Below are 71,169 nucleotides of genomic sequence, written 5' to 3'. Positions count from 1 at the left end.
CAAGTCTAAAATTTGTTCTGATCTACAGACCTCTAACAAGTACCTTGAAGATATTAATTAACCCTAAAGAAGACAATTGAAATCACTGACCTATTAAGAACACACGAACAACAGGCTTTTCTTATCAGTTCCACTCTCAACTTGGATTTCAGAAGAGAAACCATGAAATCTTTTTTTTAATTATTCAAAAAGAAACCTTCCTTTACCTTTTGTCAGAGCCAAAATTCAAGACACACTCCAAATCCCACAAAGCCCCAATATCATTCCAGAGACATCAACAGGGTTCTACTGTGCAGGTGGGTTTCCAAACCAGACCCTGGCTTCTGTCGCACTAACTGATCTCGGAAACACCTGACCCTCCCCTTCCTCCTCCACCTCCACACTCACACTGCCCACACAGCACCCGACAGGCTCACACACGTCAGGAGGAGGACTGTTTCAGCAGACAATGCAGGTCTTCCGCAAGAACACGAGCAGGCCGCCTCTGGTCAGTGCAGTAAGCATCCTCTCCACTGACGTCACTCCAGTCTGGGACGCAGGGGGGACTTACCTGCTGCATGAGTTCAGCTGCTTCATCATCTCCGTTGCCAACACCAGGATTCTTTCGCACCACACCTGGGCCAGCCTTAGGGGTTGCAGTAGTTCTGTGTGTTGCAATGGGCCTCTGAGGAGCTGAGAGAGGAGCAGAGGTCTTTTCAAGAGCAGAAATTTCAAACCACAAGGCAACAAGAGGAGGCTGTGACCCACTGCCCTCCACAGTAACGTAGTGAAGGAACCCAATGTTGAGAGCTTGGCATACGTGACAACACCCCAAGTTTGCCCAAAGTGGTTCTTTAATCCTGGTAGCAAAGTTAAGTGCCAATTTCAGCCATAATTCCTTGTGCCGAGAGTCAGTCCTGTGAGGTCTTTTTGCTGCTGTCTTTGCCTCTGTGGTGAGTATAACCATTATCTGAAAGAGGCATACACAGTTGCTCTACCATAACTCACTTCCTGCCAAATCCACAGCATGGCGTAAAGGCAAATTTCTCTCCAGGAGGGAGCTCAGGGCCCCAGCTATTACTGTGCACTCACAGTTCCCCATCTGCAAAGTAAGATACCTCCTAACTCAGAAACAGATTCCTCAGACTGGGAAGCGCAGGGTGGGAGAGACTGCTGTTACAGCTAATTACTTCAAACCCCTAGCTTGCTCACCTTTTAGAAGCTATCTATGGGGTTAGGAGAGAAAAGCAGCAGACTGACCAGGATTTGCAAACTTTTCTCAGTAGGCAAAAAAAAAAAAAAAAATCCTTTAGTTTCTTTAATAGCCAAAAGTAGACAAAAGTAGTAAAGGGGCCTACCTATCTGCAAGTTAAAATAATCAAATGTATCATTTATTATTTTATTCATTCACTCAGCAATCATTTTATAAAGTTTATACATTATGCCAGGCTTAGAAATACCTGGTTTTCCTGACACCCCATATTATTCAATAACCATAAAGCCTGTCACCTGCCGACAGTAACAGGCATTTCCTCGGGGGGCTCTCTAGTGTCACCTCCAGCACGTTTATCTCTAATTAGTTTATCCCGAAGCCTAAATGCTTAATGCAAGTCTCTGCTTGCCTGTTAGCCACGTCTGAAATATGAAATGCACAGTTATCTATGCACTGCCCCATTCTGAGTGGCTAAGAAATAAAAGTACTCAATATCTGGAGAAACTGGAGCCCTCATATGCTCCACTAATGGTAATGCAAAGTGGTTCGTTCAGCCACTTGGGAAGACAATCAGTTCTGCAAAAGGTTAAATACAGAGTTACCATACAACCCCAGGATTCTGCTCCAGGAGTATATACTCTAAGATATATACCCAAGAAAAATGAAAACATGTCCACAAAGAAACTTATATAGGAATGTTCATAGCAGCATTATTCATAATAGCTAAAAAATGGAAACACAAACGATCAAATGACAAATAAAATGTGCCACAATGGAATACTATTCACCCATAAAAAGGAATAAAGTACTGATACATGCTACGACATGGATAAATGTTGAAAACATGCTAAATGAAAAAAGCCAGACACAAAAAGACACATTTTATGACCCCATTTATATGAGGTCATATGAAAAGTAAAAAGTACCCATCGTCCCTCTCTTCCTACCCAATGGATAAGCCTCTTTCTCAAGGTACAATGGGACCTTAACTAATATTCTTGCCACCTTCTGGAAAAGGCAGAGCTAGCACCTGTAGATGCTATGTACAGGTATGGTCTATAGACATACTACTGCAAACACATTTTGGGAAACCTCCAGGCCAGGACTTTTTAAGAGAGTATCTCTAAAAACAGCTCCTCCACCCCCACCAGATTGTGCTGGCATCAAAGCAAGCCAAAGCCACTTAACAGCTAAAGGTCTTGGGAGGGCAGGGGAGCTGTAAGTACCGGAAGCTGGTCTGCAAGTACACTGATGACTCAGAGAGCCAAGAACAGTCCCTGGGAGACCTAGAGAGCTCCTTAAGTTCCTGGGAGCTCAGGTCTCGTTGTAATGGGGCTCCTCTGTGTAACGTCCTTGTTCAAACTGAAGCTCTTTCATGTGAGCTAGCCTCAGGAGTTTCTATCCCATACAACTAAAGAGCCTTCGCGAAACTGCACACAGTAACTCGTTCAGGCCTCAAAAGCAACCCCTCTGGGACACATACTCAAGGTCCCATTTTATATAGGAGGAAACTGCAGGGCAGAGGCAAAGTGGCTCACGCAGGCCTACAGAGCCCTAAAAACCATAAACACAGGTCTGCCTGATACCACACTACCTGCTCCTGCCACACAGGCTCCTTAAGCCCATGGCTACTCACAAAGTCTGGTTACATGTTGAATGAATAAATGAACACCCGGAAAACTATTACTTAGAAATGGTATTTGTTTGGTTTTTTACCTGCACTGCTAGAGCTGAGAGGTTTCTTCGGTTTGTTCAGAGCTGGAGCAACAAGGGAGGGGGCCACTGCGGTTTCTTGACCTTGTCTGGCAGCTACAGGGTCATAGTCTTTTCCATCATAGTTTGCATCAAAAAACTTCTTGAACCACTGAACAAATTCAAAATTGTCCTGAAACTTTCCTTTTACTAATTTGTCCACAGGAATTATCTGCAGAGAAACATCAAAATTGTTTAGCCCAAAGCAAGAGGCTTTTGGCAAGTACCACACGTGTCTGTGCATCCAGTGGGTACAAAGCCCTAAAATAGTTTAGAAGCAAGAACTTAGCAAGTTTATAAAGCAAGTTTCATCCAGTTTGCCTTTCACAAAATACTTCTACCTACCAAGCCCCCTCCAAGGCCACCAAAAGGAATCAGAAATTCAAAAGGAACAAGTACCACATGTAAGTCACATATTACAATCCCAAACACAACCTACTGTGTGACACTCCACTGTACGGAGTGAGTTTCCTGTGTAATTTGCATGGCCACAGTGCCTGTCATGAAGTAAAGAATCCAGAGCACAAACACAGGTATCTACAATAAACCATGTTAAACAAATTGTTTTAAAAATAAGTCAAGGATAGATTTCTGCAAAATGGCATGTTTTTACAGTAATTCCAATCCTTTTAAAATATACTTTAAGGACTCTAAGTTTTATTACTACACAAGAATACTATGTTATCAGGTATTACTTCAAGTCACTGGACTACTGGCCAGAGTTTATCTTCAAGAATTCCAGGTGCAATGGCACTTTTATAAAAAATACATGTAATAATCTGAACTATACTCATGCTCTAAACAAATAAACATAAAATTACTTTGTATGATACTGAAACATCCGTAAGTAAAACACTGTGTCTGGAATTCTAAAACCACCAAGGAGACACATGGCAGGACTGACACGAAGCCAGACGAGAGCTGGTGACTATGGAGGCGCGTGGGGTTCACTGTGCGATACTCTCAGCCTCTGTTCACTTCAGGTGTTTACTTACTTTTAAAAATTAAATTCTATAAAAAGAAAAATTACTGTATGTAATAAGCTGCACCTGGTGTAACCTTTGCCTGGTAACTAAATGGTATTCTTATAATACACGTGCATAGTTTATATACTGCAGAGACAAAACTAAAATAAAGACTGATTTTAAAGTAAATAAAAACCAGACAAACCAGCAAGCTAATTGGGGGGTTATTATAAGCTTTACTAAAAAATTATTTTCCCCCCAAAATGGCTTAAAGGGATAAACCTTTCTGATGGGTGGGGACAGAAACCCTCCCTTATTTTGCAACGGATACACACTGCTCACCAATGGGGATGCGTTTTTTGAGAAATGCACTGCTAGGCAATTTCGCCATAGCACACACTGACACAAACCTAGATGGCGTAGTCTACTACACACCTAGGCCACAGGTAATAGCCTGCAACTCCCAGACGATAAGCCCGCACAGAATGTAACTATACAGCACTTCCCGAGATTAAATCAAGCACAAGATGGAGTGAGGCAACAGACGGGACGGGCGAGGCCGCTGCTGACACGACGCAGCGTGCTGTTGTACAGCGAACTTTGTAAGTGGGAAGAGAATGCTCTGAAGTAACGGTTAAAAACTAAAGTATGATAAATGCATAACCAGTAACACAGCCGTTCACTATCATTACCCAGTACTGTGCACTTGTGCATAGTAATTACCTGGACTATAATGCTATACCTTTACATGACTGGCAGAGCAGTAGGCTTACTTACACCAGCACCACCACGAACACCTAATGCACTGTGCTATGATGCTATGATGTTACAAGGTGATAGGAATTTTTCAGCTCCGTTATAATCTTGGATAGGTGTCCTTGTTGACTGAAACATTATGTGGCTCATGACTATAATCTATTAATATTACCTACTACAAGAGGCAATCTTTGTCCTAATGAGGCCCAGTGGCCAGTGTTTCTGGTACCTTTAAATAACGTTGGGGGCAAGAGGGAAATTCCCAATCCAAAGGGCTCTTCCTTGTACCTTGCTTCTACGAAACAAGTATTTCTAGAATCTTCTCTATTAGAAACTACTTACTGTACCATATGGTATGCTTTACAAAGGTAAATCCAGGGATTCAAGAGTTAGATCTCAAAGTAATAGAGTTTAAACAGGCTGATACCTACAGATGGTTAACTAACTTCACTAAGAAGACAGCAAGGGAACTGGGGGGTGTGGCGGGAGGAGGGGCTATGTAGGAGGTTAGAGGGAAACTTTGCTCCCAGTAAATTCTATGCTAACAGGAGAAGAAAACAATATAAATTGGGAGAAGAAAAAAGAAAATGTTCAAAGTCATGGGCCAGCATCTGTCTCCTTAGTAATAATCACTAGTCAAGAAACAAGCTAAATGAAAGAATAAAATGTACCTACTTTGTCAACACCCATTCTCTTAAAACCTGCTTGCAGTATTTTGAAGTTCTGGATGTATTCGTGTTCTAGCTTAGCTTGGAATTTCACTTTCTTCAAGGCAATGGAGCCAGGGAACAGCATGTCCATAAACTGACAATAGGCAGCCCCTGAATGAACAACAACAGAAGAATAAAAGACACATCAGATCATTAAATGTTATCATTAAAGAAGCAGGATGAACTTTACCCCAAACCCACGTAACCCAGGTACAATTTTAAAAGCTGTACAGCGGACCTACAAAGCCCAAAAGCTGTAATACCACTTGACATCTAAGTCGTTTTTATAATTTCACAAGACTACGGTTTTACCTGATAGGTTCTACAACACACTTGTAACTTGGAAGACTATGATAAGGAGAAAAGCAGTATTTCTATGAAATTTTAAAACTACTCTTTATTAGAAACTAACATAATGATAAAATGATCACTGCAAAAAAAAAAGAATGCATAGAACAGAGAAAAGGGAAACAGAGGTGACATTTTCTGATTTTTCGCAAGGACATACCCACCCCTCCTCCTGAGCAGGAGGGATTTCCCAAGTATTTCAAAAATCCATTCTCCGGCCTAGGTTAAAAATTTTTTTTTCCTAGATGTCTGTCATTCCTGATCTTTTCACATGTCTACATAAACTTAACTATGTTCATTGCAGCATTATTTACAAGAGCCAAAATATGGAAGCAACCCAAGAGCCCATCAGTAGACAACTGGCTACAGCCGTGGTACATACTGGGTTGGCCAAAGAGTTTGTGTGGTTTTTTCTGTAAGATGGCTCTAACGGTGTGTAACTTCATTCAAAACAATTTTGTTAGATTATACTGTGACAGCTGTGATAGCTACATGTAATTTTAAAAAGACCAGTGAACTTTTGTATAGCCATTTTCATATTGAAAATGGAAAAAATACACAATGTTTTTGGTATATTAAGCTTTATTATTTCAAAATATGTAAAAACACAACTGAAATCCAAAAAAAAGATTTGTACACTGTATGGAGATGGTACTGTGACTGATTGAAGATGTCAAAAGTGGTTTGTTTAAAAAGTTTCGTGCTGGAGATTTCTCACTGGACGATGCTCCACAGCTGGGTAGACCAGATGAAGTTGATAAGGATCCAATGCAGACATTAATTGAGAAAATCAATGTTATACCACACGGGAGATAACCAACCTACTCAAAATATCCAAATCAATAAAGTTACTGGTGAAAAAGTAAAATGGGTCTTTTATTTTACAGAAAAACCATACGAACTTTTGGGCCAACCCAATATATACAACAGAATATTACTCAACGAGGGCCTGGCCAGGTAAACTCAGTTGGTTCAAGTGCCTTCCCATATACCAAGTTTTCAGGTTCAATTCGATTGATCCCCAGGCAGAGCACACACAAGAATCCATCAATGGCCCTGACGGGTATGGCTCAGCAGGTTGGGCATCATCCTGCAAGCTAAAGATTGCTGGTTTGATTCCTAGTCAGGGCACAGGCCTGGGTTGCAGGCCAGGTCCCTGGTTGAAGGTGTTGGCAGCGTGCAAGAGGCAACCAATCGATGTTTCTCTCCCACACTGATGCTTCTCTCCCTTTCTTCCTCCCTTCCCCATTCTCTAAAAATAAATAAATAAAATCTTTTAAAAATAGTTTATTTTAAAGGCCACTATAAGAAATTATTGCACATATTTCATTGCATTTGCTCCCCAATTTCATTCCTTCCCCCACTTGCCCATTTTTCTCTAATGCCCACCAACTGCACTCTTCCAACACAGGGCAGGCTTCACTGTGCGCTTCCTCCCTGGCCAGGGACAATTCGCCACAAAGACAAGACAGGGAAGGAGGCGAGAAATCTAGTGACCAGGCAGGCAGTAGATGTTCCACAGCACTCGAGACTGCCACCGTATGTATAATCAGCTTATTCACAATGGCTCCCTGCCAGTGCCAGCACAAAGAGTGTCACTGTCACTATTTTTGGAAAGAAGATGCAATGAGAGCAAAGCACTTCAGTGACCAGAGTGACATTCTTAGTAGAAAGGAACATCCGAAAATGAAAGCCTGATTTTTTCTGAAGTGGCTGATTTATTATTCATGCAAGAGAAAATATACGGAAGGCATTCTATGCAGCTGGTAGTGCATTAGCAATATTTATATTTTAAAAAATAGAGACACAAACAGTGTCCTAAATTCTAGAGGACAAGGACCCCAATGTCTTCAACAAACTAAAGGCATGAAGAAGAGTAACTGTTACATATATATTTGAGAAAGAACTCTTTATTTCTAGATACATTTAAAAGCTCCAGTAATTGTTATATTTTAAAAGCTACTTAATATCAATATTAACCAATGTAGCACCAATAAATTCAACTTAAAAAATAGTTTTAAATAAAAGATTTAAAAGTCACAATTTACCAACTGTAATGTACAGAGTTTATTTGGATCCTGATATATACAAATCAACTTTAATAAAAACACATACATAATCTATGAAGCATCTACACCTGTAGCACTGCTTTACATATAAAAAGTATTTTTCTGAAACAAAATGGCATGCTTTTACAAAATGCACAGTACTCACAATCCATCCATGGGACTTCCAGAACAAGTCAACCAAAACCACTAAAAAGCAGCAGCTACCTGCTTCTCAGAAAAGCCTGCTTGAAGAACTATCAGTTTTTATTTTAGAGCTAGAAAAATCCTTAGAGCCTTAACTCTAAAATGTGAGACCCAAAAATGATGGCCCCAAACCACAGAGGCCAAAGGCCAAGCTCAGGACCACACCCGGGCGTCCTGAACTCCCTGTCCAGTGCTCTTTTCCACAACATCATTACACACCCTCTCGGAACATACTACAGTTGAATAAAAAAGCATTTCCTGGATTAGGAGGCAAAAAAAAAGACACACCATGCCGCTACAGTCTAACTGGCTGAAATAGAGTTAATATATATTTTTAAAAATTAAGACCTCAGTAAAAATGGACAAAGTAACTGGACAATTCACAAAAGAAATGTAAGTGGCCAAGGACTACGTGGGGACCCAGCCCCGTGTTCCAGGTACTGGTTCCGAGCATTTTGAAGAGTTCAAGTGCACATCTGACGTTGCCCTCGGACACTGTTAGAGTTTTATATGCTTCTACTCTTGTGGGTGTTTTAAAAATACATGTGTCTGAACCAACAAGAAAAAAACTGGAAGCGACATCTATCTCCCACAGTAGCTGTAATCAGTTACATACATTTTAGCATGCCGTCTGCCTGACAGAACATTATGTAGGAATTCAACACATTTTTTTTACTTCCTTAGGAAAAGCTCAAGATATAATATTAAAAGAATATACATCTTCATCTACATCTTCATATATATAAATATCCATCTTGATATATATATGCATAGAAAAAACAGAAGAAAACAAAATGTATTAGGTTAAGGAAAGAGGTGGGGTGCGCGAAGAATGTGTGGAAGCGCCTGTTTACCCAGGGGCGGGTCAGGCTCCCCAGACCTGCCCCTGGTCTCGCCCCCACCCAAAGTGGATCAGGCGCTCCGGCCCGCACCCTGCAAGGCTGCTGGAGGTCACCTGGCAGGCGAGGTGTGCACTTTGAGCCCAGCGGAGTTGCCCATCGCCGAAGCCGAAGCCGGGCCAGCGCGAGTTTGGCGCCCGCGACCCCCGCTCTGGGAAATGAGTGTTTCAGACCTTCTCTACAAGCCTCAAACAAGCGAAAGTCACTCCCACACAGAAGAATGAAGACAACCCTGGAAACTACTCAGATGCCCGTAAGTTGATCATGGAATGCCCTACAGCGAAAAGAGTGAACGTACAACCACATGCAACAATATGGATGAATCCTATGGACGTGATGTGATGTGGAGTGAAAGAAGTAAAACTACAACAGAGGATATATATGATTCCTTTGATGCGAAGTTCAAAAATGGGCAAAACTCTCTACGGTGATAGAAATCAGACTAGTAGTTACCCTTGGGAATAGTGACTGGAAGGGGGCACAGGGGCTTCCAGGGTGGCAGCCATGTTCCATTTCTTAATCTGCGTTTTAGTTCCTAATCCTATACGGCTGTGTTCCCTTGTGAAGATGTATCAAGCTGTACCACTGAGGACATGTGCCCTTTCTGTATGCATATTATATTTCAGTATAAAGTAAATAAATAGCTACAGAAAGAAAAAAATGTATTAGGTTAAACCATGTGAAATTATCATTTTGTAAATCAAAAATTATTGAATACTGGCCATATCTGAGGGGTGGTACTAAATGCATTCTATTTTTTAAATATTTAATTATATAAATAAACACACACACTACAGTGAATATGTTATCATCAGAACACCAAAATAGGCAGCAAATGTTTAAAAGAAAAAAGTACAATATATCAGCTGCTTCACACAACAGGGCTGAAAACTCCTGGCTTATAAAAAGTCTCCACTAGGCCCGGAAGAGGTTTCCTTCCAGGCTCAGCCTTAATAAACCATGACTGGCAACCCAAGCAGGGGACATTGTTAAACGGCTGCTCTCCCAACAATCTGCAACAGAACAGTCCCTTAAGGATGCAGACAGACTTAGCGCAGGACCAGCTATGCCATGGCATCAACTCCCACGTCTGGCAGCCACACAGCCCCACCCTGCCAGGAGCTGCGCTGGAACCGAGAACACAAAACAAGGGCACTGCGCGGCCCCTGCTCCACAGGCTTCCAGTTCTCAGGTGCAACGGCCCCCCTTTTGGGTCAAAGGTCCCTTGCAGAATTAGATGAAAACTGCAGCCAACATTCCACATGAATAAATGCTCCCGTATCAGAAAACTCCAGTGTTTTAACTCAAATACAGAGGAAACATACTCCAACTACTACATGTAAGAGTGTTCGGGCTTTAGGGGGTAGGTGAGGCTTGAGTTGCCTTACAGGATGAATAAAATTTGGAAAGAGAGGGCTGTGAGAAGTCATTAATACAGAGACTAAAATCATCCTCAAGAAATCTAACATGAGAAAAATTATCGTGTTTTAACGTTATAAGGAGGAAACAAAACTGTATAACACGTAGTATTACATTACTGTAACAATCTCCAATATCAACAGACTGGGACTGATCCAAGGAAATTACAGTACACAGAGCGATGAAACAAAATAACACGGCATCTGACGATATGTGGACATGGAACACCCTCTGGAATGTACTGTGATTAAACATGCCGTCATCTGTGTAAAAGGGGGGTGGAGGGAAGAGCACGTGCACACAAACACACACAATATGGAGAGATGGATGTGACGTTTCTGCTTCTGTGTACACACTCTCTCCACTACCCAGCCGGTAACACAGCATTTCCTCTGGGGAGGGGAACTGGGCATCCGGGGGACACCAGTTAGGAGGGAGATTTATCACTGTTTTATATTTCTCTTCTTCTCAAATTTTAAACCATTTTAAGACTTTCAGTATTTCAAAAAATAAAAACCATATATGCAGCCTTGGCAGGGTAGTTCAGTTGGTTAGAACATCATCCTGACATGCCCAAGTCAGAGGTTCGATCCTCAGTCAGGGCACATACAGCAACCAACCAGTGACTGCATAAATATGTGGAACAACAAATCCACGTTTCTCTCTCTCCCTTCTTCTCTAAAAATTAAAAAAAATATCATTAAAAACCCCACATGCACGGTATGTCGGTTAAGCGCAGGTCAGGAGAGTAAGCCTGGGCAAGCCGTTAACCTCTCTGCACCTCACTGCCTGACCCGGAAGATGACGGTGACAGTCCTGACCCCACAGGATTAAACATCCTGTGTATAGCGCTTTGCAAAGCACCAGGCCTGGAAGCACTCAATAAATAAAGCCGTAATTCAGGGAAAAACAGAGCTAAAAGCTAACAATGGCTATCACTGACTTGTGACATTCCAGTGGACTATGGTTTTCTTAATGTTTCGATAACAAAGACTTAATCATTTATAATCAAAAGTAAGTTTCTTGTCTTTCGTTTTGCTTTAATTAAGGCAAAGAAAAATCAAGAAGGCAAGAAGGTGCTTAAAGACTTAGGCAAAGAAGTTTGAAGCAATACTTCTTTGAGCACAGGAGTGACTCAATAAAAATGCTCTCCTAGAAAAGCTGCAAACTAATGTGGTAGAACAAAGTGGGGTGTGGGAACCTAGAAGGAATCTAGTGCCCAGCCAGGGGCCACTGGGCAGCAGTGAGCAAAGTGAGAGGGGCTGGCCCTGGCTGGGGTGGCTCCGTTGGCTGGAGCATTGTTCTGGGCACCACAAGGTCCCAGGTTCCAATCCCCATCAGGGCACATGCCCAGGTTGTTGGTTTGGTCCTAGTTGAGGCGCATATGGGAGGCAACTGATGGATGTTTCTCCCCCCTACCCTACCCATTTTTCCTCTCTTTAAAAATTAATCAATGTATCCCCAGGCAAGAACTTTTAAAACAATGTTGAGAAGGGGCTGGATCTAAAACACCCTTCAAAAGACATATGGAACTCTGTCAATTAGATGCAGATGTTCTCAGACAGGAAGAATGGCAAAATCATGGCCCCCACGTGGAGCATCTGTAAAAGGGAGTCAACCTGAGAAGTGAGGTAAGCCTGGTTAGGGACATGGTCACACACCCTCAGAGAGAAATGAACAGGACTGACAAGCTGGGGTTTTTTGTTTGTTTGTTGTTTAAGATTATATTTATTTATCTTTAGAGGAGAAGAGAAAAAGAGAGGGAGAGAAACATCAATGTATGGTTGCCTCTCGTGTGTCCCCTGCTGGGAACTGGCCTGAAATCCAGGCATGTACCCTGACTGGGAATTGAACAGCAATCCTTTGGTTCACAGGCCCGTGCTCAATCCACTGAGCTACACCAGCCAGGGCCTGACAAGCCGTTTTACAGAAAGCCAAGGGCTGGCAGGGCCCCACAATAAGCTGAGGAAGAAGAAACCTAGCATTCGCCTGGGAGCACGTGAACACTTCCCCTATCCTGTGCAGCACAGAAGCAACGGCGGAGGCCAGGCTGGAGGAGGGAAGACAAGGGGAGAAAAACCTATTCCTACCTTTTAAAGTGTATGTTTGGTACACAATTTTAATCTGCTTGATCCTCTCGTCATCAGAGCTCAGAATAGGAGGCACCAGGCACCAGCATTAAAGACTAAGCAGCCCTGGCTGGTATAGCTCAGTGGATTGAGCTCGGGCTGGGAACCAAAGGTTTGCCGGTTTGATTCCCAGTCAGGGCACATGCTTGGGTTGTGGGCCAGGTCCCCAGTAAGGGGGTGTGTGAGACGCAACCACACATTGATGTTTCTCTTCCTCTCTCCCTTCTCCTCTCTCTGAAAATAAATATTAAAAAAAAAAAAAAGACTAAGCGATTCTGCTTTGGCCTCCGTAAATGCAAGGATCCAAGGAGCCGCGAGCCGCACCTTCTCTGTGACTCTGACCCCCTGGCAGGCCTTCTTCAAGGGACAGTGTCTGCAGCTCATCCTGCTTGGTCTCAACTGGAAGCTGAGACTAGGTTTCCTAAACATTAATGTGAAGGAAACGCGACCATCTACACAGTGTAACAGAAGTCCTGCAGGGCTCTCAAGAGAACCAGTTATGAATGAATAAAAGTCTGTTTACAAATCACAGTTAAGTCCTGCACTTACCATTTCCTACTGGAGAAAAGCATTTTATCTAGGGCAAGAGAAGTAACAGCCAGTAGGCAAAGTTGAAATTCTTTACAGATTCTTAATGAGGCAGTACTGTCATAATTAATTATATGTAATCAACTTTAACTCTTGCAAATGGTTTTTATTTTTATACACCTTTTAAAACATTTTTATTATTTACTGATTTTAGAGAGAGAGGAAGGGAGAGAGGGAGAGAAACACCACTTTGTTGTTCCACTTATTCAACCATCCACTGGCTATTTGTTGTATGTGCCCTGAGCAGGGATTGAAGCCACAACGTTGACATACCAGGATGACGCTCTAGCCAATGGAGCTACCTGGCCAGGACCAAATGCTTCTTTTAAAAAGATACATCATGTATACAAGAGAAAGGATGCGGGCTGTGTGGTCAGAAAAATCTGGGTTCAAAACCAGGCTCCGTAATGCATGAGCCATGACCCACAGGTAGTCTCCCCCCACCTGTAAAACCAGGCTGTGCCCTCCCTCCAGAGATCTGTAGTTACCTCCGGGGCCTGATACAGAACCTACAGCTGACAGCTGTTTTTACAGGTGAGCCAGGTCCGACTGCCCCAGTTCACAAATGAGGAACTAGGATAGTAAAGGCTCCAAAGTCATGTGGCTCAGAGCTGACTGAATCCTTGTCCTAGCACGACAACTTCCTGTCTGACTGAGGTAAACCTGCAGCCAGATCTGTGCACTTACAACTCGTCTACGCAGGAAAAGAGATCTCATTTTCCCATTAACTAAGTGAACTATACTTTGAAGTATACTTACTGAAAGAGGTCAATTTTAGGGAGAAACTGCTATGGAAAAGCCCACTCCAATGAAAACTAGGATGACCTCATCCCCACATTAGTCATAAATCACGGGTCAAACACGTGCTTTGAAAGCTGCAGACAAATGGGGATGTGGTAATGAAACTGAGGAAAATAATAGAAAATGGGAGAAAGGCTGCCCAGATTTAGGGCTGACAACCTGCACGTCTGACTAACAAAGTAACTCACGTTTCATCAGCATGACTCTGGGGCACCAGTTTTTCACCGAACAACTTCATATGAAGCCTCTCTCTGACCCTCTGTAAAACTGACAGTAAGCTTCACAGGGGAAATAACAAGACGAGCAAATGAAACTAAGACCAAGACTAGGACACAGCTATAAAATAAGTGCAAAGCTGCATTTGTTTTAAAAAACCATACAGCCCAGGTCTTGTAGCTGTTGGCTGGCATGACATCCCAACGTGGGTTCCATCCCTGGTCAGGGCACACGTTGGAATCAACCAGTAAGTGCATAAAACAAGTGGAACAGCAACGATTCAGTGTTTCTCTTGCTCTCCCCCCTGATCCGTCTCCCTAAAAATCAGTAAACTTTTAAAAAATCGTATGAGAGCAATAGTTTCATTTTTTTATTTACTTTTTTTGTTGTTCAGCTACAGTTGTCCCCATTTTCCCCCCATTACTCTTTGCTGCCCTACCTACCCCCCACCTCCTGCATTCAATCCCCCTGCCCCGTTGTCTTTGTCCATGGGTCCTCTATACATGTTCCTTGACTTGACCCTTCCCCTTCCTCCCCCCCTTATCCCCCTCCCTCTCTCCCCTCTGGTCACCGTCAGTTTGTTCTTTATTTCCATGTTTCTGATTCTATTTTGCTCACTTATTTGTTCTATTGATTAGGTTCCACTTATAGGTGAAATCATATGGTATTTATCTTTCACTCCCTGGCTTATTTCATTTAGCATAATATACTCCAGAGAACAATAATTTTAAATTGATCCAAGTGGCACCAGTTGGTAAAGTCTACAGAACAAGTAAGGTACAGGGGTTGAAGAACATGGGCTATTGACTTAAATGAAGCCTCCAGTCTCAATTCTATTCTTGGCTGTATAATCCTGGACTTGTTACTCAATTTGTCTAAGTCCCATTTCCCCATCTGTAAAATGGGGTTAATAAACATCCCTACCTTCTGGAGGTATGATGAGAATTAAACAAAGAGGTATGTGAAAAGCATTTACATAACACGATTACTGTCATTACCGGAAGAACTTGAGGATTCTAATGATCTATCCCACAAACAATATAAAAACTTAAATAGCAGAATATATGTCTCATCTTTCTGTGGCGTATTCTTGGCTTCTGTGGTAAACCCAGTTTTGATAACCCGGCACATTCCTTATTTCAGGACAGTCGGGGTAGACAGCCAAACTCCCAAAAGGTGAGACAGGAAGTCTTCAAAGAAAGTAGAAACTGCTAACGCCTTTATGAAAAACAATTACCAAGAACCTAAAGTTCACACCCTATGAACTAGTAATTCCATTTCTAGGGTTCACTGAGGAAATAAACAGAGGTTAAGGTTAATGTGAAAAATACTCAGCCTAGCCACAGTCACAATGTAAAAATTAGAACCCTAAATGTCCAAAATTTGGGAAGACAGTAAACAACTCCAGCATATCCATAGAAAGCAACAGTATACAACCATTACAGTAAGCACGGAATAGTTGCAAGAGAGTGAATGACACTACAAAATAGCCACAATATGAGAGTAAGCTGAAAAACTGCACAGGAAAGGAAAACAACCAGTGGTCTTCTCTGAATGGAACTATTACCTTTTTTTTCTTTTTTCTAGTTTTCTAAATGTTATACTATTAGCATACATAAAAACAGAACATGCTTGTGGGCCAGGTCCCCAGTGGGGGACGCATGAGAGGCGGCCACACATTCATGTTTCTCTCCCACTCTTTCTCCTTCCCTTCCCCTCTCTCTAAAAGAAAATAAATAAAATATTTTTAAAAAAGAACATGCTTGTGTTATCGTAAAGATTTTATTTATTTATTTTTAGAGAGAGGGGAAAGGAGGGAGAGAAAGGCAAGAACCATCAGTGTTGTGCACTTTTTAAAAAATCATCACCTCTCTGCCAAATTTTATAAAACAGAAGTTCAATAAAATTGTGGCTGAAATAGCACTTGCCTGACTTTGGTCTTGGAATAAGAAATGCCATTGATAAACTAACACAGAACTAGGGTGATTATAATGACTGCCCTCAAATAACACACTTCGAATCTAAATGCAGACGAGCATGAGTGGAGACGGCAGCGCTACACTGCAGGCCTCAGTGCGCAGTCTCGACAGCAGGAGCCGATGGACTCGCAGGCCAGGAGCGTGCTCTTCTGAAGCACTTCCTGTCACAAGCAAAACCAGGGCAGGGCTGAGAAGAAGAAATGGGGCAGCCCTAACTTAACACTTGAACCTGCGTCTTTTGCAGTCAGATACGGACCTGCACATTCCTGAAGGACCTGCAAGCTTTCCTGGGAAAAAATTCTCATGAATTTCTCTTACCTGAGCACAACTGTTCGATCTTTGTCAGATTCAACTGCAGTGACTCATTGATCCAGGCCAGCATGTCATGTCGACTGAGGTTATCGCTGGTGACTGACGTTGAATATACATTCACTGCCATCTTCTGTAGCACGAGAGGAGAGGACAAGGGTGTGCATTATTAAGCATGCAAGGAAGAACTATCCCTTTCTAGAGAGTCACCCACGGCAGGCCTGTGGGAACGCTCCATTTTTAAGCCTCACCTTCTTCCCAAAGAGGCCAAATCAGAGACACCAACATTCCAGCCACGAGACTGGAACAAACATGACCTGACGTGAATTGCCCAACAGCGGTCTGCCTAAAATTTAGGCCCCATTTTAATGTAACTGGTATAAAATGTTAAGGTACAAGGAACACTAAGTAAAGGGAAGGTTAAATGCTTTGCAAAGGGAGGCCTATGCACAAACAAGAATGTTGTCTGTTTAGAAAACAGTTCAAGCTTACCCATTAACAATTAAAATGTTTACAGCAGTATTCTTCAGATAGTGGGCTTTTTATTAATTTCTCTTTATACTTTCACTACTTTCCAAACTTTCTTTAAGGACCATACCCACTTTTATCATCAAAACTAACCTTTTCAATAACCTAAGTACTACAAGGTGGTGGCAAATAACCTTACAGTGAAGAATCCTTGTTACTAATTCTGTGTTGAGCCACCTGGAGACAGGAGGGCATCTGAGAGCCTACTAAGCGCCAGGAGCATCACAAACACTTGTCATTTAACCCTGACAATTCTGCAAGATTCACTTGATTCTCTTCATTTTATAGATGAGGGGTTTCAACACAGAGACCCTACAAACTGGCAGCCAAGCCTACCCAGCCCCATCACCCACATTCTTTCCCCAGATGAGAAAATGCTACCCCTCACCCTTCTGTCAGGCTTTGAAATTCAACTCACACACAGAAGAAACACATTAACTTAAAATGCTATTAAATGTGGATGCCATCATCACCCTCATTCAATCTGCAAATGTTTACCAATCACTGCTGTTGGGAAAAGGAAACAAGACAGGCAGGAAAGACAAATGGCTTGTCTGCAGAGTTCGTGTTCTAGTAGTAGAAGTGTAACACTGACCAAATTACACAAAACAAGTGTCATTTCATACTGACCTGAGGCAATGGGCGTGAAGAGAATGTCATCACAGAAAGCCTCTCTGAGTGACATTTGAGCTTAAGAATCAGAATATCTGGAAGAAGGTGGCTATAGCCCAGTGAGCAAGAGGGAGCAAGAATAGAAGTAGGAAAAGCAGCAAAGAAGCCAGATCATGTTAGGACTCTCCAGGACTTTGGATTTTAGCCTCCGTGAGGTAAAATCAAACTCTCATTTAAGTTTGAAAAAGATCACCCTGACTGCTGGTAGAAAACAGACTGGGAAGGGAAGACTTGAGCAATATGAGATAAGGACAGGCTAAGCGAGATCCAAATGAAACCTGGGGGCAACTACCATGAGGACGCACAACTATGAAACACTAGATTTCATAGCGACCACTTACAATTTTCCACATTTCATAAGACACCAATATTACCAATGGGGGAGGGGGGACTTGGCAAACATGGAACCATCATAAAACCCCATGCTGTCTTGTGGCACTTTATTCTGTGTCCTCACCCCCCACATGGCACTTGGCAGAGTAACCAGCATATGGCGGAAGCTTAGTAAATGCTACTTGTTTTCAGGATGGCAGGGCAGTGTTAGAGAGAGAAAAAATGTATCTGTATAAACTTTTTTCAGAAAGTAAATCTTTAACACTTTTAAAACCTTAAAACGAGCCCTGGCTGGTGTAGTTTAGTGGATTGAGTGCGGGCCTGGGAACCAAAGGATCGAGGTTTGAGTCCCAGTGAGGGCACATGCCTGGGTTGCAAGCCAGTTCCCAGCAAGGGATACACGAGAGGCAACCATACATTGATATTTCTCTCCTTCTCTCTTTCCCTTCCCCTCTAAAGATAAGTAAATAAAATCTTTAAAAAAAAAACCTTAAATGAAATTATCATACTGTGTTATACATGAAGCCTGCACATTTTAGCTCCTGACTCCACTGGGAAACTCATGCCCACGTTACCGCTGCACTTCTTTCCAACCTCTACCATGGGCATTATTACAGGGGACTGTCATTATCTCTTCATTACTGAATGACTCCAGGGCCAGATTTGCCCAGAAGGCAACTTGCTCTATGAAAAGAGCTTAAGATTTCAAGCAAGGAGGAACTGGATTTGATTTGATCTTGAGGATGTCATTCATTAGTTGTATGACTCTGGGCAAGTTACTTATCTTCACTGCACTTCAATTATGAGTTAATGCCACTTACCTGAACAGAAGAAAGCAAGGTTCAGATGAGATAAGGTACATAAAATACCTGGCATGCTATCTGACACAGAACAGATACTAGGTCCAGGGCAGGGAGGGACCTGGTCTCTCTCATCCTCCTACCTCCAGTGCCAAAAACAGAGACCTGCCACCACCATCTCTTGTCTGGATCCACTGCCACCGAGTTCAAATTTGTCTCACTGTCTCGATCTGTTTTCATAAGGCAGCCCAAGATAATTTTCTGAATCACAAATCAGATTAAGCATCTCCCAGTTGAAAACCCCAGAATGAACGAATCAATGACATGCACACTATATGCAAAATGCTATTATCAGGTGCCAACAAAAAACACAGTCCCAGGCTGAGCATTTGTAATCTACATTCACAACATTCGTACATAAATCAGGTATTGTGTATGTCATGCTACCAAAAACTGTAAGCAGCTGGTTAGGCCATGTGTGGCTCCAGACCACACCCCAGTTCTGAAAACGATATGGCCTTTCGTCAACATATAATTCAAACCTCCTTCATTACCAGCACGTTAATACCTGGTCCCATGTGCTCCGCAAGCTCTGTACCCACTAAATACATGGGGTTAGGCACCATGTAGATGTGCAATAAATATCCACTGACTTAACCAATTAACTGGCCCTTCCAGGCAATCAAAACAGAGTCCAGTCTGTTTTGGAGGAAGCTCACCCTTCCTCCACAATGACTCCACTGCTTGGCCTCAATGGAAGACCCCATGATCACCCCACAAACCTCACCCTTAAATGACTCCTTAAACCAGGTTTCTGACTGCCTTGAAAAAGCATCCTCTTGCCTCCCCAGCTAGCTCTCCCCCTCTAGTAGTTCTCCTAGAAGACTCCCAAACTCCTTGTGATTCAATGCTAGCTGCAAAGCACCCTATTATGTTCCAGACACCATATTGAGCACTACAGAAAGAGGGGGAAGGAAATGCCACCAGAAAAAAAGCAATGTGAGCCTGGATGAACACCTCACCTCTCTGGATCACAAATGGCTCACCTGTAAAAAGGTGCACAGTATCTTCTGCACAATATGGTAATGAGAATTAAATGAGAGAGCCTGGAATTAGGAGTCACAGATGTGGGTTCTGCCACTTGCTGGACATCAGGAAATAAATCACTCCTCCTGTAAGAATCTAAGCCCTCCTGTTTATAAAACGAAGACACTATCTATCAAAGACAGAGTGATATATTAAATGACATAATGCCCCACCAAGAACTTAATACAATGCCTGATACATACCAAGTACCCAATTAACAAATAATAATTATTATTACTCTTAAGAGACATCCCATTAAAGGTGGATGCCAGGCCTGCTGTACCTTCCTTCAATGGCCTCAGGACCCTCATCCCCCAAATGGAGCAGAAGCCAAGCTCTGCCCTGTACCACCCCAGGGCAGCTGTGAAGCAGCGATTGGAAAAGCACTGTTCATATAGTCTTCCTAGTAATTATATGAAATTTATCTTATATGCATTTCCTCATTTCTTACCTGTCTCCCCACCCCAACGTAATAGATTCCTGGGGAGCAGGCCTTTGCCTCTTGCTGTTGAGTGTGTAGCCCAGTATTTAGCACAATACCTAGCACCTAGTAAGCACTCAATACCCAAGGAAGAAAGGAGTCTGCTAAGGTGGCTTGGTTTCTGTCACTCACTGTGTTGGAGCTTTCTGTATGTAGTATTACCATTGTTCCTATTTCACAGATGAGGAAACAGAAGCACAGAGAGTTTAAAGCACCTGCCCAAGATCGCCTAGCAGGCGAACCGAACCCAGGTTTGAATAAAACCCCTAACGCTTAACCATCAAGCACATCGCCTTCTGCACTGGTGGTCCTCAGAGCTTCCAGCAGGGCCCACTTCAACCACACATACCCACTAACCGAGCTGGCCACGCCGCAACCTCCCGCTACCTCTGTCTAGGTTTAACAACTCGGCCACGACCCAGAAGCCCCCACGCGTTGTGGGGCAGCCCCCGCTTCCGGCCAAAAGCCCCGCCCCCGCCCCCCGTGCAGAAAGGAGAGCGCTACCCCCAAGCCCGGCCCGCGCGCGCCGGGTCAAGGCCCCGCCCTTCCCCCCACAAGCCCGAACAGTACTGCGGTAAGGAGCGATCCGCGCACCGCACGCAAGGCCCGCTGGCATCTCCCCGGCCAAGGCTTACCTCGGCCGACCCCTGGCGGCCTCCCCGTGCCCGCTACCCGGCTCACCGGCTCTCGGCGGAACCCCGTCCACTGCCCGTGCCCGGCTCCGGTTCCGTCTTCGTCTCGTTCAAACCGTTCGACCCCGCCCGCCCGCGCGATGACCTCACACGCACCCCCCGTTACGCGACGACGTAAATGCTCGTCATTCCCCCCCACCCCCTCCACCCCCGCCAGCTCCTTTTATAGAGACTCGGCGCGCTCCGAGGGCGGAGTCCTGCCCTTGATCGACTGCTGAGACGCTGAAGGGGCGGGGCACCTAGTGCTGGGGCCGGAGCAGGGGGCGGGGGAAAGGTTCCTGCGCCACATGGTCTGCTACAGCCAATAAGATTCTGCCCCGGGCCGGGTGTGACTGCCCAGGAGTTGGGAACCAGTTTTCAAATTCTCCCCCGGTAGCCAAAAAACCAAAAAAATTGGTTTTACAATGAATTTCTTCAAATGTAGGTTATTAAATAAAGACACTTGATAGGGACTTAGAGGAAAGACGTGAAAATGTCACTTCAAAGACGCATTCTGTAACCCTGTAATCTCATCATCCTTTTATTTCTTGTTAGTATGAAATCATCTTGTTTATGCCTTGTCTGCTTTTTCGTTAAGTACCACAGAAGAAAAAAATCTCAGTCATGTTCCACCTGTGTCCTAGTGCCCGATATATGGATTCTTAGAGATTTGCTGAATGAATTGAATTACCCCTACTTTACAGAAGAGGAAACTGAGGCTCAGTGAGGTTAATTGACTGGCTCAACATCAGAGGCTGGTCCAGGTTTCGAGCTAGTTTCCTGATCTAGGTATCATCTATTCACATGTTCAACGAATATTTCTATTTCCTGGTCAATCAGGTCCTAGGATTTTGTGGTGAGCAAAAAAACCAGAGAGCTGAGCTCTTAAAGTTTCCAGTCCCACAGGGTAGGCACAAATCATGATGATACAAATCACTGTTTGATTCCAAACTAGACTTACTGCTAGGTAGGAGCAGTACTCAGCAAGGGTGATGGCACCTCAATGCATGGAGCAAGGTCATGGAAACCCCTTCTGCGCCAGGACTCCCCCAGTTAGTTGCTGAAGCCTGGGAGATGTTCAGGGAAGATTGTGGGGTGAGGAGCTGGGGCAGGAGCTATTTTATTTACCCATCAAGTCCGGAGGCATTTCAGTATTTTAACCACAAGTACTGCTGGTTGTCTCTCTGGTATGCAATGCTGCAAGAGTACATCATAATGAGACCTGACCTCACCTCAATGGTGTAGGAAGACCTGATACTTACCCTAAAAGATGAGATGTTAACCTGGCAAAAGGATTAGGGTAGGAAAGGGCAAACAGCAGGATATAGAAACAGCCCTGTGCCCAATGGAAGTAATATCAGCATTATAGTGAATTGATATGAAGCATGGATAATCAAGAAAAGATTTTCAAAATCACTTAGAAGTATTTTTACTCCATTATTCATGCTTCATATTGTGTTACCCTTATTTTATACCTGGACATTAAGCTTCCAACAGGCTAAGTGAATGTCATAAGTAGCAAAGCCAGCAGGTCTGGGTTCAAATTCTGATGCTGCTAGGGGTTAGAATTAAATGAGATGTGTAAAGTTCTTTTCTTAATTTTTAAGTATTGATTTTAGCGACAGGAAGGGAGAGAGAGAAAAAGAGAAACATGGGTTTGTCGTTCCGCTTGTTTATGCATTCGTACATGCCCTGACCAGGGATGGGAAACCACAACCACGGTATACAGGGAAGACACTCTAACCAACTGTACCACCTGGCCAGGCTATGATGTGTCAAGTTCTTGACCACTCCTAGCACACTAGTGTATGCTTAATAAGTGTTAGTGATTTCTGAGTCCCTTTATATTTATGTCAATATTTAATTAATGTCAATTATTGTCAGCATTACCTAAAGGCCATTTTTGGCTGGGGGGGCAGGACGTTAGTGTGGCAGGTGAGATCAGTGGAGAAACCCAAGTCAAGAAAAGCATCAAGTGTCAGACTAGGGGTTTGGGCCTGGTTCTGGAGACACAGTGCATCACAGCAGGTTTTCTGACCAAGGACCTTCAAAATAAAAGTCACCTCCCTCCTGAGAGACGGCTCCCAGACAGGTGAGAGAGAGGCAACGGCTTGCTCAGAGTACATTCTGGTCCCTGAGAAAGGGGCTAGTCAAAGTTATCTGGATCAGAATAAGCTTTGTCTGCAAAAGGTGAGAGAGTAAAATGAAAAAATATGCATCTTTAAGCAATTGTTTTAATATGTAGTCATCTTATTATCACAGAAATTGTGAGTCTCCTCTCCAAAAGCAAAATACCATGACTTCAAGGCCTGAGTTTTCCAAATGTATGACAAGTTCCCCCTTTTTTTAAATCCTCACCTGAAGATATGTTTACTGATTTTAGAGAGAAAGGGAGAGAGAAACATTGATAGCACCCAGTCCAAGGATTGAACTATACCCCAGGCATGTACTCTGACTGAGAATTGAACCGACAACCTTTTTTTTTGGTATTCAGGACAGTGCTCTAACCAACTGAGCCACCTGGCCAGGGCTGTGACAAGTCTCTTGAACTCAAAAGTGGTGTTGGAACGTCTCAGCTGCCTTGAGGACCTCGAGCTCATGAAGGAGACAACTACAAAAATAAGAAATTACAAAGCAGAGAGCTTTGTGCTGAGATCGAGTCTCCCATCTACCCACAGGGAAGGAAGTATCAGACTAGGGAATGGCTCCTAATTCTGCTTCGGAATGGGAGCCAAGAAGACTCCTGAAAAAGGTGAGAACAGAGGACTAGGCAGGGAAGAGGGAGAAGGCTGTTCCAGTCAGAGAACAGCAGGTTCAAAGACTCAGAGTAAGCAGTTGCCAACTCTAGCAATGCCAACTACTGTTTTGTTTGTACACTGCAGAGAGCCAAAGGCTGGCGAGCACAGGTAAGTTTTAAGGCCTGAAGCACCAGGATTTATAAATACACTGTTGTTTATATACTTCACAATTAATCAAAAGGTTTTTTAAAAGATTTTATTTATTTATTTATAGAAAAAGGGGAAGGGAGGAAAAAAGAGAGGGAGAAAAACATCAGTGTGTGGTAGTTTCTTGCATGCCCCCTACCTGGGACCGGCCCACAGCCCAGGCATGTGCCCCAGCTGGGAATCAAACCGGTGAGCCTTTGGTCTGCAGGCCAGCACTCAATCCACTGAGCCACACCGGCCAGGGCACAATTAATCAAAAGTTTTAAAAATAAAAAATAACCAGGTACAGTGCATGATTCTGGAATAGATACTGGTCAAAATGTTTATTTATTTATTACATTTATTATTTATTTCTCTTCCTCCATCAAGGCATTACTGGAGCAAATGGAAAAACATAAATAAGGCATGTAGACTAGATAAAAAAGTAAATGAATGCATTACCTGATTGCGATAAATGTACTATAGTTATGTAAAACAGTGGTCTGTTCATTGGGAAATACACAATGAAGGTCTTGTAATCTCAAATGGTTCAGAAAAAAATACCCATCACCTAAATTCCTCCGATGTTAACATTTGGCCACATTTGTTTTGTCATCCTCTCAAATGGGACTACATCAAACTAAAAAAGTTTTGCACAGCAGGAGAAACCATCAACAAAATGAAAAGACAACCTACTGAATGTATATTTGCCAATGATACATCTGATAAGAAAGTAATATCCAAAAATTTTTAAGAACTCACACAACACGGAAAAAATAAACAATCTAATTTAAAAATAGGCAAAGAACCTAAATAGATGCTTCTCCTAAGAGGACATACAGATGGCCAGTAGGCATGAAAAGATGCTCTATGTCACTAATCATCAGAGAAACGCAAACTAAAACCACAATGAGATAACACCTCACACTTGCCAGAACGGCCATCATCAATAAATCAACAAATAGCCCTGGCTGGTGTAGCTCAGTGGATTGAGCACATGCCCTGTGAACCAAAGGATTGTGGTTCGATTCCCAGTCAGGGCACATGCTTGGGTTGCAGGCCAGTTCCCAGCAGGGGATGCACGAAAAGCAACCATACATTGATATTTCTCTCCCTCTCTCTTTCCCTTCCCTTCTAAAAGATAAATTAATAAAAATTATTTTTAAAAAATTAAAATAAAAATAAGTAAATCCACAAACAACAAGCACAGGCGAGGATGTGGAGAAAAGGGGACCCTAGGGCACTGTTAGCAGGAGTGCAAATTGGTGCAGCCACTGTGGAAACCAGTATGGAGTTTCCTCAAAAAAATTAAAAATGCAACTGCCTTAGGACCCAGTGATTCCACTTCTGGGAATATTTCCAAAGAAGCCTGAAACACTAATTCAAAAGAATCTATGGACCCCTATGTTCACTGTAGTGTCATTTACAATAGCCAAGATTTGAAAGCAGTCCGTAGAGAAGTGGATTAAAAGGTGTGGTACATTTACACAATGGAACACTACTCAGCTGTGAAAAAGAAGGAAATGTTACTTTTTGCAACAGCATGAATGGACCAGGAAAGTAACACGCTAAGTGAAATGAGCTGGTCAGAGAAAGACCAATACCATATGAGTTCACCTACATGTGGAATCTAATGAACAAATTAAACAAAATGGAAACAGACTCAGAGATACAGAAAACAGGCTGACAGCTATTAGAGGGAGGGGGGCTCGGGGGCTGGGCGAAAAAGGCGAAGGGATTGCCCTGGTCAGCGTGGCTCAGTTGGTCGGAGCACTGTCCTGCACAATGAAAGGATGTGGGTTTGATTCCTGGTCAAGGCACATATATAGGTTGAGGGTTTGATCCCCAGTTGGGACAAATACAGGAGGCAACCTGTCAACGTTTCTCTCTCTCTCTCTCTCTCCCTCCCTCCCTCCCCCATTCCTCTCTAAAAGCAATGAAAAGATGTATTTGGGTAAGGATTAAGAAGAAAAGGTGAAGGGATTAAGCAAAAAAATGAAAGAAGCCTCATAGACACAGACAACAGTATGGTGATGCCTGAGGGGAAGTGGGGGAGGTAGAAGGAGGGGATAAATGGTGACAAAGAGACTTTGGGTGGTGAACACACAGTACAATTTACAGATGATACAGAATTGTACACCTGAAACCTATGTAATTTTATTAACCAATGTCATCCCAATAAATTCAATAAAAATAAAAAATAAGAATAAAATGAAATAAATTTAAGGAATCCATAAAATTAAACAGAAAAGAGGAGGGAAGAAAAAATGTAGAATGGGTGGAGAGGAGGAGGGAAAGTAGGCTGGAAGAAAGAAGGGAAGGAAGCCAGGAAAATAGGCAAATTGCACCCCAGGCTGCAAAGGGTAGCCAGCAATTTTGAACTCCAGCAAAACAAAAATCCATGTACAAAAAAAGATTAAAAATGAAATAAAGAAACAGATGCAGATAAGACCAAGGAGAAACAGTGATAGACTTTGGCTTCAACACAACAGATTCCACCTCAAACTGCTTTTCCACTAGCTGCACACGCACAGCCTTGGGTTCTTTATGGGACCCCTCAGTCTCAATGTTCCTACCCATAATCATGCTGGCCACAGCATCAGTCCAGGGTTGCTAGAAGGGCTCTCCAAAAGTCCCAATAAAGCAGTGTATTTGCTCAGCACTTACTACCCAAAAACATTCTTCCATGCTCTTCACTTACGCTGAATCATTTAATTCATTCATCAGCCTTAAGATGTTGACATAATTATCCCTGTTTTACAGTTGGGTAAACTGAGGAACAGAGGCTATGAAGAACAGATAAGGTCACAAGTCAGCGGGGGGTGAGGCCAGAATGCGCACCCAGCCTGGCTGCAGAGAGGAGAGGCCTGGGATGGAGGATCGGTCAGGAAGTAGCAGTTGGCAGGAAAATGGTAGGAACTTAGGTCCATTGGGAGATCCTGTCTGTTTGGTGCTGACCCCACCCCCCAGCCAAAGACCTATGGAACTGTGCAGAGGCCAGTCCCTGCACCCCAGGCAAGATCTTGTCCAACCCCATACAGGAGCAAGGAACCCCTGGGGGAGGGGGGCAGGGTGTGGTGATGGACCCTACGCCAGACACTGCTGCTAGAGCCCAGCTCCTATACAACACAGGGGAATACTACCCTCTCCTTCCTTTTTAAGACTTTACTATTAATACATTAAAATAAATATTGGATATTACCATCACCACTGGCACCCAGTCATTCACTTTGGTAATGACTTGCCTTATCACAACACCATCCACTGCATGTGAGGACTTGTCGCATGCCAGGCACCAGGCAAAACACGTTACCCAGATCATGCCCTTGAACCCTCACAGCAACCCTAGGAAGCAGATAGGATGTATGATCCCCACCTTACAGAGATTTGAAAAAAGAAAAAGAGATACTCCAAGAGTCACGTGCCCAAAGTGACCCCAGCAGCAAGCCAGACCCTGGACACAGCCCCAGGCAACTGGAAGATGGCTTCAGAAAAGGCCTACGTGTGATGCAAAATACAACCCATCCTCTAGCGCAGAACGTTCCTCATTCTCCCCTTGGCCACTGAGCCTGGGATCACTCGGACCCCAACCTGGTCATCCTGAGAAACCACATAAAGAACTGCCCTTGCCCTGGCTGGTGTGGCTCAGTGGATTGAGTGCCGGCCTGCAAACCAGAGGGTGGCCGGTCCGATTCCCAGTCAGGGCACATGCCTAGCTTGCAGGCCAGATCCCCAGTAGGGGACATGCAAGAGACAACCACACATTGATGTTTCTCTCCCTCTCTTTCTCTCTCCCTTCTCCTCTCTAAAAATAAATAAAATCTTAAAAAAAAAAAAACTGCCCTAAGAATGGTGCTCACAGAACAGGTCTCTCCCAGTCTGCCCCACAAGCAGACCAGGACACCAAGGGCCCCTCACCTGGAAGGCTTCTCCATCTCTTCTCTTGGGTTTTTGAGGCCGGGACCGTTTATTTTGCTTCATCCTGTCCTGGCATCTGGTGCAGCACTGTACACAAGGTGGCTTAACAGGGAAGCCGAGGCCCCTGGGGGTCTAAACACCTCAGAGAGGAGCGCCAGCCCAGCTTTCTAATTGCCAATTGTCTCACCATAGCAACTCACTCCTGGGCTGTTCTAGCCCAGCAGCACCTAAAAACGTAATTGGCTTCCCATTCTCCACTCCAACTAGACTTTGTGGCACACAGCTAACTAGGATAGACTATAAAGTCTATCTTGCATATGAATAAACAGAGGCTCAGAGGTGCCAAATCCAACTAATGCTCAATCGATACACTACATGTGCATCCCCCTTTTACACATCTTTCTCCATCTGCACGCACCAGCTAACATCAGCCTCCAGTGGGGTACTTAAACTTCATGGGCTCCTTTTCCCTGACCAAGATAGAGGCAGCAAGACACAAGGATTATGGCATACGGGGCTTGGGACACCTGGCTAAGTGATCTCAGGTAAATCTTAAGACTATGTAACAGGAGATGCGACAGGTACATGCTCCTCCCAAAGCGCTGAGACCGCGGGCAGCTATGTTACCATCACGGGGCCACTACTGATTAGTCCTTTCCCTGGGGCCAAGTCCTTTTCCTGAATGTGGCTTAACTGCAACATGCCAACTTGAGAACCATGAAACAAGGTGCTAGAGAATCACAAAGGCATAAAGAACTGGAGAATCAGCCCCGTGATTCTTGAGTCATGAATCATCTTGATCAGCTTCCCAAGAGCTACAAGAAATTGGAGATGGCTGTTCCAGACATTGAGCTTTTAAATCAACTCAGACACTTCACTCATTTTGGAAACCAAGGTTTAGAAGAAACCCATTCACTAGCCCATTGTGGCCCCTGGACCAGAGGCATGGAATTCTGAGTCTCCACTCCACACTCAACCAGAAAACTTGAGGTGGGGCCCAGAAGCCTTTGAACAAGCCATCCAGGGAATGCGATACACTGGAGCTTGGACACCAGGGCCCTAGATCTTGCCTGCCCGGTGTCACCAGGGCATTCTGCACCATGCTTGCTGAGTGACTTAAATGACCTACTCCAACCACCCACCTTTTCAGGGGAGCCAGGCCCGCCCATGCCCCGCCCATCTGACCTGCAAAGGAACAAAAGGGACACAGACTGTTATAGAGAAATACTGATTTTAATTCAACATAAAGTAAACTCCAGGCATCTTTCAGCCTAAAAAAATAGCAAAACTGTTGAAACAAGGCACAATTTTTCCCCATTCTTGTTACGTGGCTACGATTACAAAAAAAAAAAAAATTTATGAAAATGGTAAAACAAAAATAGAAGTCAGGTTTTTTTTTAAAAAGTGTATTAAAAAATTCTCACAAGACTTGTCAAAGTTACTCCTTATTCTACAAAATAGCACCAGTAAGATGACTAAAAGGTGTTAAAAACCATTACAATGGCATTTCTGAAATGCAGCTTTTGTCCTACCTCCTGTTATTCCTAAAAAACGATTTATTGTGGAATAAGACTTTAAAATCTCTGGAGGGAGGGTTGAGCTTTTATTGCAATTTTCCCCCTGCTATCTCTAAGATGAGGGGGCTGTGCTTCTGCCCTGGCAGTCACTGCTTCTGAGTTTAGAGAAAGGCTGAGGAATCAGGGTCATACTTCTAATATGGAGGTGCTGTGTCTACAGAAGTCTGGAGGGTGCACCTGGGAGGGTCCTAAACTAAGCCCCCCATGTTCATCCCCACACATGGAAGAGACAGCAAGATGCCTGCCTGCATAATATGTCAGCTTATGACCCAAGCCACCCCTTTCCTGAGCTCCCAGGAGGGTTCTATTGCAGTCACTGGGAGGGATTTCACGAAGGCTGGCCTTGCCTTTGGGTCTGTGGGAAGAAATTGCCCTGAATGTGGTAAGGTCATCCCTGCTGAAATCAGTGTTAGTGTGGAAAACTCTCAGTGGGCCCCAACAGCGAATCCCAGCCCTTTATACTGAGGCTTGGGGAATGTGCTGGGTAAAATTCAAGCATAACAGAGACATCATTTCCTCTTCTGCCCTAGAAAAAGTGTCCTGGCCCCTTAAAATGTCCCTTTGCTACATGTCTAACACTGCACACTCCTGGAAACAAGTTGCCACAGACGTTTGAAGGCAAAGTCTTGCAGTAACTGTCTCGGGTGACTTTTCAGCCTTAACCTGAGTATTGAAGAGCTGTTGGCACTGTGGTTTTGGTATATTAGCCATTGTTTCTGAGCAGTAAACCCAGGAGGGGGGGGAAAAGCCATCTTTACTAATTACTTCAAGTTTCAAAGTTTTAGGAGAAGACAAAATGAGCACCGTGTTTGGCCACTCCAAGCAGCCAGGTTGAATTGTGCGCAAGAAGGTGGCACCTTGGGCTCCCCCTGCCAGGAGGGTGTCAGGTGGCTCTGGCGAGGTACGCGGTGTGACCCCACACAGCTGAGCTGAGGGAGGGCAGAGCCTGGGATGCACCTCCTGGGTTCTGGCTCTGCCCCCCCCACCCCAGAGCCCCAGGGGGACTATTCACAGGCAAAGTAGTCCTTCAGGGGGGCGAAGAGGTGTCGGATGACAGGCACACTCCAGGACCTCCCGAGCAGCTTCTGGCGGGCCCCACGGCCCATGTTGGACACGTCTGTGTAGTGCACGGGAAAGCCGAAGATCCTGGGGGCACCAGAGTAAAAAGACAGGGAGTCAGAAGTGCCGCCTCTGCTTAGTGCCTCTGGGGGATGAGCCCTCACCACGGCCAGCGCAGCACTGCCGTCTGCCCTTCCTCAGGGTCCACCAGGCCTCCGTAGAGGGACTCCAGGTTTTTGTGGGGTTTTTTTGGAAGGCACTATTTTCCCCCTTTTTAAATAAAACTTCTTATAATTTTTATTGAAATTAACTTAAAACGTATAGAAAAGTGACAAACATAAAGTAGTACAAAGAATACTTATGTGCCCTTTACTCAGATTCACAGGTTGGTGTTTTACCCCATTTCCTTGCTGTCATTGGCACACGGGCCCTCTCTTGACCCCAGAGGTCAGGTGCACAGTTCTTCCGAACACAGTGTTACCAATGAGGGCCTGGTTCCTCCATGAGGGCACCTGCTGTTAGGTGCCGCCAAGCACCGCCACCATGCTCCTGGCACACAGCTGGTGCTCGGGGGAACCTTTCTCAAATGAATGAATGAATGAACAAACGAGTGAGTGCCAAGACAGCCAGCAAGAAGACAACAGTGTAGCGGTCTTCAAATCACAAGATGTGAGAAGTTAGGTAATGTCCTTGCAAGGAACACAGATACTTGCAAAAAAACGAAGCTTATTTTCAGTCACTGGATGCTCAGGCAATTTACATAAGGACACTGAAGCATCCTGCGTTCTCTTTCTCCTTTCACTCCCAGTTGCTGAATCAAAAGCCGAGCTGGACTTAACAGCAGAAATGACGCCAATGGGCCAGTGTTAAGTGGGTATTAAGAAATAGGCAAAGTCGCAACACTTTAGTGTTCTCTGTCTTAATTTGTCTACGTAATGACAGCCATCTGCACCACCCACGTATCACAGGTCTGGCCCAGTGTGTTAGGCTTGAGTCTCAAAATACATTTAACCCATGAACAACACGAGGGTTAGGGGTGCTGACTCCCCACCTCTATGCAGCTGAAAATCCAAGGATAACTGAGTTCCCCAAAATATAAGTGCTGGTAGGTCACTGTTGACCAGAAGATTGACTGATGCCATGAACAGTCATTCTGTGTTTATGCTGTGGTCGTAAGTGATAAAACATAAGCATCTACATAAATTTTACTCACTTATGGCAGACCTAACTTTTTCTTAATTTGTTCAATATTTCTTTCCAGACTACATGATTCATGTGAGTTTTTTCCAATTGTTGCAAACCTCCAGGAAAATTTCCAATATATATATTGAAAAAATCCATGTATGAGTGGGTCCACACAGTTCAAACCCGTGTTGTTCAAGGGGCAACTGTACAGAATAATCCACAGCACGAGTAGGCAAGGTTACCCAGTTTGTTTCTCCTCATTAGAACTTTTATACTAAGAAAATTACTGTTTAGTAAAGACTTAAACTAGCTGTAGAGCTGAAATACCAGGAAGGAAGAAAATACTCTGTATAAAAACCTTCAAGACATAAGCCAAAAAATGTAGAGAGGAATACTCATATGCCTTCTTACGTTTGTAACAAAAATATTCTAACAAAAATAAAAACAAAATTAAGAAGAAAAACAAAAGGAATGAAAAAAAATTGAAACCAGAACAGGAGAACTGAAATTTAAGAGCTGGTTCTCTAAATCAAAATCAATAAGCTACCAACTTAGCCAAAGAAATCGAGAAGGCACACCGCGGCTAAGCAGGAAGCAGCCGTAGAAGGGTGACTTGGCAGGAATCTTCTAAGAAAGAGCAAGGGCATGTCAGCGGGGTTTTCTTGAGCTGCTTCCGCTTACATCCCCGAGTCCCAGCACGTTGGGGCAGGCAGACACCAGGCCAGCGCAGCCAATGGAAGACGGTGCTGCCCCATGACCTCATGTTCCAGATTCCTCATCACCACCACCCTTCTGCCATTTCTGGTAGGAAATAAGGACTAACTCTGAAAAGGTATTACTCCCAGCCCGACTAACACAGAAGGTCAGTGGGCCCACGCAGAATGGAGGCGAGCAAGCCCGCTCGCGCTGTGGGCCTCAACCGCATTTCTTCCCCTTCCTGTCTGCCCTGTTCCCCTCTCCACATGCAGCCTCGCTCACCTTTCTAGCTCAGTGCACCACAAAACATCTTCTTTGCCATTCATGACAACAGGGAAAAGTTGGTTTTTCCCCTGTCTGATCGAGTTCGACTTGGTGGTTATTGTCTGCACTTTCTTTAACTGGAGAACAAAATGACATCATGGAGTGAGCACAGAAGGAGGGTTCTGGGTGGAGACAAGGCTCAGAAGCACCTAGGGAAGATGGGGGCAGGGGTGCATGTGGGGGAGAGAAGGCGGCAGGTCTGGGCTCCCAGAGGGAATAAGAAAAAGGAGAGTAGGGAGGAGAAGAACAGTTTGTGCTTCCCACAAACACCAAGAAGTTAATGCACAGGAAGGACCAACCTCAGAGAGAACAAGAGATAAAAATGTGACCGTGAATGAGGTCACGTGAGTGCCAAAGAGAACACACCAGAGTCACTGATCGAGTAAGGTTAGGCAAAGCATAAAAATCCACTGAAGGTTAGAGAGGATAGTCAACCAAACCAGGGTTTTGATGAACCTTAGCTTATTGTTAACATTAAGGGTCAAGTTTATACACATCTTAATATAATTATCTATGCCTTGTCAGCAGATAATGTTTTTCCTTTGGCAAAAGCATTTACTCATTTCTTGGGAGGACCGGCTGACATTATCTGCATCTCTACAGCGTGTGCATTCACAGTTGGAAATAGAGTTGCCTTTTCTCATATAGTGATTACTTGTTTATCAAGGATCTCTTCTACTCCGTACTAGACAGACAGGACAGAACAATCACGTAGGGAAAGAGGCCCAGCACCAGGAAGTCACACGGCGGGGAGAGGCAGGGACAAATGACACCAAGGTCAAGTCCCTGCTGTGACCACATCTTACCTTTGCTGTCCTATTGAACTCCAAGCAGTCCTGCAGCTCGAGTTTATCATTCTTTGAAGCTATCACAGGCCTGGGAACAGCCAAAACCCATTACTTGCTACCGTTTGTTAATGGGCCTCAGCCAGGCACCTCTCAAGGTGGAGTGAGGGCCTAAGGCTGAAAAATGTGCTCTGGCAATGGACTTGCTACAAATACACAATGACAATTATCCTGGCAGGAGCACAAAGCTGTGTGCCAAAGCTAAGGACAGACTAGGCCCTTGAAGGGGCAAGCCCAGTGTCCAAAAATGAATGCTCCCCGTCCCAAATGTTAATATTAGTCAAAGCCAGGTTGCCATTGAGTAGAACTGGATGGGGAGAGCACACTGAAGCATCGGTAGACCCCTCTGATCCCAGCCGCACTGCTGAGCGATGACCTTGAGCAAGTTGCACCAGCGGCTGTGTCCTGTATTAGATCTTTGGGGGTCTATCTGCTACAATGAGCATTTCAAAGCCATGACTTGGTGGCTTACTGCTGGGGATGGAGCCACAGGAGGCTGAGGACTAAAAACAAGTGGGTGCGGGTAGGAAGGACAGGAGGTGATTGACAAAGCACTAATTACCCTTGTAACTTTCACCATCAAACCTGCCAATGCAGAGAGAGGCAAGCCAGTGCCCAGAAGGGGGACAGAACTCGAAACAAAGTAATTGAGCAGTTACAGAGCACAGAACACCAGGAGCTCTGAATGCACCGTTGACCAACACCCGGCAACTCTTGTGGAAGGAACTGCAAGGTCACAAACAAACCAGTCCTAAGAATGAAATGATTTCCCTAACAGGGGCCATTGAATGACACCAAACATTCCCCAGACCAGCTATTTTCAACTTCTTCCATTTCACAGTACACATAAACAAATAACTAAAATTCTGCAGTGCACCACAAAATATATCTTTTACCAATCTGACCAAAAAAAGGGGGGGCATTATTTTGATTCATTCACACCAGATTGTTGTTGTGTTGGCTATTGTCATTTTTTTTATTTGACTATCTGAGGGAAAAGAGGGCCGTGCCCCTGACTAAAGTCAGGTATTGCATGTTTTAAAAATTCTTGCAGGCACACACTTGTGCCTCTTGCGGCACATTGGTTGAAAATCGCTGCCCTTGAGTCATCAAGGTCTTCCTTGACCTCACCTTCCACATTTTCAGTGCTGCTCTATCTCCACTCACAGATCTTTCTGAGAACCCAAGGGAGCTTAGGACCCTGGGGAAAAGAACATGGCATAGCCCTACCTATGTTGATTCTAGGATTTAGATCTAAACAAACTAAGACTTTTCTCCAACAGCCTGGACATCACTCTGCGGCCCTGGGTTTATGCTGAGTCAATATTCTAGAACCCTGCAGAGCCGGCTACAGTGCTACAGCTTGGTTCTTATCACAGCCCAGGCAGAAAACTTTGAGGCATTTTTGCTGAGTCTTCTTTTCATCTTGTACCACCGCACATCCCGCGCATCAGCAAATCCTGTAGGTCCAACGTTCACATTATCTAGAACCTGATCTACTCTGCTAAGATCCGCAGAACCCTCTGGAGTTGCAACCCCTGGGATGCATTGTGTGCACATGAAGGGTACCCGCCGGGGCCCTGCACGATCATCGGCCAGCTCCTTTCCTCTGAACGGCCAGCTCTCATTTCTCCCCACTTCTGCCCTCATCCCAGGGCAGAAACTACCATGAATTTCGGACACAACTCCCCAGCTTAAAAATTCCTGTGAATTCCCAAAGTAAATCTAAGTGGTACCATGACCCACAGGCCCTACATGACTTAGCCCACACTTCCGCTTTCTGTCCTCCCCTCCCAGCCTTCCCCGACTAAGGAACACTGTTCTCTGAACTGGTCTTTAAATTCCCTGCCACACCCCTTACCCTCTTTTTTTTAATCCTCACCTGAGGATTTTTTTTTAATTGATTTTTGGGGGTGGGGGGGTGAAGAGAGAGAGAGAGGGGGAAACATCAACGTGAGAGAGAAAGAACAATCAGTTGCCTCGCATACACGCCTGACCCAGGACCAAAGCCGAAACTTTTTGGTGGATGGGATGACACTCCAAATAACTGAGCCACCCGGCCAGGGGCCTCACCCTGTCCTCTTTTTCCTAGAATGTCGCCTGAAATAACTATGGCTCCATTTCTACAGTCAGGTCCTTGCTGACATGAGAAGCCTTCCCCATCAACTCTCCCAATGCGCAGCCCCCTCCAGCCATGGCCCTGAAATCATTTACTGTCTTCTCTCCCCATCCTCCATTAGCATGTCAACTCCACGAGACAAGATGCAACTCTGACACGTTAACCACGCAATTGGCAGCAGGTACGACAGTGACCGCCACAGAGTGAGAGCTCAAGTGTTGACTGAATGAGCCCATTTTACCCTGAACACAGCACTATACCATTTGACTGATCAGCTAAATAAAAATGCAATATACCAAAAAAAAAAATCCTCCAAGCTACTCCAAGCACCTTCTCACCTCCATCCACATTTTACCAAATGTCAAAAATCAATGCTTCAAACACTTCCCCTTCTAAGGGAGAATACTTTCAAGCTTAACTGATTTGCGAATCTGGGGTATCACATTTTGGATCTTAATCAGCATACCACACATCCCTGAAACCACACATAGAAGATAATTGATGCTCTGTAACTTGCTTTGATGAAAAATTGGGGAAGGTTGTTGGTTAAGAAAGACCAAGGGAGACAGGCTTTGGGCTACCGATGGTCATCTCAGCTCTGCCACCTGCCCGGTCACCACAGGCTGGTCCGGGGTTCCTTCATCTCAGGGAGCAGGGCATATCTAACCATCTCCTTTCATTTCCCAGTAGGACAGGCAACTGGGAGAAGAGGGGGGTAGAGAGGATCGGCACCTCTGGCTGAGAAGACGCCCATGAGTGCCAGCGCACGGCACTGGAAGAACCAGGGCCCCAGGAAGCGCAGAAAACAAGTTGGAGCAGACTGAGGCGTCTTGGCCCAAGATTCCCAGGTGGTTGTACATCTTAACAGATATCAACCCATAACACCAGGGGCTGGTCTGGAGCCCAGGGTGGGGCCACTTCTCTGTCTCACAAGAGTAAACCTGTCAGGGCTCACACCATTAGCTGCATTTCACTTGGCTGTTACCTGTCCCTCTTGGAGCCCCTTGTTACCTGTTCATCCCAGGCAGGTTGCCCCAGAAGTAGCGGGCCCGGTGAGCAGCAGACACTTTGATGGCATCAATCATCACTGGATTACACTGTCAGGAGAGACCCACATCAGAATCCAGGAAGCAGCCAGAGTGGGGACTTTACCCAGGTGGGTGGCAGGGCTGCTTCCTGGCTATGACTCCTGCCAGCCAAGGGACCAACCCAGTAAGATCTGGCTGGGGGTCCGGCTAAGGGACCACTTCCCATATTAATGATAAGGAAAGAGACCAGATCCAACCCACAGGTTCTGAGAAGGCATCGGGGCATGCCGGATTGTGATGGAATGTACAGGCAGCAGAAACAGCTCAAAAGCAACTCAGCAAGTCGAGCTCTTGGCTGTAGGAATGCAGTGCTGGCAGAATATGCCCTGTGCCACCATCGGCCAGGTTCACGCAGCAGGACAGAACTAACTAGCAGGTTCTATAACCTCTCTAGCAGAACTCAGGCTGTAAAGCTTTGGGGAAAATTAAATAAGGAATGTGCATGAAAAATATTTACTTCAGTGCTTGGTGCATATTAAGAAGTGGATAATGAGCTTGCCTGTGGCCCTAAAGAAGCAGTTCTTGGAACAAGGATGAGAAAAAACTCCCTCGAGTAAAAATGCTTAGTCAAATCTCCCGAGGCCTACAAAACTAAGTGATGGTTTCATCATCTCTGACCTCAGTGGGTTCCAGATGCATTTAGAGATCAAATCTTTTTTCAAAAATATTTGAACCAAGCCCTGGATGGTGTAGCTCAGTGGATTGAGCGCGGGCCTGCGGACCAAACAACCGCGGTCCGATTCCCAGTCAGGGCACATGCCTGGGTTGCAGGCCAGTTCCCAGCAGGGGACGCACGAGACGCAACCATACATTGATATTTCTCACCCTCTCTCCTTCCCTTCCCCCCCCTCTAAAGACAAATAAATAAAAGCTAAAAAACAGAAAAATGTTAAAAAAAAAATTTGAACCAAGAGACTGAACAAGAGAATCAACCCACTTGACTCCGTTACTCAGACCTAGCCAATCCTGTCGAAAACCCAGAATTATTCCCAACGTGGAAACACCCGCCAACCCTTCCCCTCCCATGCAGTCTGGCCAGGTAGGACCCTAGGTCCCCTCACCTCCAGGAACCGAGAGATGTCCCTCTTGTCGCCAACCTTCATGGCTACCACGTTCTCAAACATCCAGAAGAAGGGCCGGTCCTCACCCTCCTTGGGGCGCGAGTAATTCAGCAGGTGGTAGAACTCGAAGAAAAGTCGGCCTGTGCCCTCTGGGCCCACAGAAGAAGACAGTGGCTGGGGTTGCACCCATCGGCTCACCCCTCCACACTGAAATGGGGCCCCAGCGATCACCTGACTGAGGCTGCACCCTAGGGCCCAGGCCCCTCCACCCGCAGTCCTCCAGACTAAGGACATGGGCATCGGGCAGCGCAGCATTTTCACCTATCTCTGGGGACTGGGGATTCACATCATGACAGGGATCGAGCTGACAGGTGAGCCTGGCCAGCAGCAAACAGCTCCTCCTCAGGCCACTCCTGGACCAGCATGCAGGAGACACAGGGTCTCCTTAGGAGATCAAAATGCAGGGATACTCACCGTACAGGCCTTTCCTGGCAGGGTTCACATTTGAGAGATCATTACATGGGCTTCCACCAATCACCAAGTCAAAGGGGCCCCATTCTTCAATCTGGGAGAGAGAAATAGTCTCAGGGGTGGGGAGGGAGTGAGGATGGAGGGCTGACAGCCTGGGTTACAAGTAACCTGCCAAGAAAGGACACCTGATGTGACCACAGGTTCTCCTTTCCCACCACCCTGCACAGGGGGAAGGGGACAGCAAGGTTGTGAGAATGTGCTGGGCTCGGTCGGGGCCTGGATGGAGGAGGTGAGAGTGTTGGAGCCCCCAGAGATGCAGGCTGCCCTCACATTTTTCTTTGTGATGTTCCTGACGTCATTCACATATTTGATATTGCCTTCATGCTTAACAGTGCCAACAGCGATGGACTCTTCACACACTTCAGAGGCGACGTACTTCTCTACCTTGATGCCCAGTTCTCGGAGGACCAGGTACCCTGTGGGGTTGGGGAGACAGAAAATGCACTCGGGGTCATCCTGCCTTCGGGGATTCTCAGTCCAGTCCAGAACTTAGACCAGACCCAACAAGGACATGGTAGCTCTCCAGGGTCCCATGCAGACGGCACTAAAACCGCAGGCTCTCCGGGGCATGGAGTTTTGTGAACAGACGTAGTTATCAACTGGTACAGCCCACTGGTAGGACCTACTAACACAGATGGGTCTACAGCCAGTGGCCGAGCACAGTCAAACGCAGACACAAGGACGGGAATCTGCACCAAAGCCATGTTTATTAAATAGCCTCAAAGTCTGGGGACAGGGACCGAGTACATTTTCTACTGTGGTTTACCTGTGCCAGCGTGAATGGGTCTTTAGGACCCAACAGGGTGGGGAAAAGAAGCAGCTGGTCCTGACCTGAGAGTCATTAAAAGCTGTCAGTGATTTGGGCAGGTGGACACTGGTGGACACACACAAGGACGAATGAGGCCATGAGGCTAAGTGCACAGCAGTGCATTTCCACTGCCTCCCACTCTGATGAAAGGGAGACATTCCTGACAACATCACAGGGCAATTTTGAGGATGAAATGGGTTAAGTCAGGTAAAGTTCCCAAGGATGACATGCACATTGGCTGTGCTCATTCTACCCACGTGGAAACCAGGGGAATGGCGATATTAGTAAGAAGAGTTGTCAACTAATTTCTAATGTATCTATACTTATGGCATAAAAAAATAACTTTCCAAGGTACCTGCACATAACTAAAAAATAACCTGCAACAGCTAAAATACGTCTATATGACTTTAAAAAGGACCAAGATGGCCAGGCAGGTGAACAAGAAGCCAGTGGTTTTTCTCAGAACAGGTAACAGACAGATAATCCCAGGAGTCTTGCTTGCCATTGAGGACAGACACCTGGACCAGGTGAGCATCCCAAGGTGAACTCCGAACTCACCTGTGGCAATCCCATCAAACAGGGACAAGACTCGAATGGGCCGCCTTCGGGCTGCAGGAATCGCAGGGTATAACTTGGGGGCTTCCTGCCAGGTTAGAGAAGGTTAAGGAGGTCATGGAGGAGAAGGTGCAGGGGGAAGGGTTGTCCTCTGGGAAAGGAGTGAGTTGACCTTGCTCTGAGGGATTCAAACCCTGTGTTCTGCCATATCTTAGCTGGGATCCCCTCGTGAGTTTTGGCAGAGTGGCCATTCTACCCTTAAGACATGGAAAACAGAGAATTTGAGAGACAGATGTGCACGCGCGCACACACACACACACACGGAAGGACACATCACTCTGCACAGGAATGACCTGGGGCCTGCCACACAGACCTGGAATACCCACTCCCACTACAATTAAACCGTCAGCCACAGGCTTCTCTTCAGCAGGCCCTTGAAAATACGGGGGAAGCCAGGAAGGAGGGGAGGGAAGAGCACTGGAGAAGCCTGAGGGCTGCACACAGAACGTGCCAATCAGCCGGGTCGCAAGTCAGTCATTTGTACAATGGACCTTTCCAAGAACTCTTGTCAACAGACCTCCAGAGCCTTCCAGATCCCTGACACTCTGGGGTAGGTGGTGCTGGGCAAAAGAGCCTAGGCTTACATATTCGAGACCCGTGTCACTGGTGAAGAAGGCCTGCAGGCGCACGTTCCAGTCCTTCCGGCGCTGCAAGACCCCGTGACAGCGCTGAGGCAGGCACATGTAGCAGCTCCAGGGCTCCTGCAACTTGGCATCTGCTGCCGTGCCTGCGCCCACCAGCACCTCCAGGCACTCCACACAGAAGCACCTGCGCCCGGGAGAGGAGAGAACAGAGGCCTTCGGCATCAGTCTTCCTCCTACATACCCACCCCCCTCCCCCACACAGACAGCAACGCACTGCTTAAAACCTTCTTGGGAACCCAGCTGCTCCTCCCCATGGGCTGGTAGGTCTTGTGGTGTGATGCGGGCTACACTAACCTCTTCCTTGGACACCTGTGCACCGTCAGTCCACAGGCTCTGCACAGAAATCATCTTCCCCCACAGAAGTGGCTAATCTGCAGGGAGCCTTGCACATCCTGCTCCCCACCCTCAGACATGCCTGTCTTAAACACGCGAGAACCACAATCCCTGCAGAGTGGTGACTGGGCCTTGTCCCAGGTCTCTTTGGCTCCCAGCCCCTGTGCCAGGAGGACCTCTGGGGCTGTAGGAATCACAGGTACAACTTGGGAGCCTTGGGGTGCATCTGAGTCTCACCCACGCTGAACACTCACCGGCAGCAGCTCGTGTTGCTGCACAGGAGCAGCTCGCGGCCCTCGCAGCACACGGTGCAATAGGACTGGTAGCCGTCGTCGTCGTACATGTAGAACAGCTCGAGGAACCGGTCCTGGCGGCCAGAGAGAAACACTGGTGACACAGGAGACCAGGCACCCTGGGCCCCGCCTGCTTGCTGGCTGAGGCCTTAGGACGCAGTTACAGGGCAGGTCGCTGGTGGCTTAGCGCCCCTTCCAGGAAGGAGGGCCCAGCGTGTGAGTGCCACTGCAGATGGCCTCCTGTGTGGCAGCTCCTGCCCTTGGAGTGGACAGTGTGGTGATGGGGGCCAGGGAGGGCTTCACTAGAACCTTCCCTAATGGCTACATGCAGGTGCTTTTCTCTGGCAGGTACAGGGAAGTCATGGAGGCAGGAAGGGGCAGGAAGTCAAGGGTGGGGATAGGACTTACCCGGCATGTCTGGCAGAGCCCACCCTCAAAGAGAGGGTGGAAGGACACAGGGTTTTTCCTACCACAGGACAAACAGCTGTCTGTAACAAAGACACACACGCAGCTTGTGACAGGTCAGGGCCCAATGCCAGCTGCAGAAGCCTTGGGCCTAATGTTCCTGAACATATATTCCACACTAGCAATAAACCAGGGACTCTTCATGCCTTCTTTTCAACAAGCTTCCAAGTCACCACCCCCACTCCAGACATGGGGCACGACACTGAGCAAAGGCCTCTCCAGCACAGGGACAGGCTTGGGAGGCCCGGTACAAACATCTCTGAGACTCTAAAAAGACTAGGACTTTGGACAGTTCGTGGTGATGCCCATTTGCTAACTGCCATTCCATGAAAGGACATCCCCACGAACTCACTCTACAGTTAGCCACAGCTGTAATTTCAGAACCCAGGTCTTTAACTATTAGGCTGCTCTGGCTTCCCTTCTTATCGGCAGGTCAGGACTGATTCACATCACTGAACAGATGGATACAGCCTTTACGTTTCAAAGTCCGAGCGTCCCCAGCCAGCAAGCAGACAGATGGGCAAAAGAGTCTTTGGGGACGGGAGAATCATGGGCCAAGGTTCTCAGAATTGTCAGGGGCTGCTCCAAACCTGAGTTTTCCCTGTGGCTGTCTGGGTCGGGAGCTGGATTTTTTTTTTTCCTAGCCAGCACTGAGTAATGTTCAATAAATATTTGACCGAAGGACATTGGGTAGAAGAAGCAAGGAGTCCATCCTTCCCCAACACCCTGAATCCCATTAGAAAACGTTTTGGGCAGAGTTTTGATTCCAGTGGCAATTCCCAGCTGGGACAAAGGGACGAGTTAGCTGAGAGTGACTGTGACGCAGTGTGCGAGCCTTTCACCTCGAAGCTGGGCCAGTGCTTGTCTGGGAAGGCTCACGATGCCACAGATCCCAGTTCCAGGTTTGGGGTCCTCCTGGCCTAGTCTCCACTCTGCCCTCAGCCCACCCTCCCTGCTCACTTAGGTTAGGGGCAGAATCAGTCTCAGCAAAAACCGGGTAAGCCATTCTATAAAACGTAACTGACAACTGTGACGATGTCCACTCGGGAACCTGAAGTGAAGGCACAGAGCTCTGGGCTAAGCCCCCGTGGGGTAGACAAGCAAGAACGGGACGCAAGCAGCACTGGGAGGGAGAAAGCATTACCTTCCAGACTACTCTTGTTGCTGGCAACATCCAAAGCCATTTGCTCTGTTGAGAAAAGAAGGTGTGAGACAGGGTCAGGAACCCTTACTGATCAATGAAGCCGACTCCAGGGCTGAGCGGTCCTCACAGCCTGGGCCGCTCCTAGTAATGGGTGACAACAGTGCCCCAGCCTCCTCACCCCCCACAATTCACCTCGACTCTGGTCTTCTTCTCCTCGGTCTTTGCCATTGTTATAGCAGTTTGTCTTGAGGCGCTTGGGTGGGGGGCAGTAGTCAGCGGAGGTGGTCGAGTCGTCAGCTACACGCCTCCGAGTCTTGTTCTCTGTGAAAGCGAAGGACATGACAGCCACAGCTGGTAGGAGGCGCAGGGGGAACACGGGCCTGGGTGCCAGCTGCCTTTGGCCCATGACAGGGGTCCACACTGGGTGCCATGCAGCCCCACTACGCAGTGTACTTTAAAACACCCATATTGAACTCTTTTACAGGGTTTTAAGCAGCTTTAGATGTTTAGACCCAGCACAAAGAATCCACAGCTGAAACCCTGAAACATTGGTCTGTGATGCGCAGCACAGGGGCGGGCGGCCAGAGGTGGCCCCCAAGCACATAAAATGGCTGAGGGACTGCATGTCACATGCAATTTGAATGCAAATTCTTAAATTGCTGATTGATCCAATTGATTAGTTCAACTGGAACTGGGTCAAGTGAAAATTTGGAACTTAAAACATTCTGCGAAAATATATATCAAGTATTTCTAACAAAAGTGTCGCATCCAAAGAGATGATATAAAACGCATAAAACATGAGATCTTGAAAATATTACTGAAAGGAAATGTACAATATCTTAATTTTTATACTGACTGTTGAAAATGCTTAAATGTTGGAAATACTGGATTAAATTTGATGCATGGTTAATACTAATTGCACCTTTCTTTCTTTTACTCTTTTCAATGTGGCTATTAGAACATTTTTTAAATTACATGATGTGGCAGTTCTTTACATTTCTTCAAATTCCACCTGTATTTCTTGTCAGTCTGTACAAGTGGCATCTATAAGGGACATGGTTAAGTTTGACTCTGCCCCTAGGAAAGAAACTTATGCAGCCATTAAAAACCATAAGGACTCTTTAGTGACAAAATGACATTTGACAGTGCTTATACAATTCATACTGAGAGATAAAAGGAAAGCAGGAATCCAACGAGTGTGCAGAAAGAGATGGAATGATTGACGTGCACACCCAACAAGGTTGACCTGGACGGAGGCTCGTGACGGTTGAGAGTGAAGCAGGTGGAGGGGCTCAGGCTGAGAGGTCTTTTCCAGTGACCACTGTTTATGCAAAGACATTGAAAGAAAAGTGCAGAGAAAACAGTGCACAGCCGAAAGACGGGAAGGGAATACCGTATCTCCTCGATTCTAAGTTCCCACCGCCTGCACGACGCACCTTCGCCTTATTAACCACTTTTAATGGCCGGGGAAGAAGACAAAACAAAACAGAAAACACTAAGTTAAATGTACGAACCATAAGACAAATCCTGGGTTTTGGGCCTCCCGGATTTTGGAAAGTGTCAATGTGAAACTATACGTCTTATAATGGAGGAAAGATGCCGTTGGTCAGAATGTTAAGATGGGTGATCCCTTCCTTCTGAATGGAGGTGGCTCCTGGTTTTCCATTTGTGTGTGTGTGTGTGTGTGTGTGTGTGTGCGCTTTCTAACAATACTTGGAAAGTTTTCTCCAATGAGCAAAGCTTAATTATATTTTTCCTTTTAAATGTAAAGGTGCTAGAGTGAAGATTCCATCTTGATCTGTTTTACTACTAAAGTTTTCACAGCGGAATCAATCTCAGCCCAGGAAGCCAGGAGAGCCTGGGCCGTTCGTTCTCCCAGAGCCCTGGGAGTTCACAACAGGGTGAAAGAGTAAGTCTCTGGACTTTGGTTGTCACAAAGCTGGGGTGGGACGAGGAGCAGCAGGAGTGGCTGCGTCTCCCAAGGGGGCTCCCACAGGGACCCATTCCCACCTGGTTGTTTGTTGTTGGGTTTGAGGCCCTCGATCCCGGTGGGCTTGAAGCCCCCATGGGCCCACTCCAACATGGGCTTCAGCTGGTCCTCCAACGAGTCTCCGGGGCTGTTGGGGAAGGTCTTGCCAGCCCGCACCCTGGCTTTCTGGTGAGATAAAGGCGAGTCTGTGATGAACAGGAGGGGTGGGTGCACCCCAGGCAGTACCCAGGGATTCCCCCAGCTGGGGCCTGGCATTCCCCTTCACACTGCGCCCTTTCACAGCCAGGCAGCTGTCCTGGGTGTGGCATGAGTCAGGGAGGTGGGGCCTGTGCAGGGAGGAGACAGGCAGGAGGCTACAGGGGAAGAGTGAAGTCTCCATGCAAACACCAAATACGACTTCTTCCCTGTAGAGAACTTGAGTGGTCAGCTCCCTCTCAAAGGGCGGAGGATCAGAATTAGCTCTGCTACTTATAAATATAGGAGCAGTATCATCAACTATGAAAAAGCTCCAGATTTCTTATCTCATTTCCCTAATGAAGATGAGGAAGTGTCCAGTGTTAAGTCCTATTTCAAAAGGTCTATGAGGATTCCTGATTAAGCACTGAGGCTGGCTCATAAATGCTCGACAAAGGTTCAAGTCAAGATAAAGGAAAGGAGAGATAGAGCCTGACGAATCCCACAGACAAGGGAAGAGGCAGCTGGCCTCAGCTCCTGCCCACTGTTGGCCCTGAACAATACCACTTAAAGGAAGAAGTTCTGATGGCTCTGGAAAAAACCCATTCACTGTTACAAACATTGCCCACCACTTCCTGCTTCCTCATTCAGTCGGCAATACTAAGAACCACTAGGTGGAACTAAGGTAGTACTTGAAGTCATGAGGAAGGCCCTGGCTGGTGTGGCTCAGTGAATTGAGTGCCGGCCTGCGAACCAAAGGACCACTGGTTCGCTTCCCAGTCAGGGCAGGTGCCTGGGTTGCAGGCCAGGTCACCAGTAGGGGGCGCATGAGAGGCAACCACACACTGCTGTTTCTCTCCCTCTCTTTCTCCCCTGCTTCCCCTGTCTCTAAAATAAAATCTTTTTTAAAAAGTCATGAGGGAGTCTCAGATCCCATCGCTCCATTCAGTCTGGCCCATCAGACCAACATGCATTCACCTCCTGCCTGGTGACCCTTCCAAGGGTTACAACACTGTGGCCTGGACTGGCTTTCTGTGTTGTCTCTGGTCTTAACCCTGCTCTGGGGGCCAGGTCCTCACCACCCACCACTGTGTTACCTCCAGAGCGTGGTACATGGCCTTCCTATAAGAGACCAGCTTATTGAAGGTCGCCAGATTAAAGTGCTGGCTGAATAGCCCCAAGGCCACCAGCTTATCTGCGGAGACCTAAAAGAGAAAGACATCATCAACATCTACCTACAGCCTGTGTCTGGGATGTCCTGCCTCTCACGGGGCTATTCCAGGTGATCAAGTTCCGATTCAAAAAAAAAACAGGAAAAGGAAAGAGGAGAAAACAGAAAGGGTACATATACTCCTGATGTGCCCTATAGCCAGAAGCACGGATGATACTCCCAGTGTGAGAAGTGCACTGCTCTGAGTGGGAGTGGAAAGAACTAGATGCACACTGAATTTGTATATGTTTTAAGAGCAAATGACCCACATGGTCCCTGGGGCCCCTGGCGGGTCAACTTCAAATTCTGGATGTTCCAACATTAGTGTTTGTCTATGTTCTTCCCTCCTTCCTGAGGGTGACAAATAGCTATGCTAACTACTTAGCCTTTTACTAATTGGAACTAATTTATTGTACAGGTTTAAGGGACAGTGCCTGGCATAGAGTAAGCATGTTTCTGTCATTGTGTTTTGCTGATATCTGCCTTCCACTGGGATTAAAGATCCAAGTCCTGGCTGGTGTGGCTTAATGGATGGAGTGCTGGTCTAAGAACCAAAGGATTAAAGAAAGACCCATCAAGTTTCATTCCCCAGGTCCCCAGGCCAGTCGGAAGGGATATAACAGGGTGTTCTGGGGTGCGGTTCAGACAGAAAGACACATGAGATGCTTCATTCTCCGCAGGATGTGCTCACACTCACCCCCATTTTGCACCTCTAGTCTGACCTCCCACGAGGAGGGTGTTCCCATTTTTGGTGAGAAGAAACTTGGGCTCGATGCAGTTGTGCACTGAAATGCAGGTGCTCTTCCCAATGCCAAACTGCCCCAACGCAACATGCGTGCTCAGCACCAGTTACGGCAGGCCCCTCCCATAATGCTAACAGCCTCACACTTCAATTTTATCAGCATCGGACCAGTCTTGCAAAGGTCTCACTGAGCCAAAGCAATAACAATACATGTGAAACCACACCCCAGCATTTAGATGCTTCAGGGGAAAGAGAGGCCTGGACATTTATCTGTCCTTTTGCTCCCTCTGCTGGCCAATGAGGACATCAGCATGCAGGGAGACTTGCCCTTTGGGAACGTCAGTGTTTACGGCAAATGGTCCAGAGGAAGCCCAATTCATAGGAAAACCAGACCCTGAACTGGAGGTCAAATCCCACAAATGTGCAAGATAGTTCTTCATTCCCACATCTGCCTCCGTCCTGGCCCAACAACCTGCTGTGTCCTCACCTAACCTCTGGGCACACTGAGTGAAGGTTAGACGGACATTTCCAAAAGAGACCGTCACAGAGAAACGATTGTCTGCACCATTCTAATCGATGTCTAGAGATTTCAGATTGCGCCTTCAAACTGGCATAAGAATCAAACAACCTAATTCATTTGTCTAACACCGCTCTTACGGGGTTGACTCTCAGGAGAAAGGAACTTAAAATGGCTAACATCAATAATCAAGAAACCCTGAAATAACCAACTCTGCAAAGCTTTTTATTACTGTCACCAGGCCCCATCTCCAGAACTAGTCAAGGTACCTCTCCAGGGCTAAAGTGAGGCCACCCTTCCATTTTTGTCCCAGAGAAAGAAAACCGAGTGGCTGTGGACCCAGAGGACTTTCCAGCTCTGTCTCCTATGAGCGTAGGCCAAGCTTTGGGCCCCATACGATGCTGTGTGTCTGTTTAAGCAAATTAATGAGGGAAAATTTGTCATTCCTCCTAGATACACAGAGTCAAACATAGCCTCACCCATCTGGAAAAAGCAAGTCACAGGCTGATATCCTAAAGGAAAGGACGGAAAGCGCTGTGGGTTGGCAGGCGCACGAGAGCCTTCCTCCCCCTGGACTCACCTCGGAGAACTTGCCATCGCCAAACCACTGGACCCACCGCATCCCGGACATGGCCTGGCGCTTGGAGGTGGCCTTCCAAGACACCACCATGGCAGGCCACCAGGAGAAGCCCTTGATCTTTCCCCACACGAGGTCCCCTATTCCAAACTCCTTCCCATCCTGGAAGACAAACCACATGAAGGAATCCTAATGAGACTGACTAACTGCCTGGGCCAAGGAAAACTCCCGCCTGGCCCACGGACCCCAAGGGCAACCGCCTCAGGGCCCCAACTCAGGGCCTCCTTCAAGTGCCCAGGAGACCTCCTGAGGAAATTACCTACCCACCTCCAACACTGCGAAACTGTGAGTGAGGATCGCTTAAAAATAAGGGGCAGTGGCTGGGCAGGACTGATTGCTTTATAGGAACATGGGGTTTATTATAATAGATTTGTAACAATTCATTTAGCATCTAGGAATGAAAGATGTCAACTAAAAACTCACAGGAAATAAGATCAGAGTAAACTAATAATAACCAGCTGCACAGTCACACCACAAACCATCAGATGGGCTATCAAAAGCCAATGAAATGAAAACACATAAATTTAGCCATTTGCACATAGCTTGCCATAAAATATGAAGTACCCATGAAAAGAAGTAAGTTAATGTATCTACAGTACCATCTACCCTGAAGTAATGTATATACAAAAAAGAATTTCTACACGATATATGTGCATACATATGTATTAGATATGTAGCAATGCTTGAGTTAAAACCTCAGTTTGTTGCCCTGGCTGGTGTGGCTCAGTGGATTGAGCAGGTTCAATTCCCAGTCAGTGTATATGCCTGGGTTGCAGGTCAGGTCCCCAGTAGGGGGCGCATGAGAGAGGCAACCACACATGGATGTTTCCCTCTCTCTTCCTCCCTCCCCCTCTGCCTAAAAATAAAATTTAAAAAATAACCCACTCAGTTTGTTAATTATGAAAACTAGATGGATTATATCATATAATGAAATTACAGGCATGAAAAAGGAACAACTCTAGTTCCTAATTAGTGAAAAACACCAATCAACAATTGTATGTATACTAGGGTGGACAGAATAATATGTTATGCATACAAAGTCCAATAAATATATAATGTTCAGAAAAATCATGAATCAGGTGCTTGAGATATGCCTGGGAGATAAGGAGGGTAAAGAACGGTGACACATGCGAAAAACAAACCTGAATTCAAACATTATGCCAAAAGTGAAAAAATAGTGTATTAACAGCCCCCTCTGGGCAAGCCTGCTTTTCTCCTAAATCCAGCCCTTCCTAGTCGTACCTGATACTCGGTGCCGTCTGCATCTCTGCCCTCTGCATCCACCTGGGGGAAGTCCGAGTTCTCCTGTTGGCTGTCCTGGGCCAGGCGGGTGTAGGGGGTACTGCTGCTCTGGGGCACCACGCTGTCATCTGTGAGGTCGATGGTGAGGTAGGAGCCGTCTGGGGATGGCCACGGTGTGCCTGCCGAGGCTGCTGTCCGCCGCCTCAGGGACTGTGGACAGAAGGACACATAGCTGGGGCCACAGCAAACCAGACAAAAGGTCAGAGACCAGTGGCACCCCCAATTGCTTCCCAGGCCAGCAGAAGAAGAGGAGACCTATGTTAGAGGGTACAGAGACCACTAAGAATGCTTTTCCAGGACCAAGTATCCCTGAAGTGGTGGGAGAAAGCCACTTCCATCAAACCGAGAGTCGAGGATAAAGGCGTAACAATGATGAGTGATGCCCAGAGGCTCACAGAACCAAGCTCGGAGGACCACTGACTTCCTAAGTGCTTCCACTGTGTGCCCAACCTGCAACAGGAGTGGCGAATTGTGGTAACCCCTGTGGCTGCCTCAAGACAGTCAGTGAGGAGACCAGGGAGACAAGGCAGTTGTGGAAGTCAGTGGTTTTCGAGCTCATTTCCGAGGAGGGGCAAGAACCCAGTCAACAGGTAATTCTTGCATTCCTGACACAGTTCCATCCAGGATCAGGCCAGGAGAGAAGTCATCAGGTTTAAGAGAAGCTTACCCAGCACCCCGGAGAGAAAGGAAAGGCAAGATCCTGAAAAGGAGAGGAGTGTGAAGAACAGAAGCGGTTAGGGTTATACACCGGCTGCTTTCGGTGGTGCAGTGAGAAGAAACTCTTCCAGTCAGAGACAGGGGCAGGGGTCTAGGTGTCTGGGGAACAAACCCTGGTAGTTGAGAACTCCACAGGGGACTCTTCCACGTGATTGCGGGCCTGCCGGCCTCGGGTAGAACGTAGGTAGGGCCTGTACCTCTCTCGGCTAGAGGCACTGGTGCTATTTCGGGTGCGAACCTGGAAGCAAGAGAGGATAAGCACGAGGGCTCTGGTGACTGCAGGCACGAGGTCTCAGGCAGGGGCCGAGGAGCCTGGACTTGAGAGGTGGCCTCAGGTCAACAGGAGTACGTGAGGTAGCTAAGTGGGGGTGGGAGGGACACTCTAGACTGGTTAACTCCCCACTCAGAGAATCCCCGTGTCTGTGATAAGTGGGGGTTAGGGAAACCAGCCGGGCTGACAGACAATCCACAGCAGAGCCCACTGCCTGTCACAGCTGCAACTGGCACCTGCAAATTCAATGGAAAAATAAGAACCAAGTTTACTTTAAACCAAACATTGATTTTCCCAAAAAGCGTTATAGAGTAATTATTGCATTGTTCTGGAAGGTACTGAATCTCTCAAATGGATGAGAAGCACTTGGGCTTCTTGGGGGCTGGTCGCAGACCTGTGTTGAATCCTACACAAGAGTTAATGTTGGACCGTGGGTAAGTTACCAGAATCTTCTCTCATCTGTAAAAAAGGGGATGATACACATCATATCCTAGAGCAGAGTGTGATTATAAATAAACTGCCTGCACTGGTCACCCAGCGCCAGCCAGCTCTCGAACGTGCTGGCTGATGGTGAGCAATAAACCTTCTCCCATTTCCGGACCGCGAAGCCACAGAATCCACCCACAGAAGGGCCTCGCGTAGGTAACTGACACCGAGCCAACCGCCTGCCAACTCTATTGCCACCCTTGGCCATTTCCAAGAGTGTTTTAAGCGTTTAAAAACGACTATGTCAAAGAAAACCTTCACACGCTAGTTCACAGGCTGCGTTGTCGTTTTTCCAATTTCAAAACATCTGTTCACCTCTCTCTTTAAAGCCCGCCTCGGGAGATCCAAAACATGTTTTTTATGCAGGACTATGAGTGGTTGGAGGTGGTGCCCCGGCCCAAGGGGGCGGGGGGACTTACAGCCGGGCTTTCAGACCGCGTCCTGGTTTCCCGGAACAGTTTCGGCATCACTGGAGTGTCAGGGCCGTCTCCGTCTTCCCCTTCATCTCCATCGCCCGTCAAATCCTTTGTCAAATGAAACATTATGAGCTTCGGGGTGTCATTAGCAGGCCATATAACTAAAATCATTTAAAAACAAACAGTCAGACTGGCTGGTGTAGCTCTGTGGATTGAGCGCAGGCCTGAGAACCAAAGGACTGCGGTTCGATTCCCAGTCAGGGCACATGCCTGGGTTGCAGGCCAGTTCCCAGCAGGGGACGCAAGAGAGGCAACCATCCATCAACATTTCTCTCCTTCTCTTCTTCCCTTCCCCTCTAAAGATAAGTAAAATCTTTTAAAAAGAGAGAGAGAAAAAAATAAACAGTCATATTGAAAACACTTATAATATTGGTCCCACAGATCTAAACATATTTTCACCTCATTTTGTTCCGAAAAGCTCTCACAATGGCTCCCACCACTAGATCATGAATTCAGGACACAATTGAAAGATAAAACCCCAGGGGAAACCGAAACACCAAAGAAATGGCTCCAAGGCATCGTGAGGACTGCTGTGTCTACACCGCCAGCTGACTTGGCTGCGCCTAATAGGAAGACCGGTCCGTTTTCAGGGTCTGGGAGAAGTCGTATCTTCATACAATGACCAGGAAGAAATGGCGCCGACTGTGTCAAGTCATGAAGACCCCCCCCCCCTCGTGACTGTCCAATGCTGCAGACCAACAGCCAGCAAAAACCAAGGGCAGGCACAAGAGCAGTGGTGCACGGCCCAAGTCTTAAGAATTTGACTTTTCACCTGCCAATTGCATGGCCTTGAGTAAGTCCATTCCTCCCTTTAAAACTGGAATGCAGCAGGGTTGCAGTTAGAAGTCACGCACATCTGGCCCAAGGCCAGCACGGGGGAAATGCTCAGACAGGAGATGCCACTGCTCTCACTGGTAACCCTCCGCACGGAGACAGCTGTCCTGGGCCTCCCACCCAGCACGCGGCCTCCGCTCTGTCATCTGGGTGCCCACCGGAACAGGAGCTGTTACAAGGGTGGGCTTTCATTGGCCCGTGACTTTTATCCAAGATTTTGTCCCTGATGGCTGCTGATACTGGTTCTTTGGAAACTGACAAAACTCCAGGATGATTAACACAAGGCAAAAGGCATAAATAATGTCAGGAATTTTTTTTTATAGTGGAAAAACTGTAACTTGGAAAAAAAACGATCAAGTAGAAATGTTGATACTGCAATGATTACTAAAATATGCCCTAAAATAAGCCAGGCAAGTTCTTTCCAAAGTGCATCAAAACCAGACAGATATGAAAAATAAAACCATCCATCCATTTCATTCATGAAATAGATGCCAAAACATAAATCAAATTCTGAACATAACATGACCAAGTTGAAGTTGGACGAATTCCAGGAATAAAAAAGAACAATTTGCTACATTAGGAATTTACCAGTGTGATTGACTGATCAACCACACTGAAAAAAAAAAACATTTCAAAAAATATGCAGGAAGCAGTTGGTCAAAAAAAAACCCCCGTAAGTTAGTAAAATAAATGTTTGATTTTTAAAAACTGGGCATATGACTGTGAGGTTGCTCAAAGCACTGTGTGCCTGGCAGTGCTCACATTCACCATCAACAAGTATTTATTGGGCACCAATGTAGGTGGGCCTTGGGTACCCCTGCCCCCCGTTTAATGAAAGCTACAGGGTATTCCCCCGAATCCTAAAAAGGCGGAGTAGTGCCCATACCTGAGTATAACTTAGCAGGTTGGAGACCTCCCTCTTGGAGAGTCGTGAACTTGATCTGCGGCCTGTGGGGGAAAGAACTGGAGTCTGTTTTGTGGAAGGCGCAGAGCCAGGCTGGGCAGCAGCCACGTCTTTCCTCTGCTGACGGGCGGCCAGCCCTCTGTGGCCTCCTCGCTGGGCTATGGCCTGGGATCGCGCTAAACTCACTGGCATCCTCAGGGCTCGGCCACTAGATAGACACTCAGGGCCACCGTCCCCTCAATGTATTCAGAAGGCAACGGTTCACAGGACCAGGCACGTCACAGGGCCCAAAACGACACGAAACGTTCTCAGGAGAGAAGGCACGAAATTCCTCCGGGAGCCGCGCCACTCGACTCGGTGGCCTCTACCTGCACTTACGTGAGCAGTCACATGCCTCCCGCATCAGCCACACTGCAAGTGCTCACCTGTGGCTACTGGCTACTGCAGTGAACAATCCAGAAACAGAACAAGTTTACCCTTGCAGCGAGTTCTGTGGGACAGGACAGTTCAAGGAGTTGTCAACAATAGGATGAGGAGACAATACAGGGTCTTTTAACCAGTTGGGTTAGAAAATCTCAGTGGGCAGGACTTGGGAACTGCTGAGGTGAAGGCAGGGTGTGAAGCAGCCTCAGCCCCTCCAGCCTGAGCACTTTCCTTCCTGCACAATCAACCCCACGCAAAGGGATGGGTCCCACTGCAGAAGAGCCAAAGACCCCAGCTGATACTGTGACTAGAAAAACCAGCGATCCTCACTTTGGGGTCACCTCCTCAGAGTCTCACCTGAAGTGAGAGGACAGGATGGAGGTCAAGGGCTGCGGCGGGCATGAGAAATGCTCTTGGCTCTGCCCACAGCCTCTGCTTTCCTGGGAGGTGTGGAGGCTGTCAGAGACCAGACCCTCTCCCCACCACCTGCCTACAGACCGCTAGAAGGGAGTCTCACGTCCCAGCTGTGCTCCAGTGTCTGTCCCACCCCACCTCCCCAATGCCCGGCCACCTCTTATCTCCGGGGTGCTGACAGCCTCCAGGATGGGGGGCGAGGGTGCGTCCTTGGAGTCGGAAGACTGGTCGCTGCAGCCCCCATTGGTGATGACGGAGTCCTCCCTTCCGCTGGCATCCTCCTCTCTGTTGAGTTGTCTGGTGTCTCCCTTCATTGTTTCCTGCGGGAGGGTCAGAATGAATAGGGTAGCAGTGAAGCAAGGGCTAGAGGGTGCAGCGCACCCCCAAACTTCCCACCTATGGCTCTATGTCCTCAGGTCAAGAGAGGCCCTAGGAAATAATTCTCGGGATGATACTCCTTCCAAGGACCCATCCCAGGCTGCCCCCCCCATAGCCTACCCCCCTCACCAAACTCGGAGGCTCAGGACTTGGTTCCATGTGGCCAGGCAGCCCAGAAGGCTCAGAAGCCAGCACCCAGGACAGAGGAGGAGGAGGCTGGGCCTTGGTCTGAGGATCAGGCTGCTCTGTGCAATTAGCCGGCCACTTCAAACAATGCCATTTAGGACCCGCCTGCCCCAGCCTGCCCAGGCCGGCCTGCGGCCAGTCTTGGTCTCCTCTGCCCCTGGTCCCTTCTCCCTGCCCAGCCTCTGCAGGGCCTCAGGAAGCCAGTGCATTATTTTCCCTCCTGACCCCTTTGTTTGCTCTCTCCCTTCCCCTCAATCTCCAGGTCCTCTTCCCACCGCCCCCTCCTTCCCCACAGAACAGCTTCTCTCTTCTCCATGGCAGCGCAAGCCCCGCCTTACCCCAACCTCAGGGGCCCATTGGTCTGCTTGCCTGTCACTCTCTCCTCCCTCACCAGCTGGGGCTCAGAGTCCCAAGTTCCCAGGAATGGAAGGGATGAGAAGGCACAGGCAAAGGAGTGGGGCAGTTAACAAGGGGCAAGCCCCCCATCTGCTCCAGCCTCACCCTACTCTGGGCCTGGTTTCCCCACTGCTGCCCCTCCTGGTGACTGCATCATCACTAGGCTACTTACTCAGTGAAGACCAGCTTAGGCCACATCTTCACAAACTGGTTCAAGGGCTTTGTGAATGAACTTCGACCTGGCCCCCTGCCTGCAACATTTGTTGGTAGCCCAAACCAGAGCCCTTCTCCCATTCATTCCTCCCAATGTCATTGTGGGCCCATGTTACAGAAGAGGGAAAGTGACACACAGACCTTCCTACTGTTCGGTCAAAATCCCACTTAAGAAGTGGGTACAAGGCAAAATTAGAGCCTAGGTGCAAGGCGAGGCCTCAGACTCTTATTTCTTAGTTTCCCCGAACAAGCACAAGAGGCATTTGGCACCACAGCTTCATGGCCTGGGGCCCAGCTTGGGAAAGCTTCCCCAACCAAAGGATGTCTGTGGGCACTGAGCACTCCCGGCCCGAGTCCTGTCTCAGGGACTTACCATGGGGTGACAGATGATACACGATGCCAGGTGACCCGCGGTGCCAGGTGACCTGCAGTGCCAGGCTACTAGCTCCCCAGAGTAGCTTCTAGAAGCACCATCTGGATTGCCAGGCTGCAGCGGTGACGCTGGCGCTGTGCCCACCAGGGGGCGCTGTGGGACTCTGCCTGAAAGGGCCTACAGCGCCCTCATATGGATTCCCAACATGACTGGGGGATCCCAATTCCATCCCCCACAACTGCCCATACCCCAGGAGTGGGCATAGGGCAACTAGACCTCTGCCATTCCCCATATGGCCCAAGGACCAGTACCCTTTGAATCAATCACCTGGGAACTAGTTAGAACTAAAGAATGTCTGGTACCATCCTAGACCTCCTAAATCAGTATAGACATTTTGCCAAGATCTCTGGGTAATTAACATGCAAGTTCTTTAACTTGCACGAAGCACTGTTCTGGTTATAAATGTATACACTGAAAGAGAGTACAATGTGGTATTTACAGCTCTTCTTCTGTTTTCTCAACACCTGTTGGGGGATCTCACTCACCAGCACCAGGGAAAAGGAAGGCAGCCTCATCAGCTGCTCCTCAGCACCTTTCATTGATGGCCAAGCCCTGACCTGGAAAAAGAACCGGCTAGCTGACCTATGGCCAGCTCTGGTGAGACCAAGCAGCCAGAATCCCAGGAAAACTGCTAGAGTGTGGTTCAAAGTAATAATTAATTTCCTGTATTTCACCCCAGGCCAAACCAGTGAACTAAGGGAACCAGTGGCCTGGCAGGAGGTGGGAAGCTGGGCCATGGGCAGCAAGACACCAGGAGGTCCATGGGGAGCTCTCGGGAGGAGGTAGGGCTAGATGAGGTTTCTAATCAGGAGCTGGTATCAGGCCAGATGCTGAATCAAAGGGCATGACTTCTGTCTCATCTGGGAGACCCAGACTTCCCTCAGACGGCCTCTAACTGGGTGAATCAGCCAGACAGGCCCAGGTGAGCCTGCAGCCCAGGGTCTGTAATGATTAACCACCGTAGGCCTTCCCCAAAGGCCTGTGCTGCCAGCCTGCCCAAGGGACCACTGAGCAGAGCACCTTCCCAAAGTCGGATCTCAACATTCAGGGGAAATTTGTCTCTAGAGCCACATTTGTGGGCCCTGGAGGAAGATTTGGGGGGAAAAAAACCCAACCAGCTACAAGTGTCACCAGCTTCCCGGGTGCCGTGGGGTGAGCTGGGCAAGTAAAATACTCTTTCCAGGTGCATAATTCAACATGACTTCATAGAATGTCCTTCTCTGTAGTTCTCACCACTCTGGGTTTGTCATGCCATTGACTGCCCAGGCTGCCTTACTGTCACAACAAACGACAGCATGCAGAACCCACACCAGACTGAAAGATGCCCAGCCCATTCCTCCACCCTGTCCATGTCCTACAGAGACAAATAAAGCCAGCCCCCAGGTGTGTGCGGCTGCTGTTCCCCCAGCCTTGAAGCCCTCCTATCTCCCCCCCACTTGCCTCCTTATTACTCAGATTTCAAAAGCCACATCTCAAAAGCCAGGAAGGTTTCTCCCACAGGCCTCTGCTTCCCACAGTAACAATGTGGCCCTCCTCAGCTAAATATACAAATCTTCTCAGCTGATAATATGGTCATTCTTTCAGTGTTTACTAGATACAGGCCCCCTTGTGTGCTTCCCATGTATGAACTCACTTAATCCTTAAACGTGGTAAAGACTATTGTCCTTATTTTACAGATGGGCAAACTGAGGCAGGTGGGTGAAGTAACATAATACACACTTGATTGATGTGACTTGAAGTGCTTGAGTCCAGGAAGTTAAGCAAGAACACACAAATTTAACTCTTGGCAAAAGGCAGACATTAGCACAGGGGACTGGTGTGTAACGATAGATACAAATCTCCTTCACCCCACCTATCTCAATCCGGCTCCTCCTGGGCCAAGGTTGGCATTCCCCAGAATAATGTGGGCCCCCAACATGAGCCAACTGCTTTACCTAATGGGACCATTTCAGAGCTGGAGGATAAACTAGCTGGGTTACCTCCCTGAAGGAGGCAGCACCTTCCTATGGGACTTTCCAGAGTGGCCAGCACACCAGGCTTCAAGCTGCGCCTGCCACTCACTCTGCTGCTGCAGGAGCAGTTCCCAGGTTCCTACTGTAAGTTGCAGGCAGCACCTCATCCTGAGGCAGGTCTTGTTATCAATCTATTCAACAGGCTCAGATGAATTAATTAAGTCACCCAACAAAGTGGCAGCACCAAAGACTCATGCCCAGGCAGCCCAGGGCACGTACCTGTAACTACGGAGGACAAGGCTGACGAGAGCTGTCAAGTTACAGCAATCCATCCTCCATCCTATCCCAGGGGCTACAGTTTTTTTGGCTGAGGGACCTGATGTACTGGCTGAGTGTTACCTTGATAGGAGGTGGTGATCTAACTTCCTGACACAGGGTGAACTCTGACCCTTTCCCAGAGGCTGGAGTTCAGCACCTGATTGAGGGGTGGGCAGCAGGGGGAGGAGGGATCACCCTCAAGGTTCTCCCTGTAAGGCCTTGCGCCTCATTAGTGAAGGGCATTTGCGTTCAGACTGAACCAGGTCAGATGTGTCCAAATGCAATGTGACAGACAGAAAAGTGAGTGGCACCCCCAATTAGACTCAGAGAAGTGGCCCTGGAACACCACCCTGCCCCCAGCCCATCCATAAAGCTCAGAAGTGATTTCATTCATTTCCTCCGGGCTGGCACCAGCAACAGAGCTATTTCACAACACCTTGTAAATGTTAATTGCATTAATTAAACTCACAATGCGGCAAAAGGGTTTGGAGGGTATGACCAGGAAGCAGTTGGGAGGGGCCACTTGGACATCTCTGGCCCACCATCAGATTCAGTGAAGTAAAAAGGGAGAGGTTAGGATATTCCCACCTCCCCTGCTTAAAAATGCCTTCTCTGCGGCCTGTGGGAGGGAAATTTGGACTTCTGAATCTTTCCCTTGAAGGGCTCAAGTCTTTCTTAGCTGTTCCCACTGTCCAAGATTCTGAAAGAATAGCTAGAAGGAGCAATTACTAAGCACCTCACCAAAAAACAAGCTACTCTTATCATTGCCCCACTTTGCAGATGAATAAACTGAAGCTCAGGGAAAGCGGGTCAGCAGACCCCCTGCCCAGGCTCACACAGCAACTAAATGATGGAGATTTAGGCTAAATCCAGGGGAGAGATCTTGAAAACACCTCAAAAACAATGTGGTAAATATAGTTGTAAAAGTTAAGCCCAGAGAGGGACACCACCCAGGTAAGCGGAGAGGCAGGGAGGCACCAAGCGTGGAGGAGGCCAAGTGCAAAGGCAGAGAGGGGCCAGACACAGCTGCCCACCTGGCGGCTGGTAGCAGAGCGCAAGGCCCCAGTTCATTGCCTTTGCCTGATAAGGAATCTCCACTAAATTCCAGAAAAGATCAGTCACAGGAAAGCAAAAGCCTTCAATGTTTTTTCTCAAACCCCAGTTTTATCACCTGTAAAACTGGCATGACCCCGCCTAATTGATGCCCTGGGTGGTTAGTGCTAAGGGTCCCAAAGTAGATGACAAAACCTGCGACATGGAGATTACGCATTCACCTGTGCCATTGTGCCACTGTCCCAGCTATGCCTCGCAGAGAGCAAAGCATCCCTTCATCCCTGATGATTCAGAAGGTGTCTGTCCGAGAATTGCTCAGTGCCCCCAGGTCGTTGGCCACATGCACCACTGACTTCATACAGTAAAAGCTGGGCCTTGGCAAATATACTAGAATTATCAAAAGAATTAATCCCAGCCCTGGCTGGTGTAGCTCAGTGGATTGAGTGTGGGCCTGTGAAGCAAAGGGTGGCTGGTTTGATTCCTAGCCAGGGCACATGCCCGGGTTGCAGGCCAGGTCCCCAGTAGGGGACACATGAGAGGCAACCACATATTGATGTTTCTCTCCCACTCTTTCTCCTTCCCTTCCCCTCTCTCTAAAAATAAATAAAATAAAATAAAAAGAATTGATCCCAGTAGGAGTTAAATTGGACAAGTACAAAGTATTGGCTATATGAGGATGTTCCTTGCAGCATTGCCTATAATAGCAAAATACTAACAAACACCTAGATGTTTGTCAACAGGTTGGGATAAAGTTATGTACCATTACCTTTTAGATAATTCACAGGAAAAAAAAAAGAAACAAAGATCTAAACAGATAGATATGCCAACTTAAACTGGAGTTCATTGTCAGAATTTTTCACCCTATATAAACAAAACGCAAGCAAGCAGCCCCCTTCCCCTGCAGTTTCATTTGGGAAGCCCTTGGAAGGATATTCAAATGGAGAGGGAAGCCCAGAGTGACTCAGAGAGTGATGAGTGGTGACGTAAGGAGCAGAGGATTCTGGGAGCTGCCAGGCCCACTCCTGTGGCCATGTGTGGCCGCTTGACAAAAACCGAAGTCAAAGAGCCCTCTGTCCTCTCCCAGGGAGGTAAGGGAGAAAAGGAGACCGGTAATTCTGGAAAGCGACCGCCTTGGCTCTGCCCCTCACAGCGGGCCCGCTGCTCCAGTTGCTACTGCCAACGCCTTAACTCTCAGCCCTCTCTATAAACCGAGGGTGGAGATTCGGATTGAGCCTACCAATTGGCAATCTGACAGTATGATCCAAAATGCCAACTGTCTGTATGCTGTTACACAGGATTCCACGGCTAGAACTGACCCAACCCAAAGCTCCCATCACGACCTGTGTGCAAACATCGTCCCTGATATCGCATTTGTCCATGGCAAAACTGACCACCATGTGCCCGTGTGACTTTCACAGTCAGAATGCAGGCTCAGCCCTGGCTGGGCTGCCCAGTCAGTGAGAGCACAGTCCCACCTCACCAAGACTGGGGGTTCGATTTCTGGTCTGGGCGCACACAAGAAGCAACCAATGACTGCATATAAGTGGAACAACAAATCGATGTCTCTAAAAGCAATCAATCAAAATTCAGAAAAATAAAAAAAAAAAGAAAGCCAAGTTTAAAACACTGCTGTCCAAGAAAACTTAAAAAAAAAAAAAACCTCACCTGAGGATAGGTTTATTGGTTTTAGAAAAAGAAGTGGGGGGGGGAGGGAGAGAGACATATGGATGTGAGGGTTGCCTCCTGCACACACCCTGACAGGGAGTAGAACCCGTTCCCTTTTGATGCATGGGACACCACTCCAACCCACTGAGCAACCCAGCCAGCCCCAAGACACGCTTCTTCCTTTGGAAATGGTCACTCAAGTTTAGTCAACCTAAAATGATGTGCACATGGTCTGAGGTAGGAATCTCATTTTTCCCTACAAAGTAGGACACATGGAATAACACTATGTCCCAACTCCACCTCTTTTATAAAGTTCCTCTGTACACAGCGTATTTCTGGGCTCCCTGTCCTTTGGTTATTATTTATCCCTTGCCACCTGCTAGATATGCCGTCTTTCAGTCACAACTTTATAACTGCTCATACCTGCTACAGCAAGCCTGACAACCTTACTGAAAAGTTGTCAATTTTCTCCTTAAAGATGATGAACATCCTTGAGTTTGTGTTTTCTTTTTTTTTAAGATTTTATTTATTTCTCTTTAGAGGGGAAGGAGAGAGGGAGAGAAACATCAATGTATGGTTGCCTCTAGTGCACTCCCTGCTGGGAACTGGCCTGCAGGGAACTGGCCTGTAACCCAGGCATGTGCCCTGACTGGGAATTGAACCGCAATCCTCTGGTTTGCAGGCCTGCGCTCAATCCACTGAGCTACACCAGCCAGGGTGAGCCAGGGTGAGTTTGTGTTTTCTTATTTCTAGTTCCCTCTATTGGCTCCTAGATTTTCCTATAGAGCTTAGCTCAGCATGCAAAAAAAATTTATATAGCATCTAGTTGTTTCCATACAGGACTTACAGATTATCTACACTATAACAGAAAATAATTTCTTGTGTATTATTTTTATTTTTGTAATTTCCTTTTTTTTGGTAAAGATTTTATATTTTTTTAAAAATATTTATATGTTGGGGGGGTATTTATTTATTTTTAAAGAGAAGAAAAAGGAGGGAGAAAGGAGAGAGAAACATCAATGTGTGAAAGCTACATTGATTGGTTGCCTCTGGCGTGCCCCCCAACTGGGGACCTGGCCTGCAACCCAGGCATGTGCCCTGACCAGGAATTGAACTGGTGACCTTTCGGTTCCCAGGCCAGTGTTCAATCCACTAAGCCACACCAGCCAGAGCTATTACTTATTTTTTTAAAGACAAAATTTCCCACTACAGAAGAAAACTAAAAGAGGTTGGAAGTAGGGGGAGTGGGTGAAGGTGGTCACAAGGTGCAAACCTCCAGCTATAAAATAAAACAAGTCCGAGTGGTAACTAAACCCAGTCAAAACTATATTGTATATTTGAAAGTTGCTAAGACTGTAGACCTTAAAAGTTCTCATCACAAGAAAAAAAATTGTAACTATGAGAGGTTACAGTGAAGGGAAATTGGTAGGGATCCAGGTCTGCCCATCTCAGCCAATGGTGCGGGAGGCAGGCCTGCATCCACGCACCCTGCCAGGTCTGTGGGGTCGCACCAAGTGGAGACAAAATTCTCAAAGAAATTTAACAGCACTCTGACCCTGGCTGGGTAGCTCAGCTGGTTAGAGAATTGTCCTGATACACCAGAGTTGGGGGTTCAATCCCCAGTCAGGACACATTCAAGAATCAACCAAAAAAACGCATTAAGTGGATTAACAAATTGATGTTTCTCTCAAATCAATAAATGTTTTTTAGATATTTAACAGCATTTCAATTCAGATTCCACTCCTTACTAGGTGTGTGGCCTTAGGTAATGGTGACAGTCATATTTAATATTGAGCAGTTACTCTGTGCTGGGCTTGTAGCTCAACACCTAACATCCTAGGACAGTTCAAGACACTGGGAGAGGCTACTCTTACCTATTTGTCAGATAGGGGTTCCTGCTATGCTTCAGGAACGTGAGAGAATAAAGGGCAGACAAAGCCCAGACACAGCCTGTCCTCATGCAGCTGCCAGTGGGGTTGGAGAGGGAGGTCAGGAAAAGAAAACTGGGAGAAAGCTAAGATAATAATGACAAGGTTGGTTCACCCCCGAACCTACACTGTCCTTATGCTACCAATACCCTTTTTGCCGAGAGCTCAAGAGGACAAGATTCTGCCCACACCTCTATAAGCACTGGCTCAGAATTTATCGGATTCCATCATCCAGTTGCAGTCTCCCATGTAACCCATAACAACCCAGAAAATCTGCCATCAGCACCTGCCTGTTGGGGCACCCAGCCTCATTCACACGCCTCGTCTCACCACATCCCGGGTGAGCTGGCTTCCTTCTGCTCACTCTCAGTGTCTCCTGTGGGTTCCAGGTGTGGCCTGAGACTCAGGTAGAGCAACGCCCGCTCTTGCTGCTTCAGCTAAGTCACAGCACTTAGTGAAGGAGCCAGGGCGTCAGGAGCCCAGCACTCTGCTGGCTTCTGAAAAGACTGACCAAAAGGCATTATTCCTTCTCCAGGAACTGGAGTCCAACGGAAGCCTGGGTACTGGCCCCAGTGGTGGCCCACCGCATGTCTGCTTGCAGAGGAAGCATATGCAACTAGAAACAAATGCTGCTTAGGAGGCCCAATGCACCTCAGAAGGGGGGGCTGCAGGGAAGGATGAAAAAGAAACAGTCAGGTACCCCCAGTCCTCTGCCCAGCCTGTAACAGAGGAGACCTGGATAGAGGGGGATGGGCTGAGGGCAGATCAAGACTTCCCGACTTCCCCAGCGGTACCCTCTCCCCCAGAGGGTTTCTACCTCCCAGGCAGGGTACCAGAAGATTCCTCTGCCCTGGGAAATAAGACAGACCCAATAGCAAAGAACCTCCTTCAGACTTTGGGAGACCAAAAGACAAGTTCAAATCACTACTTCACAAAGAAACCCTTCAGTTTTCAAATTCCACAGACAATTTTGTTTCCTCTCAAATATGGAAGTTCAAATTTTAAATATTAAAAACGAAAACAATGCCCTGACTTATGTTGCTCAGTGGGTTGGATGTTGTCCTGCAAACCAAAAGGTTGCCAGTTTGAATCCCGGTCAGGGCACATGCCTGGGTTGCAAGCCAGGTCCCCCAGTTGGGGGGCACATGAGAGGCAACCCATGGATGTTTTTCTTCCTCCCTTTCCCTTTCTCTAAAAATAAATACATAAATTTTTTTTAAATAAATAAAATTAAAACAGTAAAAAGCCAAAGCACAAAGTTCAAACAGAAGGTTGGCACCTGACGCTGTATCACCCAGAAAACAGAACCCTCAGGACAAATGGTCACAGGAAATTCTACCGGGCCAGGAGGCTTGACATCTGATTCTAAGAGTTCTAGAATGAGAGCACAGGGAGAGAAATACACAAGGGAAGTGATGGTCCAGGTAAATTTATTTCCTCAACCTCGGGATAGGAGCCCCCAGCCAGGCTTGGCCCTCTTCCAACTGCACCCCTCCCGCACACCTGGTCAGCACCCACCTGTCCCCATAAGGAAATGTATTGGTTAAGAACCTTTTTCCACTGACAACTGTTTACCTGTCTCCTACCCATCCACTCTCAGTCATTTTTGGAAGTGCATTTCTAATTTCCTGTTCATGTTTGCAGTGGCTACTGCTCTTCCACAAATTTCAGACTATAAAAGACCATTTTCTAGAAAATTTAAGTTCCCCCCTTTGAAGTGCAAAACTAAAAAACAGAGGAGCTGGGGGGAGGAGGACAGGCAGGGCTTGGTTGAGGGCAGAGGCCACAGATCACACTGAATACATGAATGAATGAATGAATGAATGAACAAATGAATGAAAGAAAATCTCTGTGGGTGAAGTGACTTAACCAACTTGACCAAGCAACCTGGTCGAAGAACAAGAGCAGAAGCCAGTGACTGCAGATTCCAGAGAATCTCTTCCCACTGTTACCCGAAACTGTCCTCCATCTGCTTGTAAAGCCAGGCCCATGATGACAGCAGTGCCCTCTAAATCTAAGACTTCACCTTTCCTCAGGATTCTGTCCTTCCTGGGGTTCTTGTCCCTTTGCTTAGGTAGGGCTCCTAGTCTTGACTACATTTCTCTCCAATCCTAGAAGAAATTGAAGCCCCCAAATGAAAGTAAAGTAAGGGTAACCTTGGGACTGAGTTTACAGGTGATGATTAGTTTCTTCTTAGCATCAGAAAAAGGTAAAGTTTATTTTCATTTGTATCCCATACAGTGAATATCTTTTTTTTTTTTTTTTTTTTTTTTTAAGATTTTACTTATTTACTTTTGGAGACAGGAAGGGAGGGAGACTGGGGAAGCATCAGTGTGAGAGATGTCAATTAGTTGCCTCTCGCTCGCCCCCAATCGGGGAACCTGGGCAGCAACCCAGGCACGTGCCCTGACCGGAATTCATCCGGGCCGAGCTTCCGGCTTGAAGGCCAGCGCTACTACGTAAACTGCAACATTTATTGAACCCTCAGCATGCACATGTTTTAATCTCTAACGACTCAACTTATTTAAACTCCAGCATCTGCCCTGACAGGTGTGGCTAGGTTGCGCTCAGTCCCACAAAGTAGAAGGTCACCAGTTCAGTTCCTGGGTTGCGGGTTCAGTCCCCAGTTCGATGTTTCTCTCCTCTTCCTCCCTTCCCCTCTGTCTAAAAATAAAATACAAATTTAATTTAAAAAGTTAAAAAACAAAAAACGACAGCCCTGGCTGGTGTGACTCAGTGGATTGAGCGCCAGCCTGTGAACCAATGGGTCACTTGTTCCATTCCCCATAAGAGCACGTGACTGGGTCACCCCAGGTGCGGGCGGATGAGAGGCAACAGATAAGAAGTTTTTTCTCCCTCCCTTCCCTCTCTGTGAAAATAAGTAAAAATCTTTTATAAAATAACCCCAAAGCTTCAACTTCCCCTGGCCCACAATGAATGCATCCCTACTTCACAAACTGAACAACCGAGGCTCAGGTGACCAGCGTTTCAATGAAGCAAATAGGAATATACATTCAGATTTGATTCCATAGCCCAAACCCCTTTAAAAGTCTATTGCCTCAGACAAATAACATGACCCAACAAATAACAGAATTTTACAATATTTAGGGCCCCTCACCTAACTTAGCAACTAAGCCTTGTGAAGCTAAAAGGCCCCTGAATTCCAATTAGTCCTCCTAGCAAGTATACTGGGCAGGTTATGTCCTCGTACCCATTTCACAGAAAGGAACAAAAATCAAAAAAGGGGCGAAGGTTCTGTCTATGGCTTTAGGGAGCAGGATACAGCAACCCTACACACAGGCCTCCTCTGCCATTTGCCAGGCCACTTCCTCCAAGCCACGGCCAGACTCACCTGAACACCTGCACTGGGCTTTCTCCCAGCTGGAGCAGCTGGAGCGCCTGGAGCGCCCGCCAAATTCTGCCCTGCGATAGTGGCTGATGTGATGTGAAAGCGTCTGAAAAGAACCACTAAGGTGTGGAAGCGACTGGATATCCCAGAACCTCAGTTCCATCAGCTGCAAAACAGCCCCAGTGAGAACAGCACTCCCCAAGAAGAGAGACAAGTCCATCCATCACTTCACAAAGAGGATGAACTGCAAGAAAAGGGAGGTACTCTCTCTGTACTCCTCAGCCCTGGTCCACCAAGAAACTGAAAATCACTTCACTCTGAATTCCTGATTTTTAACGACTTGCTTGACACAAGGGCATGCCCGAGCTGAGGTCCTGTACCCATCAAGGACTGGAGGAGGGGCACTTGCCAAAGGGTAGGACCCAAGGGTCCTCTCAGATGAAATTGGAAAAGGTGCCTGAGCCTGGCGGCCAGACAGCTGGCATGAGAGCAGGTCTGAGACAAAGGAGTCAATCTAAAGGCAAGTGTTCCCGGAAGACCTTGCCCAAACCCTCCCATGGGAAGCGGGTCCCTCAGGCTGCGATAATGAGGGGCTACAGAAACTTCTGGGTCATAGGCCCCACGTGGCTGGAGGAAGGGAAGAAAGCATCCTCCCCCAACCTCACCTCCCCAGCCCCTCCCCTTAGCCCCCTGCAGCTCCCAAATGCTCCCCCACCTTCCAACATTTGCAAGGGGGGGGGGGGGGTTATGCCTATGACTTTAAGGAACAGGATGCAGCCAGCCCCAGACCTGGCCCCTTTGTCTCAGCCCTTTCCACCCCAAAGGGGAAAGGTACAGTAATCTTACTTAGCTCTGAAATTAAGGATTCAAGGTAGGCCCCAAGCTTGGGTGGGGTTGAAAGGGGGGGTAATAAAAATGGCCCTAACCTATAAGAGAAAACCATAGCTTCTTTCAAAAAGGAACAAAGGCACTTTTTTTCCTGCCAACTCCCAAATCAAGGACAATTATTTGGAAAAGTTCATAGCTTACAGGAACAGTACCTTGGTGCAGGAAGGCAGGCAATGAGGAGCCAGCAGAGGTGTGCCTCCCTTCCTCCCCAACTCTTATTAACAGCTACCCTAAACAGAGGGGCTATTGGTTCATTAATACAGATGTCAACATTCACCACCCGCTATGTCAAACACTATCCCGTTGAGTCCCCACCCCAGCCTAATGTGGTATGTGTTAGAGGCCATCATACCCATTTGATATCTGAAGAACACTGAAGCCCTGGCTGGTGTAGCTCAGTGGATTGAGCACAGGCCTGTGAAGCAAAGGGTCACTGGTTTGATTCCCAGTCAGGGCACATGCCTCATAGGGGAGATATGAGAGGCAACCACACATTGATGTTTCTCTCCCACTCTTTCTCCTTCCCTTCCCCTCTCTCTAAAAATAAATAAATAAAATATTTTTTTTAAAAATGAAGAACATTGAAGGTCAGAAGTCAAACTGCATAAACTGGTTTCATTCTTACACAACCTGGGGTTGTTAGGCATATTCCCATTTCATAGCTATAATAGCTAAGACACAGAAAGCAATGGACTTACTGGGACAGATTTAAACACCATCCAAAGATTCGTGCATCCCCCTAAAGAGGACAACCTGCTTAGCCCAGGTCCCAGGTAATTAACACCAAGAGTGGCATTAAACTCAAACTTTTATTGAGGGATTACTGTGCTGTTCCTATAAAATAGGGATCATCTTAACTCTGGAAAAAATCAGGTCTGCACCTGGGAAGTTCAATGGCGTCCAGGAAAGAAGCAAAGCAGGCCTCCTGGAGGGCAGAGGCAGGTCAGCCTCCTGGGCTCTTCAAGTGAGAACCCCAGAAGGATTTGCCTCCCCAAAACAATTGCCACCAGTTGGCCAAAACTCACACCCAAAAATCAGGAGGTGGTTCAAAGTTTATACTCTCTTTAATTCTGTTTAATTCGTGCAGTTCTTGGCTTGGGGTGGAGATGGGGAAGCAGGTGGGGGAGGGGGCAGCACAAAAGCCCAGCCTACCTCTCTCTGCTTGGGGTTGGGAAGGAGGCAGGCTGGAAGCACAAGGCGTTGGGCTGGGGCGCATAACTTCTGCAGCCTTACCCTGCCACAGGTGAGTGACCCCAGGAGGAAAAACCCGGCCCAAGAGCCGGTCCCTGTTGCTAACTTACTATATCCGCTTTCTATGTTCCACTTTCTCACCTGCAAAGTGGGACTCCCCATCCACCCTCCCTCGCCAAACACTTGGGCATGGAATCCTGTCTTCTAGGAGGTGGTGCTAACTAGCAGTTTTGAGGCCTCAACTTGCAAGTTTGGGAAGTGGAACCAACCTCACCCCGGGAGAGGAAAAAAAAAAAAGGAAAGTGAGCCCCAGGGCAGGTAGAGTGGCGGAGCAAGGAGACGCCGCCCTCGGGCTGGCTCCTCCCGGCCAGGTGTGCACTGGGAGAGCGCAGCTCCTCCCGAGGGCATCCCGGCAGCCCAGCTGCGCCTGGCCCTCCGTGGCTCATCTAGGGAGGACCCCGGGAGTCTGCCCTCTGGCGTACATCCCCGACATGCGAACACACCTCGACCCACCTGCCCGCTCGCACTCACACCACTGGTTCTTTTCTATCCTTGGAAGTAAATAAAACTAAGTTCTCTCAGCTGAACCCTCAGGTCCTAGTGAGATGGAACGGATGCGGGATGCCCACCTTCTTGGTAGAACTCCCTCTTCTATTCTGCCCCCTCCCCAAGGAGACTCCCTCTCAAGCCGAGGCCAGGTAAGTATACCCCCTTCCACCGAGGTCCCCTTCTCTCCAGAGGGACACCTCCTCCTTTTATTCTAGAGGCCAGGAAGGACGCCCGGTCTCCCTTCCCTTGGGGTGAAAGTCTCTCCTCGTCGGGTTCTTGCAATACGAGGGTAGGCTTTCCACCCAAATCCCTGGAAGACACATTCCCTCGCCCCACTCCAACTGGTATCCCTCTTGTTCGCTTCCCCCAATTAGGGCCAGGGGACCGACCTCACCTTCCCTAACATGCCTGGTCTCCAGCCGGATGGGAGCCGCCTCCCCAGGAGGTGGCCGGGACAGGGTCCCTCCACGCAGTACCGGCCCCGTTCTGCTGTCCCCTCCCCCACCAGCCCCCGGAGTCCCGGGGCGCGCGAGCCTCCCCCGGACCACCGGGCGCTCACCTGCCGAGAGCCTGACTCGAGCGCGGCTCCGCGGTTGAGCCGCGGGTCCGGACAGGCTGGAGCAAGGCCGGCGGGCGGCCGTGCAGAGCGCTGGGCTCGCGAATCTCCGGCGCCGATCGCCGAGCTGCGTTTACTTGGGCCACTTAACCCCCGCGCTGCCGGCCGGGCGCGGCCGCTCCCTCGTCGGCCTGCCAGTGGGCCGGTGGCGTTGGTCGGGGACGCTCAGAGCGTCCACGCGGGCTGTGGCCGGAGGGCAGCTGCTGCGAGGAAGCAGCGCGGGCGGCACAGGCAGAGATAGAGGGTGGGCAAGGGGCGGTGCTGAGTCCACTTGTAGCCTGGGCCCGGCATTCGCCCCGCCCCCTCTCCGAGAGCGCCCCCGCCGCAGCCACTCACAGCCCAGCCTCCGGCGCTGGGAGGGAGCGCGGGGAGGAGATGAGGGAAATTTGAAATCACTTCGGAGCCACCCCTCCGCCCCTCCTCCACAGGCCCCGCCTCTCCTCCCAGGGCCTGTTAAATCACCCACCGGGATACCGAGACTTCGTGGGGAGAGCTCGCAGACGTCTGCTACTAGTGGAGGCCCACCCTGGGGCCCCTCTTCTCTGGCCCCCCACCCCCGACACCGGACACGTACGCACCGCTCTGGAGGTGGTGGCCCAGAGAGGGAAATGTTCCCACTGGAGTCACCCAGCAACGAAGTCTCCCCTTTACCTCCACCTCCAGCTGCAATATCACCTGGGCTCTACCGTGCCCCTGCGGGTCGGCTCTGAACCCTCAAAGTTAGTCCTTCCTTCCACCGCAGTTAGCCTTTGTCAGTCATCTACAGGTCAAGGGAGGGAGAGCAGAAGAGGGAAAGACGGTCAGGTCCCTGGCTGCCTGGGTTCTTGGGTACTGCTTGCATCCGGGGCAGAAGGAGAAGCGTTCTGTCACCAGGCCTCAACTTCCTCTACCCTTAAAGGGGCACTGAACGGTATTGGAAAAACCGCAGTTCCTAATATTCGCGATACCTGGTACTTATACTTATATATTAATTTGTTTACCTGCTTATTTGTGTCTCCACGTATTAGACTGTGAAGGCCCGGTCTCAGTGTGTCCTAGCACACTGATGCTCAACAAATATGTGTTGAATGAGTGAAAGAACAAATGAATGATGACATAATGGCCTTCGAGCCCCTGTGGCTGGCTCCTGCCTGCCTTTCCCGCCATCTCCTTACTCTTTCCCCTCCTCCCTCATATCACTCTGACCTCTCATCTCTTTGCTGTTCCTCAAACACATTAAGCATGTTCCTGGACATTCTTTGCCCAGATCTTTTCATGGCCAGCTTCTCACCATTCAGTTCTCCCTAAAGGTCACCTTCTGAAGAGACTTTTCCTGACCACCCCTCCTCAACAGTCTACCCTTTCTATCATTCCTATTTTACTGTCTTTGTGGCACACAAAGCTCTTCAAATCATTTTGCATTATTCTTTATATACATCTTTGTTTTTTTTCTTGTTATGTACACACACAATCAACTATTTCATGAGGGCAGAAAACACCTGTCTATTTTGTTCAAGCTGTATTTCCAGTGCCTACAGGAGGAGTTCGATACAAGTTTGATGAGTGAATGAGTGAGCACAGCCACCCTGCCTCCTGGCCTCCCGCTCTCCGAGGAAAGCCACAGCTTTCTCCCTTCATCTTGTAACAGGTATTTGCAAATGAGTAAATGGCAAATTCTCTGGAAGCTGCAAACATTTCTAAACATACTTGCTTTTGTTCAACCTAGGAACCTGGGGAAAGGCTAAAGAGATATGGAAGTGAAATGCGCTCAGCAAGCAGTGGAGACTCGTGTGAAGGAGCAGCAGGAACTCCTTGGCCTCTGGCACAAACATTGAAAATTGGCTTCCAATTAGTTTGGTGCAAGGAGAAGAGGTATGTCTTTAGAGGGGGAAAAAAAATGTATATGAGCTGGTGGGCCTGTGGGAGGGCTGCTGGGCCTCTTTTTCTTATCATAAGCCAAGACCTGTTATAGGGCAAAGAATGTCTGCACCACCAAGGAATGCCTGGAAGGCCTAGTTAAGATACCAAAAGATTGGGTTTACTGCGACATGATAGGCATTTTTGCAGACAGTAGACCACCTAACTCCGAGGAAAAAAGAGAGGGTCTAAATACACAAGTTGTCTCAGTCTTATTATTGGGAAAGGGCAGTGAATACCAGGGAAACTGGGAAAGAAAAATGGCATGTTGTCTCCCCAGGACACAGAATTTTATAATTTGCAAAAAAAAAAAAAAGCTAGTCATATTCACACCTCATTTGAGCTTCACAGCCACTCCAGGAGGAGTCAGGGCAAGGAGAGTTAGGGTCCCATTTCACACCAGGGGACTGAGTCCACAGAAGAGAGGGACTTGCGCAAAGCAGGTCAGCCAGCCATGCAGCCTGATCTTGACTAAGTGCCTGCTATGTGGCCTGTACCTGACTATAAACACAGACAGGGAGGTCCAAGGCTTACAGGCCAGTTGGG

General features: G+C 47.3%; 2 protein-coding genes across 10 annotated transcripts in view; both read right to left on the bottom strand.

The window, feature by feature from the left end:
* Positions 1-20,991, bottom strand: part of MAPRE1 (microtubule associated protein RP/EB family member 1) — a 28,680-nt gene extending 7,689 nt beyond the window's left edge. The window contains exons 1-5 of one of the 2 annotated variants that reach the window (XM_037143227.2): positions 20,897-20,991; positions 16,325-16,448; positions 5,341-5,486; positions 2,909-3,116; positions 551-672 (exon numbers count right to left, since the gene is read on the bottom strand). In XM_037143227.2, coding sequence (XP_036999122.1) covers positions 551-672; positions 2,909-3,116; positions 5,341-5,486; positions 16,325-16,445 — 597 coding nt within the window. In that variant the 5' untranslated portion in view covers positions 16,446-16,448; positions 20,897-20,991. Of the gene's footprint in view, positions 1-550; positions 673-2,908; positions 3,117-5,340; positions 5,487-16,324; positions 16,449-20,850 lie in introns of both variants that reach the window. The other variant, XM_037143228.2, reaches the window with a different exon arrangement.
* Positions 20,992-29,036: 8,045 nt separating this feature from the next.
* On the bottom strand, positions 29,037-68,897 carry DNMT3B (DNA methyltransferase 3 beta). Of its 8 annotated transcripts, none has more exons than XM_053670991.1 (23): positions 68,671-68,897; positions 53,770-53,932; positions 52,758-52,819; positions 50,981-51,085; positions 49,917-50,042; positions 49,028-49,237; positions 47,729-47,887; positions 45,777-45,884; positions 44,526-44,670; positions 43,909-43,968; positions 42,708-42,836; positions 42,516-42,560; positions 41,315-41,394; positions 40,868-40,980; positions 40,221-40,404; positions 39,580-39,664; positions 38,484-38,629; positions 38,157-38,247; positions 37,683-37,831; positions 36,545-36,630; positions 33,376-33,445; positions 32,528-32,646; positions 29,037-30,451 (listed from the first exon to the last, which is right to left on the bottom strand). In XM_053670991.1, exons 2-23 carry the CDS (start codon positions 53,924-53,926, stop codon positions 30,310-30,312), a joined length of 2,571 nt encoding a protein of 856 aa, XP_053526966.1. In that variant the 5' UTR covers positions 53,927-53,932; positions 68,671-68,897; the 3' UTR covers positions 29,037-30,309. The 8 variants fall into 8 exon arrangements, with proteins under 8 accessions (XP_053526966.1, XP_036999121.2, XP_036999117.2 ...); XM_037143226.2 differs by lacking the exon at positions 68,671-68,897 and adding an exon at positions 55,159-55,227; XM_037143222.2 differs by lacking the exons at positions 43,909-43,968; positions 68,671-68,897 and adding an exon at positions 55,159-55,227.
* Between the last annotated feature and the right edge of the window lie 2,272 nt (positions 68,898-71,169).

This window comes from Artibeus jamaicensis, unplaced genomic scaffold (genome assembly GCF_021234435.1).
Source record: "Artibeus jamaicensis isolate MK-2021 breed Jamaican fruit bat unplaced genomic scaffold, CSHL_Jam_final contig_685, whole genome shotgun sequence".
Taxonomy (NCBI): domain Eukaryota; kingdom Metazoa; phylum Chordata; class Mammalia; order Chiroptera; family Phyllostomidae; genus Artibeus; species Artibeus jamaicensis.
The sequence above is the reverse complement of the archived record's forward strand: the minus strand, read 5'-3'. Positions and strand labels throughout refer to the sequence as shown.

Bases quoted from the DNA above. Each gene is read 5' to 3' on its own strand.
- DNMT3B (XM_037143226.2), bottom strand. The intron at 49,238-49,916 runs GTTTGTTCCCCA...TTCTGTCCACAG, and splicing joins TGGAGTTCTCAACTACCAGG to TCCCTGAGGCGGCGGACAGC. The intron at 36,631-37,682 runs GTGAGGGGACCT...CTCTCCTGACAG, and splicing joins ACATCTCTCGGTTCCTGGAG to TGTAATCCAGTGATGATTGA.